Source organism: Drosophila willistoni, assembly GCF_018902025.1.
Source record: "Drosophila willistoni isolate 14030-0811.24 chromosome 2R unlocalized genomic scaffold, UCI_dwil_1.1 Seg167, whole genome shotgun sequence".
Lineage (NCBI taxonomy): Eukaryota > Metazoa > Arthropoda > Insecta > Diptera > Drosophilidae > Drosophila > Drosophila willistoni.
In genome coordinates, this window is record NW_025814050.1 from 18516874 (window position 1) to 18577821 (window position 60948).

The 60948-nt window shown below is 34.5% G+C and overlaps 4 protein-coding genes across 4 annotated transcripts; 1 reads left to right on the plus strand and 3 right to left on the minus strand.

Annotated features, from left to right (window-relative positions):
- Positions 1-20396: 20396 nt before the first annotated feature.
- On the minus strand, positions 20397-26280 carry LOC6642235 (venom dipeptidyl peptidase 4). The gene is made up of 6 exons (XM_002065341.4): positions 25923-26280; positions 23024-23118; positions 22049-22965; positions 21258-21994; positions 20986-21197; positions 20397-20927 (listed from the first exon to the last, which is right to left on the minus strand). Exons 1-6 carry the CDS (start codon positions 26098-26100, stop codon positions 20799-20801), a joined length of 2268 nt encoding a protein of 755 aa, XP_002065377.2. The 5' UTR covers positions 26101-26280; the 3' UTR covers positions 20397-20798.
- A 1918-nt stretch (positions 26281-28198) lies between these two features.
- Positions 28199-30148, minus strand: LOC6642356 (putative uncharacterized protein DDB_G0271606). Its single transcript, XM_002065343.4, has 2 exons — positions 29626-30148; positions 28199-29559 (listed from the first exon to the last, which is right to left on the minus strand). Exons 1-2 carry the CDS (start codon positions 30000-30002, stop codon positions 28500-28502), a joined length of 1437 nt encoding a protein of 478 aa, XP_002065379.1. The 5' UTR covers positions 30003-30148; the 3' UTR covers positions 28199-28499.
- A 663-nt stretch (positions 30149-30811) lies between these two features.
- On the plus strand, positions 30812-32200 carry LOC6642357. The gene is made up of 2 exons (XM_002065344.3): positions 30812-31131; positions 31187-32200. The coding sequence occupies exons 1-2, from the start codon at positions 30920-30922 to the stop codon at positions 31860-31862; spliced, it is 888 nt and encodes a 295-aa protein (XP_002065380.1). The 5' UTR covers positions 30812-30919; the 3' UTR covers positions 31863-32200.
- Positions 32201-35755: 3555 nt separating this feature from the next.
- Positions 35756-36584, minus strand: LOC111518614. Its single transcript, XM_023175952.2, has 2 exons — positions 36502-36584; positions 35756-36436 (listed from the first exon to the last, which is right to left on the minus strand). Exons 1-2 carry the CDS (start codon positions 36506-36508, stop codon positions 35799-35801), a joined length of 645 nt encoding a protein of 214 aa, XP_023031720.1. The 5' UTR covers positions 36509-36584; the 3' UTR covers positions 35756-35798.
- Positions 36585-60948: the final 24364 nt, after the last annotated feature.

Sequence of the window (60948 nt, forward strand, 5' to 3'; positions counted from 1 at the left end):
TAAGAAATATGCAAATTTTACTCGATTAAATACTAATAATAAACCTTTTTCTAAACTCACGCCTCAATATCTTGAATACATTTTCTGTCTAATATGTACAGCTCTTCGAATTATATCCATAAATAGTCTCGCAGTCATTCTCTTACCAACGCTTTTTCCTTGACTTATTCATACATTTAGCAACATTTCAGTTCGCTAACCAGATTCGAGTTCATTAAACTTTTTTTGGGTAACTCGTTCTTGTTGAACCTGATGACAAGGGCTAATTCGGGCGTAAGAATCACCTGTGCGTGTATGAAGCTTATATGTCAGTTATGCTGACGAGTTGCCATCAAAGTCAAAGTCAAATATTATACCGACTGAAGCTCACTCTAATTAAAGGGCACAAGAAAATGGAGGAGCAGACAACGACTGAGGAGAGACAAAGGCCAGACACCAAAGTTCTCAATTCTGTGAGACAATTCGAAAAGAGAGGAGACACCATCATAAACCGAAGCCAAAACTTTTCATGCGCCAAAACTTGGTAATTGATTTTGATTTTTGCCATGGGAAATGGGTGCGATGCATTGATTTCTATTGTTTTTGGTCACAGACAGACAACAATAGAGAGAAACCCCTACAAAATGGCATTTGATTAATATAAATAAAGCCATGAGTAATCCTTTAAAGTGCCCGCTCCATAATTGTTTCTAGTTGAAGATCAAACAAGAATTCGCAACTAATTGCCAAACATTTAAGCTGCAAAATGTGCCACAATCAAGTCTTTGGTGGGGAATGCATTGGGGCGGGGTCATGGCCAGTGCTAATCGGCGATGACATCCAACTGCTCCTCTTAATGTTTTGTTTTGTTTTGGTTGTTGCTCTTACTGTGGCTGTTGTGCCGGATTAAACGCACAACTAATTGCGGATTGTGGCCAACTGCATAATCCGAGGCACACGCACAACTTGTGACCCCGACAGATTGTCACCGAGATATGTATTCAAAACTTTTTGGTTCCACGTTGTCTCCCACCAAATTGACCAAGCGGAAAATTTAATTTTTTCCATCTCTCTGCCATTATTCTTATATAATTTCTTAATTTGCCACTTACATACAAAAAATAAAAAGAAAACAAGAAAAAATATATGAACTGCTGCGCCAAACCAACGAGAAGGAGGTCGGACAGAAATAATTAAAAAGCGGAAATGGAAATAAGCAAGAGGACATGGCGCAGGAGTCGAGTGGAAGTGAGCACGTCGGTGACTAACGCAGAAGCAGCTGAAGGAGCCAACTTGTCTCGTCTTGCAACAAATAATTAACATAAATAATTGGCCATTTCTTTTTTTCTCCCACTTTGCTCTACGGACACATCACGACCAAGGGGAACTGAATTGCTTATTATGCAAATTATTTAAAATTAAAAACTGTGTAATTTAATAATTTGGTAATAAAGTAGAATGAGGATACCCAGCCTACACAGAAGCACAGATTTTGTTCTTATTTTTCATGGTATATCAAAAAAAAACATTTTTTATTGGTGCTCAAAGCAATAGATCATTGAACAATAAATCAATATTTTAGCCCTTAACAACCTAGAGTCCTTTAATTAATGTTCATCAATCGAGAAATTTATTTAATATAAGAAATCACCACGGGAAACTTTCTTTTCTGAAAGCTTACTAACTAAGGCACATGAAGTAGAATCTATTAAAATAATATTTTTTCTTCTTTTTATATATATATATTTTTATAAAATTTAAAATTTATTTATATATATATATATATTATATATAATATTTTAAAGCTGTGCGTAAAATTGATAGAATTGTCTCCAGGCTCATGTGTTAAAGCTGACTCTCTTTGCCTCTGTCTTTTTCATTTTTAGACATGTAATTTTTCTTAATAAAAATTATAAATTAAAAGCAAAATGTCACGACAAATGCCTAAGTGTTACAAATTGTCATACTTGACCGATTAAAAGTCCTGTCGGGCGAGTAGTTACCCATTGAATCGAGTGATGATGATGAAAACAAATTAAATTTCCTAGATGCTCAGAACACTAACTCAAAGTTGGCTAACACAGTGTCATCTATAGGCAACAACGCTGCAAACGATGAAAGTATTTCACAGGAAAGAAGTTACCGAGAAGACGAGAAAAGCCTGCAAGGGTGAATATTGTCAGTTTTTCAAAAATGGGCGAAAATATTATCAAGGTGCGTTTCTTGTGCTACTTTACCTCAATTTCTTATTTATGTAAACACAGCCAGCTCAAAAAGGGTCATATATAGACGCATCTCATTTCAATTTGTCATTCGGCTTTAGTTTTAAAACCAAAATAAGCTTTAACCTTTAAAGCCTTGAATTTTTTACCTGAACTGAACTGAATCTGCGAACTTTTACCGAGTCTCGTTTGCAGTTTGTTAAAGTCGACAATAGTATTGCAACATGGCATAGTTCTTAGAATTATTGATTTCAGAATTCTGTGTAGAAGGATTCCCTTCAATTAAAATTATAGCGTAAATCTTTTGTACATCGTACAAAAACATTTCTGGGAATTCGTCAATGTGAATTTATTTAGTTGACTGCTATTATCCCATTAAAAACCCTTTAAAGGATAGAATTATAGTTTTACACTTGCTCAATTTTTTCAATTGATTGTGAAAAGTAGTTAGAGTAATTTTTGTAATGCACTCCAATTAAAATAATTATTTTTCAGTTTTATTTTAGACCTCTTTGCTTAGACTTAAACAATAACAAGTGAGAGAAATGGATGTGAAAATTGCGTAACCACAGAGTGACACTTTTTTGGCTTAAAAAACAAGAGTACAAAAGGTCAACAAGTTTTGTTTTTATTTTCTGTAATTTTTCTCCTTTAGTTTTCAACATGAATTGCGGTGACATGGAAGAATATTTTCCACACAATAAAATTACAGCATAGTTTTTCACCCCAACATGAGGCCAGGCTAGGCCAGGCAGGGTAGGCTAGAGCCTGGTGGTTTCCGCCTTGACGCAGCCAAACAAAAGAGGAACCCAGGCGACCGACCGGCCTCCAAACTGACGCCGAGAATGCCAAGAGGCGCTGCTAAAATAAACTCACACACACACGTTACATGTGTGTATATGAGTATGTGTAAACCTTGTTTGTGTTGGTATTTGTATTTAGATTTATATGTCGTTAGACGCGTGAAAATTTGCGCCTTCCGGCTTGCCACATTTGCGGGTCGACGAGACGCCGCGATGCAATTTCATTAATTTCATTTGCCAAATGCGACTTGAGTGAAGGCAGCGAAAAGAACACACAACACAAAACTAAACCAGAAAAAAAAAACATTTTACATTCCTTTTGTATAAATCTAGCTAGAGATGGACAGAAATTATTGTTAGAGCAAAGTGAATTCTTGCGAAATTTGAAGATATCTACAATGAGCTTTTTGAACTCTTTTAGTTCTGTTAAACATTTATCTAAATAGTTGACATTGAGCACAGTAAATTTAATAATAAAAATGCGGTAAATAATATAGCATGTAAAGAACATCGATAAATTAAACAGAAGGTTAAGAAATTGGTCTAAGATCCTAGTTCCTCAAAAAACCAATATATGAGGCTTTGAGAGTAAGCATATAACTCATACGCCATGTTGGTCAAGGAAACTGAAATATTTATATGTTCTTTAAATAGAATGGTGGTTTTAATGCTTAAATCACTAACCGTAGAATACATACATATTCTATGGTTGCTGCTTAAATCCTTTGTCCCTTGTCTAAGTTTAAAAAAGCACAAATATTTCCAATGTACAATACTTTTCTTGACCAACATGTCGTATGAGTTATGTGTTTAGCTAGCCTTAAAGCATTCCACTACAATCTCAGATTGTGTTGTTAGTTAGATTTTATTATAAAAGTAGATACCTTAAAGATGTAAAGCCAACTGTCATTAATTTTAATTTAAAGTCACTGTTAAGCTAGTTAGAAAACTAAATCGATTATGTCATCTCTGCGGCCATATGATTCTGAGTTGCAAATCAACTGCCAAGCTCAAGGGGCCAATTTTGTCAAAATGAGCGTCAAAAAAGGGAAAAGCGGCATAAACCTTTGACATTTATTTGAAAATGACTTTATGCTGGCAACATTGTAACCATGCCACGCCTTCACGGTTTCGCCTTTTGTTTAATTTGGCTTAATTATGCCATAATTATGGCATACTTAGACTTGGAGCAAGAGAGACAGAGTGAGAGAGAGAGAGAGAGAAAGTGTTGAGCCAAGTCAGGCTAATTGTTTGTCAGATTTCCCATTCATTCCCACCCAATTCTCTTCCCCTTGGACCCATCTAGCATTCAATGTGGGTTGCTCCACGTGAAGAGTTCAAAACCAAAGTCATAAATTTTCATTTGCCAAGTCGAAAACAATTTCAACCTTCCCACTTCATACTGGCACTTCTTGCACTTTGTGGGTAGAAAGCAATTAAACTTTAGACAAAATGTTTAATTGATTTTCTAGATCTCTAGAATGGTTTGTTAATTGAGATTTCTATAGATAGAGAATTTGTGGTTTCTGCCAAAATTGAGGAAGTTTATGTTATTGGTAAAAAGCATTAAACTTGTTTTGTCAGTCAGTCTGATTGATATAAAGTTTATAAAAACATTCGCTTGCTTCAAAGTTTGAGTAGTTGGCTAATTTAAAAGCATTAAACCATTAGGTACTCTAAAGTCTGTAAACTATTTTTTAAAAATTTTATGTAGTTTGAGGATTCATTTCTTTAAGACTTTTATTCACAAAATGTTTTTGATTGGCTTGTTTGAGTTAGTTGAGTTGAGTTTGAGTTGTTTGAGTGACATGTCGATTAGTTGCAATGACTTTAGTAATTAAAATTTAAAAAGTAATTGAAAGTACATATGCGTAACTTAAGTGCTTATGTTAAAATAGAAAAAAGCTTTTGATGCTAATACTTTTGAATGAAATAAACTTTTAAACAAAATTAGTGGCTTGTATTAGAAAATCAGCTTAATTTTTTTTAAAGAAATGTTAACTGCATTAAGTGATCTGTTTTTTATTTATTCATCTATCTAAACTTTCATATTTCCCAACTCACAGAAAATAAAGATATGACAGATTTAGGGATGAAAAACTAGTGATTTTAACCTTAAAGTATGCAATAAGCTGCAAAATCATTCAATATTTTCAACATTTCTCGACTGCCTATTGCATATTTTTGTGAGTAGCCGAATATCCGCCACTGGTGTTAAACTTGCTAAGTTCTCACATGACTATTACCTTATTTTACCCCCTCTGATGGGGTATAATTATAAGCAAATTTCGACAAATTAAACCAACATACCACAGCAAGGGGGTTAGGTTAGAGCAAAACGGCATAATTTACAGTCTACTTCTTCTTTGCGTTATTTTCGTTGGTCTATGCTCCCGGAGTTGGTTTTTCAGGGGTTTTTGGGTTTCGGTTTTCGGATGTGTCGTGGAGGGGGATGGGCTTGGGGTTTTCCGTTTGGTCAAATATACCGCAGAGTTGACGCAGCGTGACGTCCACAATTTGTACGCAACACCCGCGCCGACGTTTGGTAATTTGCATGAAATGCGATTTTTCGTAACGAGAAACGCAGGCGTTGCATAAATTCTTCATTTTCATTCTGTTTTTGGATGTGTATTCCTTTTTTTTTCCATTTTTGCGGTTAGCGTCTGCCGCCTCATCGCCAGTATGACTACGAAAAGTATGGAATGGAATGCATTAAACGTTCGCATTATGCGCACATTTTCCTTCACGGCCTTATGCCAACAACTCCAACTACTTTAGGCGCATCAGCGTTTGCCATTAAAAGTTGTGAGGCGTAAAATCAGTTTGCCAGTTTTCGGCTTTCCGCAAACAAAACTTTAAGCTTTAATCAATGTGCAGTGCGACTGACATGGTGGGCGCCTTAAAGTAGGCAACGAAAGAAATGAGATAAAGTATATTTAAAGCTGATGGAAATAAGCCAAAGTGAAGGGAAATAATTTATGTGTGATAGCAAAGAGGAAATCTTTTTAAAGAAAGGTAAAGTATTAAATGAAAAGATCTTAAGACAATTGAAACTGTTTACGTCAAAATTTTAAACTTTTACTCTTGATGATGAAATGAAATTTCATACAGTTTGAAAATCCAATTCATTAGCCGTTAATTTTGTAATTATATTAGATTCAATTATAAACATGAAATTTCATTTGAAATTCCTGCATTTTGAGTACCTAGCTTTTTAATTAGTGTTCAGTTTCAGCTAAACTTTAATGCTAATGCACTTCTTGCTCTCCACTTAATCTAAGCTTGCCTATTACGGTTGCGTAGCTATATAATGCATTTACGCTGAAAGCTTTACACATGTAACATATACATACATATATACTCACACTTGGGTTTTCCAACCATGCACAAAATTTGCTCATTTTCCCTCCAATACAGGCTCATCTCAGGCTGGCTGACATTCCCCCATGAGTAAGCCATAGAAATCATCCTTTGATATGATTTCCCCATATACACTTCTCGAGTACCAAGATCGAGTGACTGACACTACACTGACTGTGGGGACGCATGTTGGTGTAAATGAATGAGTGAATGAATGAACGAATGAACGAATGAATAGGGCAAAATGAGATGAATGGTTTAGATGACTATGGCTGGTGCCTAGTCGCTTAGTTGCCAGTGAAGTTCATTGTTCAGTAACCGCAGAATTCCCAAAAGATTCCATCAACAGCAAAATGTGCATCCGGATATACGTGTATAAGATTTTGTCTTGTTTGGTTTGAAGTGCGTGGCACAATGCTATTAAGATTCCATACGGTGAGGCATGAATAAATTATAAGCTCCAAGCAATCATTTTAGTTTACACTTTTCATATGCATAAATCGCGATAGAGTGAGTAAAATTAAATGGGGATTAGAGGAGAAAGAGTAAATTATAAATATTAAACAAACTTCTTAAATGCATTGAGATTAATTTGAAAAAAAAACACATGTGTAGTGAATGGCATTAAAAATTCAGGACTTAATTTCGATGTACCCAGCATTAGTCCCACTTATTTAGTTGACTTGAATCAAAGGTCAAATATCTCTTATGAAAGAAGGAATTTGTAGATTTATTAGAAAATTAAAGAATTCTTCAATTACTTTTGTAGATATTGTAAGAACATCAAACATTAACTCTGAAAATTTGCCATCAGTTTAGTGTTTAACTTTTCTGAGAATTTTCATTTCATAGTCAATCGAAAAGTTTATAAAAGCCTTGTGTGACTTCCGTTTCCTGTGCCAGCCGCCATTGCCAACCAAGTGTGAGTGTGTGTGGGTGTGTGTGTGTGTGTGAGTGTGGTCAGTGGGAGTCTTTTGAAGAGTATGAGAAGTTTTGTGATTTGAATTTATAAATATCTTGTTTCGTTAAGGCTTCAAATCCAAGGGCAAAGCCGTTAAAACCAATGTTAGGCAATGAAAATGATTTCGATTCCGTTACCAATTTCAATTCCCTCTGAGTAAGCGTAAAAAGTAAGAAAATCTGCCGAGCCGTTAAACTTTACGGGCAATGCTTTAAACCGTATGATGAGAAGTAATAAAAGTTAAAGCCAAACGGAGTTGCAGACGAACACAAAGACAGAGATAAAGACGGAGTTGAAGTCAGACCAACGAAGACGTCCTTGACGCAACAAATTTAGCGTAAAGCCATCGCAGCTGTTTAGCCTTCTGTACTGATGTCCTTACATTTAACTGTCTGTCTGTCTGTCTGCCTGACTGTATCTTGTGCCAAAAACTTTATCCCAACCATTTAAGTGGCATCAAAAACTTAACCACAGCAACACGGAAAAACAATAAAAACACTTCACGAATTTTCTCACAATATTTGGTAAACAATCTTTTGTTCCTTTAATATTGAGATTAAAGTTGTTGCCTTGTGGCAAAATTTCTGTCAGTTAAAGGTTAATGAAAATCTTAAAAATCCAACAGAATTGTTCAATGATTTGGAAACATTCTTTAGGCACTTATTTTTATGTTTTTAACATATTATACAATGTTAAGACAAGGAAAAAAGTGCCCTCTATACATAAATGAATAAATAATTAAACCTTTTAGTGACTAAATTCTTGTATTTAATATATTATTAAAAAGGAGTTAGACATATGATTTTGATCTCTTTTTGTTTAAATAATAAAATTAAGGAATGTTCTTGCAATTTATTTATGTTAACGTATGAATCTTAATTAACTCGACATTTGGTCGGCTGACTTAGTAATTTGAATGGTTATTTCAACAATTTATTATAACTTTGTTCAATTTAGAATTTATTATGCTGCAATTTTTCCGTGGTTCGAATCTCTCTCACTCTCCCTCTCTCTTTCCATTTCTACTCCCCTGCCTTTTTATGTCTATACAATATTCATATGCTGCAGCATAATTTCACCAAATGTCGGACTCATAAATAAATAACAACATAATACCATAAATACAAACCAAAAACAAATAAAAATTGAGAGCAAATTTAACATTAGTAGGTCGCACTCTAAATGCCCTTACTTTTAATTAGGATGTTAGTTTAAGTATTCATGTTTGAGCGACAAAAAGCTATAAATGATATGAATAAACCAGATCAAATAAAGGATGAGGATCAGGACCCTCTAATATTTTATCTAACTACTTAAGCACTTAATTGCCATCATTAAAACTATGATGATATAAAATGTAATATACCCTAAATTAGAGTAAATTTACCCTACTGGAATGCAACATTCTTTAGATTGCGGTTGGTCAGTACCAACTGAATTTATTCAGTGCCAACCTAAGGGTAATTATTTTTAGATTTATTTGTGAAATGCATAATTAAAATGAATACAAATTCCTTTTAGTTTAATTCAATATCTTAAATTCCTTATGGAAATGAAAAAAAAATGATTGGTATTGTTATTGATTTCAATGTGAATTTCAGCCGAACCTTAATAAATATATGTCTAACAAAATATTGAAAATAGAGAAAAGCAACAAATTTATATAAGAACCCGGTCTTTGCCACTCAATGCTCTGTGGATTTGAACAACTGACAGTGTTGGCCAAAAGTTTGACACGCTTTAGAATGGATGAGCCAGAGAATCACATTTGTTGGCCAGTCGTGTGTGTTGTTGTTGTTGTTTTTGGTTTCTTCTTCAACGACTGGCCGCCCTTTGGGATTTATGGATGTGTGAAGTGGACCAAAAAAATAAAAAAGAAAGAAAACATCAAAAGGCACAAACAAAAAATGTGCAAACTTTTACAAGACAAATTTGTTGAGGCAAAATACATTTTTTTCTTATGCTTTAAATAACTTTAGGAGGACTTTTTTATTGAAAATATAAACCGCACTTTGAATTTTGTACCTACTAAGGCGAAAAAGTTTATATTTTCCGGCATAATGGACATTTGTTTTTGGACATCGGCTGAAGTAAATTTAACCTTTGAAAATTTAAATATTTGGGATCAAAAACTTAACAAACACAAATATTATTTTAGTTAATTTTTAGGTTTACCATTTAAATTTTTTGCCTTGTCAAAATCTTCGAACTGTCGCTGACTTCCTGCATGTTTGGTGACTTATTTAGTTAATAAACAGTTCAAGGAAAATATGAAAAAGAAAGAGAACAACCAGAAAGTAGGAACGAGGCAGAAACGAAAAGGAAATGTTGCAGGTGAATAAGAGTTTTCCCATTCACTGATAGTTCACTGAGTTTGAAGAAACAATTGAAAAATTATCCCATCATGAAATTACTTTTCACAAATTTAATTTAATTTAATTTAATTTTAGTAGGAAATTAAAAATTAGGCTGACAAATTGTACAAAAATCATGAACTATGTTAGTGCTAACTTAAAAAATAACCATGAAAGTCGACAAAAATTTAGAAACAAATCAATTTTACAGGTCATTTTTAATCCTCTATCTATCAGACCGTTTTTCGTTGGAATTTTTAATTTGTTGATATAGAAATAATCATTTAACAATTAAAGTTTGAGTCGAAAAATTCCCAAATTCTTGAGCCGTAATTAGTGTAATGTGATAAACAAAAAATAACTTTCTTAATTCTTAAATCACCCATGTAAGACAAACCAAAAAATAAATTGAGAATTAAATTTCTTCATCTCGCGAAACTCATACCAAAAATTTCAACACAACCTTTACAAAACTTCCAGCTGTTACTTGAAGTTAACTTTTTTATACTTTTATTATTTCTCCCAATTGCAGATTTATTTTTAACTTTAGTCCCTTCAGTTCTTTTTTTGGTGTATGTGGCACCAACTGTTGCCATAACACAAGTACAAAAGTTTTAAGAATAAATAAAATTCTGACAAACAAAAAACTGTTGTTCCTTTCCGGGTAAAAGTAACTTTCATAAAGGAAAAGTTGACGTTTTTTCTTAAACCAATAAAACATCATTTGAAGGTTTTTTATGTACAGAATTAAATTATATTAAACTATATTTAATCAGCGTTTGTTTTGTCTTTATCTCTATTGGTCAATGTAATTTAGAATTCTAATATAAACTATTATTTGTAAACAATTTTAATGCACTATTGCATTTGCATATATCAGTTAATACTCATCTATTCAAATCTTGCATTAGGTATAATCTAATGTACTAAATTGGAATTTTATACTTATACAAAAAACATAAGTCTACAGCGGAATTTAAAGTTGGAACTAGAATTTCGCGTATTGAAAATTGGAGGAATAATTTTTTTAGAGCTTTAAATTGATAAAAAAAAAGTCCGTTTTTCTTAGTTAGCACATAAACTCAAAATATTAAAACAATAATGGAATTCTTAGACTAGTTTTGTATTTAAGTTGAAAGTAGGTATGCCCAACTTAAACATTTTATTTATATCCTACATTTCTTAGAATTAAAATATGGTCTTACAACTCCTTAAACCGCTTGCATATATTCAGAATCTGCGCTTTATTCATTACACATTTAAAATTCAGGAAATGTCTCTGGAGAATGTTACATTATAATGATTTGACAAGTTTGACATTTGACACTGAACGTGACACTGAAGGAAAAGTTTACTATCCCCCAAGAGTTCACCTCCCACTAATTGTTTAGTGACTAGTGACTTGACTGCTATTAACTTAAATATCTGCAAATGACATGAATGAAATCCAAGTTGGGTCTGAGTATAAAATGAAAATGAAATTATTTCATGTTAAAAACCTGTGAGTGAAATTTATTTTAAATAATTTGCACTTTTAATGTAAAAGAACAAATTTTTACTCAAGCAAATGCATACGCAAAAAGCAAACTCTTCGACTTATTACACCTTACACATTTAATTTAATACATACTCTGATTTTCTATCTTTGAACATCGAAATTCACGAGAAGCAAGTAAGTGATGTTGATTGCTTTCCAGAAATTAAATTCCATTCAGTCAATATAGTCGGAATAGCTTCTTGAGAATAACTCGACAAACACCTTGAGCAATATTGGCTTCAGAATGGCTCAAATTTGTTGTGTTTATCACCCGAAATGTAAGTCAGAGGGCTTTGGTCAAGTGCTTCAAGAGTGCAGCCCTTGGCCTCCACTTTGCACCACAAAACTCTGATGCTGATGTTGCTCCGACTGTGACCTGGCACGTGCTCTCCTGGGTTGCGCTCCTTGGTCAACTTGGTTGTGGCTTGGCTTGCTTGTGTGTCTCGACTGTGTTGTTGTTTTTTTGTTGCAATTGTGGCAGCTGCAGCAGTAACCAAGAGTTCCTGCCGTCAGTCCATTCCCTTTAGCCGCTCTGCATTCATTCACATCAGGTTTTTATGAGAGTCACATGGCCTGTGGCTTATTTTTGGTCGCCTCATTTCTACAAATTTTTTGCCATTTTCCGCACGAAATTCAATAAAAGAACTTGAAATTCTTTGAGCCAAAAATACATAGCCTCTTTCCCCTATGTTCCTGGTCCTTCGTCTGTGGCTAGGAATTATGAGCATGGCAGACAAGTTTATTTAGTTTTTTTTTGTTTTAGTTTTCTTGGTTTTTGCTTATGATGTTTTAATTAAACACTTTGATGTTTGAGTTCCAGTCTCTCTGGTCAAGGACAAAGTTTTCTTGTGCAAAATGTAAGTTTGGTTGTGTTTTTTTTTTAGTTATATGTATGTAAATATTTGCAATTAAAATAATTGACTCTTGTCGAGAATATAAAGAAAGTTTTATTAAATTCACTACAAAGAATAAAAAGAAGTATACATGTTTCATTTTTGTATAAAGTGGCTTAGAACTTGGTTGTGACCCCCTTGAGTGATCAGTAGCGGGTACTTGATAATTTTTTAGGGGAGTTATCAGTATTATAAGAACATTTGATATTAATTTAATATCAAGTATCTACTACTTATTATTTTTTGATGTAGATCTTTATACTTTTTTAATTCTTGATCTTATCTTTCTATAATAACCTCATATAGTAATCAAACAAGACTTGAGAACAATATATCGCTAATAATATAATAGAAACAGGTTATAACCCATCACATAATAATATTGGCAATACATCTCTTAACTATCCTTTTAGAAGGAAAAAAATATCTTTTCATATTTTACTTTCTTTTGAGTAATACTTGATACTATCAAAAATGACAAGAGAGAAGCACGAGAAAGCGATTTACATCGGAACTGTTAGTAAATCTTTTGTTAAAATTTTATATTCAATACCACTAAACCTAGAATTGACATTTAAAAGCTTAAATTTCGATTTCTTCTTCAATGAAAAAGAAGTCTTTTCAGTAAATTGTAATTATGCATATCTTGTGAATGAACTACTCCCTTTAGTGAGTGAGTTAACAACTGACTGGCTGATTAAATGAACTTATTCACTCATTAAAAAGTAAGTCAGTCAACTTTTTTGATTGCTTGCAATGCAGATTGTTTAGTACATATCAGATCATTTTTAGAGAACTTCCTTTTTTTGATTCTTCTTTGTCAAAAAAAAAATATTTTTTGAGGACTTTTTTTATTTGTCGAGGAAATCAATCAACTTTATTTTTTTTGTATAAGCTTTATAAGCCATATATTTAATGTTATAGAAAAACATCAGCATAAAGAGCACTGAAAAACGATCTGTAGAGAAGCAGGTTCACTTTGCTTCTATCACTTGAAAAAACTACGTACTTTAATGAAAATAGTTTTCTGTGCAGTTCTTTTTCTGTTAGTTGAAAAATTTAAGAAAATGGAATGAATTTTCTTTGAAATAACTTCAACTAAAACGCTTCAGGCATTTTAAAAACAAAATTTTTTGTTTTGCAAAAACGGCCAGGAACGAAACATCACGCATACGCAGTGTAAGCCGAGTGTAAAACTGTTCATCCTCTAAAAGCAAAGCATCACGTGGCAATTGCTAAAATGCCTTATATATATATATAGTGTGAGAGTGAAAGAGAGTGAGTGAAAACTGGTGGCATGCAACGTGTTGCAATCGTTGCAAAACTATTATTTTTGTGACTTTTCAAAGTTTAACGAGAGACCCGCGGCGATTTCCGGCAACCCCTGCCCCCAAAAAACCCAACTCAGGCAGCATAAAGCGATCACATGGCTGCGTTTCTATAGAAAGAAACGACAGTTACAAAAGGGAAGACTTTTTTTTGGGTTGTTTTGGTTGACACATGCCATGGATATGCCAGCCAAAAGCGGTTTAGTTTTCCCCCTCTCGTTTTTGTAGCTTGATTTTTGAATGGAGGTGAACTAATCTCTCGATTGTATAACCCATGACTGCTGGCAAAGGATTAGCTTGAATGCCCAAATATATTGTACAGTTTTTTTTTCAACTCTTTGCAACGTAAATTTCCATATTATTTGTGCAAATTCAAGCTTCCATTTATTTTCTGGTGTATTAGCGACCATTGAAAGGCCATTAACAAGCTTTAAGATGCCAACAAAGTGGAAAAATAGAATAAACCACGAATCTGTGTGGTACAAAAAATAAATGGAGCACACAAAGAATTTTATTTTGTGGCCTTGGTGGCACCACGCCACAGAGTCGACCTGGGGGAGTCGTAGCCGAAGTGTGACCAACCACCGCCACAGCGATGTCAAAATGAAATTAAAAAACTATAAACAATTTAATAACAATAAATTTTACAAGAGACGCAAGTCACGGCTGACAACAACGACAACAATAACAACAACAGCAGCCAGCCAACAAAAAGCCAAAAAGTATGCAATGAAAAGTAAAAACACGTGAATTGCATACAAATTCCGTGAAAATTGTTTGCAGAACTCGACACATGCATCCACGTGGACCAGCGATGCGCTGCAGCGTGTGTACTTTTTCGAAGGACCAAAATAACCGCTAGAATAATACAATTCTCACAGGATGACCATGATTTAGCGTTTGTCACCTGAACATTGTGACTTGAAGTTAATTTGCAGGCACTTTTCCTTAATCTTTGTGCAGCAAATTAAAGCATTCGAGCAACGGGATATCAGAGCTCGAAGGCAGCCTTTGACATAACTTGAGTGACTACTAACAGCGGGATTCCAGTTGTCAATGGACTATTTCACATGTGTATTGTGTCCTTGCAGGTGGCATATTGTTCGATTACTTTGTGTTGCCCGAAAGGACATATTACTCTTGCTGTGTAAATGCTATTTGAATCCATTAATTAAATATTTACAAAGGACAACATCGACTAGTCATAATTTACAATTTAAAATAATGGGAAATGACAATAAGTAATTTAATTTCTGCTTGGGATACTCATAATTATTAATAAATAATTTTTTACAAATCTTGTTATGCGTTAGAAGTATAAATTAAATTTCAACCTACAAGTTAAAACTCATTAAATCTTTTTTCTAAATTTTAAAGAAATATTTGCAAGTTAAGAAAATTTGATAGAAATTCTTAATGAATTTGGCCCTGCCAACATGATCCTAGGAGAATCCTGCGCTATCAACTAATAGGCAGTATGTAGATCTATGATCTATTGGGAGACCTCGCCGCTTTAAGCATTATTTGCATCAAATTTATAAATCTTGGAAGTCTTGTAACCTAAAAATTGTATATAAGCAATGTTTGCCTTTTTCTATCCAAAATGTTTGAAAACTTTTTTATATGTTCAAAAAAATCTAGTTCTTGGTCTGCTCAATTTATGCTTTTGAGAAACCTTCGCTCATTTTATTTCATTGTCTCTCATTCTCGAAAGGTTTTTAGGATGAGTGGTACACGAAATCCGTGTCGAGTGTTATGAAGTGAAATTTAGGAAAGTGTCCTTATTGTACTTTGCGATAACATTCGTATACGAGTGTATCATATTTATAATTATAATGTTTTTGAAAAATAAAATACTTCGCCAAGATAGATTTTTAAAATGATAAATTAACTATTTAGATTTGTTTTCTGCAGTTTTAAATATAGTTATATAAAAATTTAATTTAATTGGAATAATAATTTGAATAAAAAAGTACCCCACATTGATTTTATAATTTTGGAGTTATGTAATTTTCGTAAACCTCTTTAAACATTTATTGTGAAAAGTGTTTCTTAGTTCAAAAATATCTTCAAAACGTGTAGGCTTTAGAAAAATGTCTTACAATTTTAGAAATTATGTTACACAGTTTAATCTAACGTTTTTGTTAAGTGTCTAAGTGATAAACTCTCTGATTTACAGGTTATAAATTTATTGAAATTACATTATTCAACTCGTTTCTTATTATATGTGTACATGTATTTTGGCATCCCTTTACAGAAAGTGTTCACTGCAACGCACACTCACACGAACACACACACTCTCACAGAATGCAAACAAAGAGCCAGCACGCATTGCAATGCATTGCATACTTTCAAGCAGTTTTCTTCTTCCCTTTTTTTAATTATGGTTTCGTTGACAGAACAACAGCAACAAGAAAAGCGTCAGATAATGTCATTGTGTTGTTGTTGTTGTTGTTGTTGTTGTTGTTGCTGCTGCCGAGTTACCTCTGCCCGCCCATTTGGCTGTGATTACCGGCCGTGACAACTTAATTTAAAAAAATAAAAAGGCGAAACACGCAGAGAGAGACAGAGAGGTACAGAGGGGGTCAGAGAGAGAGCGAGCAACTGTGACAGCTTTAATTTGGTTAACCCGAACCCGTCGGCCATATAAATGTTGCCACTATATAGGTGTATAATATAGTTTATGCTGCTGCTGCAGCTGTTTTTTGTTATTGTGGCTTTTGTTTGGTGAGGCGAACATCAGATGGGGTGGTTAGGTGCACGGCAGGCGTTAATAATGCCACATATTGTTGCATGGTGCAAAAGTGCATCGATGCATATCTGACGAGACGAGAAAGCTGAATCAAGTACAAAATAAAAAATTGCCAAAGGCCAAATTCACCATGCTCTTGTTTTTCCATACCCTTGCTATTTTTTGTTTGTCTTTTTCAAATCTACACAACTTTTCAGAATTTTTTCCATTCATATATATACTGGATTGGCAGCCAATCAAAATAGTTTACTCTCTATGTACTTAGAGTTTTAATTCCTACCTACATCTGATTTAAATGCTTTTATAAAAAACTACAAAGCAGATTTTAATCCAACACTTAAAACGTTTAATTCCAATCTAATATGCCCTCTTAAAGGGTATTGATAACGCAAACAAAAAAATTGTACATCCTTTACGTTACTTTGCCCCGCCCAAAGGGGCGTTACGTTGGCCGTGTTTATGCGATTTAACAGATTGAAAAACAAGTCGATAAACCAAATAAAAAAAAGGGAAAATGTAAAATCAACATACATAGAATGTTAAAATAAAGCGCATAAAAAACAAAGTAGAAAAGATTTACGAGTTTTTCCCCTAGAAAGCCGAGCTGCAGATGCTCAGCCGTCTGCCCCACCCCAAAGGCGTTTTAGAATGCAGAAAAAGATGTTAACCTTTCAAAGGAAGTCAAAGTATGTAATATCTTTTGCTTTGCATAAGATTCTATATATTAATTTAAAAAAATCATAAACCAAACCAATCGACTACAATAATCGTAATTGTAAATACTTGTGACGTTTGTGAAGAAAAAAAAAACAAATTCCGATTCTTTATCTTACATTAAAACAATCAGCAAATACAGCAAACCACTTGATAAACATTACCACAAAAATGCATAATTGATAGAAATTAAAACAACAAAATATTTCTCACATTTTTCGCAAACGTCTGAAGGCGCATAAAAATATACATAAAATTCTATTGCAAAGTCATCTTCTTGAAAAGGGTCAGGATACCCACATATTTGCCACAAATTTCCTGGAAATTTGCAAAAAGCGAACAAGAAGCTCATAGAAAATTAATAATAAATTATGTTATTGATGTGTTTTATGGCCATACACGAGTTCATTCATATGTAAATATCTTGCAAATAAAATGAAAATGATTGTTAAGGCATTTTTCACATGGATTTATTTTGCTTTTCTAGATTAGATTTAGTCGACTGGCTAATGCGGTATGATTAAGTTAATATTGAGGAAATTAAGTTATATGAAGCGATACATATTAGAAAACTCAATTAAAGTTAAGTTTAGATAATTGAAAAAATTCAAGGATCTAAACCAAAATGTGAGCTAAGTGAGTTAACATTTAGTTCAATAAACTTTAAACACAATGGAAAATTAAGTCCTATTTTTTTGGAATATCATATTTATTTAAAATGTTTCTCCTCGATTTCAGTTTAAATTTTAACGATTTCCTTTTCCATTGCCCATTAATAAAATGTTAAATTTACTTCATGCTTTTGCATATTTTATTTAGTTCTCCCTTCTTTTCTTCTTCCGTTTCAGAGGAAGTTGTGAAAATGTAACCTTTTCTTTTTTTGTAAGCGTTGCCACAACATTTATCTTATATTATAATACTGCACTAGAAAAAGAATTTTCCAGTTAACAGAAAAAGAGTGAAAGAACGAAAGAACAGAAAAAATATTTTACATACACGAGAAACCCGCAGGGCGAGTAGAAAAAAGCTTTTGATGTTTTAATGCCCTCTATACGAGACAGATTGTAGGGCATATTAGCTACTATATAAATTTAGTTAAAAGGGCTTCATCCTTTTAGAACTTATACCAAGCTTAAATGGAAATTTCCTTTAGCTAACTTATATAAAATCTGAGTCTGGTCTTCATAATAAGTTAGAAAATCTGAAGGATAAGTGAAGTAAGGTCAAATATTAATACAGAGCATCTCTTAGTCGATTATGTATAAGAAACCTCACATTTTTATTTCCATATTCCTACTACCCTTCTTTTTGCAAACCGGAAGAAAAAAGTTCTACCGTTTGGTGTTTGTTTTTCGGTTCGATTCAAATCAATTGATTACATTTTAATCCCATTTTCATACGGAATTTCATGTTTGATGTATTTTATTGCCTAGAAAACTTGAAGTTTCTATATGCTCACAAACAAACACTCACACACACACACGTAACAGCATTCAAGTTGTCTTTAAAGTAACGAGTGGGTAAAAGTTTAGTGTGTGAGTGTGTGTGTGTGTGTGCGTGTATGATGTGGGTGCTTGGCTTGTGGATGAACTGGCCCACTTTGTAGCAATATGTCTGACAACATGGCGTATGCGTAACGTGCTGAACATAACTCAAATCGCACTGCATATTCATCTTCATATGCAAAGTAGATTTATGTCGCATCTCTTGCCTCTGTTACTTTTCTTTTTTGCTCTTTGCCTTTGCCTTTGCTCTTTTAGCTTTTTGCCTATTCCCCCAACGCGTCGACGTGCTTTGCTTGTTTGTTGATTACTTGCTTCCTGCTCCCCGACAATCCAATACACCCACCCCACCCGTTTCTTTCACTGTGTCTCGCACTTTCAAGGCACATTTTATGCCTCGTCTACAGCACAAACAAGTCAAAACAGCAAAAATCTTACAGCAAAATTCAGGACTCCAAACTAATGCATACCCTACACCAAGACAAAAGGGTTTAAATTAGTGACAAGAGCCCGCATTATGTTGTCCTTTATATACTCCTTGATTGAGGGGTATCAAGTGTACAAAAAAAAGTCCTAACTTTAAGTCAACGCTTTGTTTGCACATAAATTATGTTCAAAATGCCCACACTTTTTGGTCGCGTGACATTTTTACTTAATATTCTTGTTTTTTGTGTTTTAATATTCCATTTTTCTTCTGCTTTGCTTTAGTATTTAATTACTTAACTTTGCTTGTTGTTCTTTAAAGAAAGCCACGTGTCAAATGTTGCGGTTAGAAAACACGTCAAGTACAACCAAAAATTTGTGGAGCTCTCTGGACCAATCAATCGAACTTAAAGTGCTAAATTTACGGAAGCTGTCATTATTATACGGAGAGATATAAGTTGCATTTAAAATGTTTATAAAAAAAAACAAAACAAACAGACATAAATCACATTTGATAATAAAGACTTTGTTATAATACACTCAAAAAAAATCAGAAAAACAGGAGCTTCACAATATGTGTTTAGATGTATAAGTTAATTTTTGAATATAAATTAATTGAAGTGCCAAAGTTCAAGTATTTACGTTAGTCATAAATTACTGTAATTACTTCAAAAAATCTTCTATACCTAAGTATAATTCAAAAAAAATTAATGAAAAACAAACGTGACATGACATAAATACATACTTAAACTTAGTATTTACATATCAAATTTAGTTTGTTTTGATTAAGTTTATTTGGATTATTGAAGTAATTGGATTAATTTAGAGACGTTTTATTCGAAAAAGTCCAACTTTTGGAATTATCAAAAATTGAACTCAAATTTCAAATTCGAATTCCCCTATAATCGAAACATTGACTTGTTTCATCCGTAGTTATACTACCAGTGAGATACCATGAAAATTTTGTAATTTATTTTGCAGTTTTAGCTCTAAAATTTATCTAAAATTTCATACTGATAGCTTTCTGGAAAGCAACCAATTTTTATGTATAAGCTGTATTTATATATTATATAGAAAGTCCATTTAGTTAGCTTATTACTCATTTTTAAGAACCACAATTTTTTTTGAATTTCTGTAAAACGCGAATGTCAAGGATATAGCCCCATTAAAAATACATTGTATATCTCATTTTGATTGCACATATTCAGCTTTTAGCAGTCCTCGGTAAAAGAGTTGTCTATGTAAGTTGCCCAGTCATTTAGGCAACTGAACAACGTGGATCCAGGTTGGAATCCCAGGCTAGTGTATAAATGTAGTTTTTCGTCTAAGCCGAAGACCTTAGTTACCAGTGCTTGTAAAACATAGTTAGGTTGTTAGTTTGCAACTATATCCTATACTTATAACAAATAAATAAATTAAGCTTTTAAAAAAAGTAAAGAAATTAAATTTAATTTTCTTAGGATATGCAGAATATTGCAGTTTATGATATTATATGGCCATAACGATTTCAAGTCGTTGCCAACCTGTAAAGTTTTCCTACAAAAGCCATTTCATAAGTATTTGACAAATTTTAAATGAACATTTTACATTTATTTGGTATTCTCGTTCTTTTAAATTAAATACATGTTTTAAGTTTAGTTAATTAAAAGAAACCTTAGGAAACTCGGGTTTGCCGGTATCTTAAAATACAAATGTAATACAAAACTCACTCGTTCTCACAATCATCGTTAAGGCATTAAATATTTTGGCAGAATACAAAAGAAATTACTAGAGTTTAAAAGGTTATAAAAATCTGCTTAAGTGGGGGGTTAGTATATAATTTAAAACACAGTTAATTTGCCTAAAGAATAGACAAGTTTATGTAGTAAATTTAATGCCCACAGTTATTTAAGGTTGGCAGATTATTTGCGACTCTTTTACTGTACATAGCAATTGTTATCCTATTGGCATGTCCTTACACATGACTAGGATTAAAATGCCTTTGCTAATTCAGCATCTTCTTTAACCTCCAATCCAAGGCAATTGATCCAAAATTGATCAATGGTATTATACAAATGTATTAGATGATTGCCAATACCATGATTTTCATCGGTGTATGTCTGTTGAAGGAAAATACATCAAGTCAATGAAATCATTTTGATGTTCTCAACTACTCACCTGTTCTTCGAATTGTATATCCGCTTTCTGTAGCAATTTTGAGAAAACTAATGAATTTTGATAGTGAACATTATCATCGCCAGAGCCGTGGATGAGCAGATAATCATGGGTGCGGAAATTCTCCAGATTATTGAAGACACTACTCTCATTGTACTTTTTCCAATTGTCACTCTCAGTGGGCAAACCCATATACCGTTCCGTATAAATGGTATCTAAAAGGCAAATATATTTGTAATTAATTTCCATGATTGTTGCATTAAACTATAACTTACCATAGTACAGCCAAGATGTGACTGGTGCCACTGATACACCACATTGGAATATCTTGTCATTATCCTTTTGTATGGTTCTGGCTGTCATGTAACCACCATAGCTCCAGCCCCAGATGGCACAGCGATTAGGATCCACATAGGGTAAGTTATCTTGGAACCATTTTGTGACCAATAGTTGATCTTCTACTTCGTGATCACCCAAATCATTGTTTACAGAGAAAAGTATATCCTTACCCTTATTACCAGTACCTCGACCATCTATATACGCGTATATAGTATCTCTTGAAGTGGTCAAGAATGCCTCATAACCCAAAGTGAAGGCATTTGTTATCCTAACTGAATCTGGTCCCTGATATACTACCACAATGAGGGGATATTTCTTGGTCTTATTGAAGTTGGGTGGAAAAGCCAATTTGGCATAACCAATGCTGCCATCACCAAGAGTAACATTCATAAATTCATATGAAGCAAGTTGTTTATTTGCGATTCTCTGGCGATACTCTGTGTTCGGTTCCCAATCAGAGACTAGAGTGTGTGAAGAGGCTTCAAATATGCGAGTATAAGACGGAGTTGGACCCGAGCAGGTCAATGTGTAGTAGGAGAAAGATTTACTAAATCTGGCACTTGCATAAAGACAGGGTACACCGTCCACATCCAATTGCTTGCAACTGAGGCAGTCATCATTACTGTAGACATGATAAACGGAAGGATCTCCCACTTGAGTGGCCTGATAGTAACTAAAATTTTAAAAAATCAATTTAGTCATATTACATTTTAGTTCACTTACTTACAGTTTATCATTGGTCTCATCGTATCCATAAACCGTAAGTACTGTAAAGTTACCCCTCGATTGCCAGCTATTAACTCCGGTATTCAAATTCAAATTCCACACTTGATACCAATTGCCAATGTAATTGGCAAAGATACAATTGGTGCCAGTGCTCAGGCAAGTCGGTGTACTCAGAGATATCCAACCGTTGGGTTCACTCAATCTAGTGACTTCTGTACACTCACCCGTGTGCCAACAACTTTGGATTGAAGACAAATTCTGGCGACGATTTAGCCAAGTGACAAGCAAATGTGTGTTATTCGACCAAACTACATTCTGTAGAATATGATCTTCGCCGACTATTTCAGAGGGAGCATCGATCTTTTGCATTGCAGGATCATCATTCGTCAAGTCATAGACTCGTAAATATACAGAGGGATTCTTGGTGCCTGCTTTTGGATACTTCAGATCCTCTTCGTGGGGGTATTGATAGAAAGTTTCATCACCGTCGCCGTAAAGGAAATATCGGAAAGTTTCAACTTCTGTATCATTGAAAAATCCTACAGCCAATTTGCTACCATCTCCTGACCACCAAATGGCACTGCCGCTGCTTAGCACTTCCTCCTCATAGACCCAATCGGGGACACCATTATAAACTATGCCATCGACGCCATCGACTGTTATCTTAATCTCGTTATTTTCACTAAAATGTATATACACATTGTTCAGGTAGACATAGGCCAGACGATTTCTCGATGGTGACCAGTCGCAATATTGTAACTTTTCACCTCCATGAATTTGAATGGAAGTATCAGTTGCGATATCATAAACATCATATTGAGCAATATACGAATGACGGAATTTCTCCGTCAAATTGTGACGTACTAAGATTTTCGTATTATCCGGTGAAAGTGTAAAAGTTGCACCCGAATAATTATTCTGAAAGTTAATATACAATAATTAACAAAGTGAAATAAAAAGTTTGAGTAAAATTTACCAAAAATGCTGAGCTAAAGTATAGCGCATTCGTCTTGGTGGCTGCATTATATTTGTATATAGATCTATCACTGGCAATATAATAAAACTCTTCATCTGTGGAGAAATAAAAAACAAATATTAATAAGTGAACATTTTGAATACTTTTTTATAAAATGCATATTAGAAGAGTTTCTTAAAAATCTAATTTCAACCGAGTTTACTTATGTTACTATGAAAGGTCATAATTCCGCGTGATGATATGATGGCGGAGATATGTCGTTATCCAAAGATCATATCGACTAAGTCTGTATAATTTTCCACCTGGCACGTAGACTTACGTTTTAACCTTTTACTGCCCTAAATAGAAAGGCTTAAGAAAAAACGTGCCCTTGCCACTTGATGGTTTTTAAACGAAGTGTTACCAAAGCTTGTAGTTATCTTCCATTTTTAATCTTATTGAAAAACCCCTATGATAACTTTAACTGCAAGCTCTTTAAATCACATGCTTTAAGTCTTTCTATAACCTTAGATCTTACAATTAGATTGCTCAGTAACCCTTTCAAAAAGTTAGATTAGCTTGCAAAAAGATCAAAAATATGTGACTTAATATATATGTTTGTTTTTATTAATAAATTATTAAATATAAGGCCAAAATTTGTATTATAAATTGGAAAATAAAAAAATAAACAATGACAAATATATTTTTTGCCGACCAGTGTGTCATTGAGTGAAATGTTAAAAAAAAACATTAATAACAACAGGTTTTGTTTCTATACTGAGAAACAAGATAATTATGAGTTTAATAACTTAATTTCTCTTTTTAATATTATCATTAAAATGCAATTTTAATATTTGTTTAATATTTGTTTTTCGAAATAATATTATATAAGCGGTTATGTTGATAAGAAAATCATACCGTTTCTTTATAGAATAGATGTTCTTCTTTATAGATGTTTTATTCGAAGTTTTGATTATGTCATTAGTTAATGACTGTATATCTTCTAAGTGGCAAAAGAAATTGATCAACTATGAATACAATATGAAAAAGGGCTTAAAAAAACTTTAAATTCTTATTTTTTTAACTCAAGAATTCGAAACCACTTGAGATATTAAAGCAGGTGTATGCATTTAGCTTGTTCAATTTTCTCCCTTTATCTTCTAAATCTTTATGTAAACATTTCAACTTCGATAACAATCTTGCCACTACAAATATAAATTATAAAGAACTACTTAAAAATTAACTACATATTTCCAACACATTGTTTACGACTGAGGTAATTCTTGACCAAAGGTAATGCCTTAAGCCGATGTACAAATTCCTATATAAATAGTGATTTATGACGGAGTTATTAATATACCCTGATTGGGTGTCTTTATATATCCCAGTCTTTGTATTCTTTGTATTCCTTTGCATATATTATAATGCTTAACTTTACGCTTGTGAGCATAAACTCTTTATGCTTAAAATTTGATAATTACTTTTAGATTCTATTCTATATGAATTTAATACTTCGGTCATTCCACGAATTCGAATCTTAGAATTCAATTTACGAGACGAATCGGCTTAAGTAGCGCAACGTAAAAAAATAAAATCTATAACATCAGCCATGCCAGATTTCAATTAGAGCCAAATAATTGGCATTTGGTCAAGTGCCAAAGTGGAACAAAACACACAAACACAGTAAGTGAAATTGAAAAGTTACAACAACAAAAACAGCCCACAAAAAAAAACAAAGCGTTTTTACCTGATTTCACTAAAAAGTTTGAAATATATAGACAGAACTACCACCAATGACATTATCTAAGCCATGTTCGTCTAATAAACCACAAAATGTGATGATAAGCAGCGACAATCAAATTGCTTGGGTACTAATGTTTATAATTTATGAATGATAAGATTAAACCCAAGATATAGTTCGTAACTTTAGTGATTAAAACCCAAAAGAAGAAAATAAAACACACATTCTTTTCGATTAGTTAACTATAATATGCAATTTTCAGATTGTCACTTGCAAGAGCAAATTCGAATTGTTCAATGTTTAAAAAGTCGAAGATTTTACATTTAAATATACAACTTTGTTTATTTTTTTTTGGCAGTAACTTGTAAATTTTAAATTTAATTCTGTAACAAAATGATGTATTAGACAACAATTTGTATAAAACTATACGAACCTCTGGAATATGTAGTTGTAAAATAAACTTAATAAACTTACTATTAAGGTTTCTTAAGTTTTATATGAATTGTTGTCTAATACATCATCTTGTTAATTAAATTACATTAAGCTAACACGATGTATGACCAGCTAAGCAAAATATGTTTCTTGTAATTCATTGATGTCAAAGCCAATGACTTATAAAATGTAGCATTAAGCAATTAATTGATCATTCAGTTAAAGACATTTGTAACTACTTCAAGCCATAGTCAAGGGCAAATGACCTGTAATCCACTTTTACTATCTATGCTAAATAGTTGCCTGTATGTATGTAGATTTTTTTAATTGAATGACCTATTAGTTGAAGCATTGTCAAGTTATTGATAAGAAAATAAATACACTGGGGGCTTCCCATGCTGCATGGCCTTTTATGACAGTGTGAAAAACCACACACTAGGCATTGAAATTCTCCCAGGATGATAACAAATAAAAAAGAAAAAGCTACTACCTAGAAATGAGTTCATCGAACGGGCTTCAAGTTCAAAACCATAATATACACATTAGCATTGTGTTTGCCAAGTCACGGATTGAAGCATTAAAGACCAGAAATAGCCAGCTTTTTTTTGTTTAAGCAAATAAACTTGGATATTGAATATGTAAAAAAAGTGTGTAAATATTTATACAAGTTTAATATTTTGTCAACTTGATTGGCCACAAATATTAAAGGAGAATCATTAGAAACCTTCTCTTTGGATAAAAACTTACCTGTTATCCAAGTGCCATTGAAGGTACGTAGCCCTGAGGTACCCGACAAGGCTGAGCTCAAATCCCATGGTGTCTTCTCCTCTGCCACCCGCTGAATGACCGCCGACTCATTATAACTGAGACCAAGAACAATAACCGCAACGACAAGCCACGAATTCAAATGCAATTTTTCAAGCATAATTTGACGTCATTTACAAGCCAGAAAACAAATTAAAAAGTTATATATATTTTTGTTTTATTACTTCACACGCAGATCACAAAAAACGACGGACAAATCAACAAGTCGACGCAGTGCAGCGACAAAACGACAACTGGCAGGGCCCACGGGCTAACGGCAACTGAATCAGAAATCAATTTATAATCAACAATTAACGTGGCGACAGCAAAACAAGATAGAGAAAGAGGAGAGCAAAAAAACAAGGCAAATAGGTAGAGAGAGAGAGAGATTGAGAATGGTGGAGAATGATATGTGATAAGCATCAAAGCCGCTCTCTGAAATTGTTCATTGTTCTCCCACTAGTTCCGAGAAGATGGTATTAAAATCCAGATTTAGTAATATTCAAGTGAATGCTGTAGTAAACTATATTTTTTTCACAGACAGACCAAAGCCTACCCTAACAATTGTTGGTAATCACAAGGTGTCATTTACTTCGACTACCTGTCAATAAGCTAAACAGTAAAAGGGCTCTATGCCAAAATCTTGAGCCAATTCGTTGCCAAATTGCAGAAACGAAGACAGCCCCATTTGGCCAAATCGATCGAATTACATTAAAAACTCTCCTGAATTCTTATGACTTTACCCCTTGCCACTTTTTTGCATTTCCAAACCTGAAACTAGCCAGAACATATGTTTGAATTGAATAAACCTGATTGTAAGATGGGTTAAAGTAGTTGAAACATTGACGGCTTAAATGCATCGTCCTAAAAAATTAGAAATGAATCGCGAAATTACTAAAAAGTTTTGTTTTCTTCCAGGACCAAGTAGTTAGAAAGTCTTCTTTGAATAGAGTGATGAAAAATAGTGGAATATCAGATATTTAAGGCTTAAAAATAAGCGACAAGAATATGTATGTTATGGTATTATGTATGCAATAAGAAAAAGTATTCATTGTTTTGAAATAAACATAAAATTAATATAAATTTTCAAATGTTTTGTAATTTAAAAACGGTCTATGAACAATGATTGCGAGTATTTAAATTCCAATCTAACTTATATTTAAGCCTTTGTCCATTAAAATACTAAATAGATTTAAATATCTATTACGTATGAACTTATTAAACTTCATTTAAATCGTAAAGAAACCCTTAGTAATCTTTTGTTGTTTGCAATTCTTTCTTTATAGAATAATAAAATGTATAGATATTTAGGAAATGAAGTGTTCAATTTGCAACAAAAAAAGATAATAAACAAATAAGCAACTTGCCAAACATTTTTTAAGTTATGAATGAATAGAATTCTTAGTGCCAAAATAGACAACTAATTTCTTTAAATACTGTCCCACATTTTTTGCTACATTAATTAATTTGATTTTATACAACAATTAAAATCCTATTAGGCATGTTTTTGCATGAATAAAAGGTGCTAATTATAGGTATGTATATTCATTCATATATACAGTCAAACATCCATTTTAAAGACACAGTTTCCTCGAATTAAAAAAGAACTGCTTCTAAAATAATTAAAATGAATTTTTATATGGTTTATTATGTTCCTACACATATAAAATAAATGAGGACTCAAACTAGACTTAACTGAAACTGGTCTTGCATAATTACGATTTAAATTTTCACGCGCCTAATAATTAATTTTAGTGTTGCCATGGCGTCTGTTTTATTAAAAACTTCTGGCAACTCTGCGCATAACGTTCCTTTTTTCAAATATGTTAATTTTCTAAAGACATTATTTTAAGTTAAAATAAAATAAAATAAAATAAAAGTTAATTATCAATGAAAAATAAATGTTATTATAACTTTGCTGTATTTGCAAAAGATTCCATAGAATCTTCAAAAATATAGCTAAAATGTAGAAGATGGAACTATATATTTTACAATCAGAGCAGAAGTAAAGACATTTGTTCATTTTTGATTTTGAAATGTTATAAACAAATAAAATAATTTTGGTCAGTTTAATTTTTAAGAAGTATTCAAACCAAATTCTCATTATAATGCATTAAATATATAAATTTCAGTCAATAAGGAGTGAATTAGTCATTTTATATTTTTAGTTCAAGTTCAAGTTCAATTTAAAATCTAAATTAAGAAATTGATTAAACAAATAAGCGATGGCAAAAATGTATGAACCATTCTTTACATTTATTTTTATTTAAGTTATTATCTTGCGGACTTAAGTGTACAAACAGGATCGTATTTATGTATGTATGTAAAATATAATAGTGATATATTTTGCAATAATTTAAACAAAATACACATACCTACATATAAGACTACATAGTGAATTGTCTGTATGTTTCGGTTTTTCGGCTCTTAAACTTATCAAAAAAACTATAAAGTAAACACATTGTTTTTTGTTTTAGTTAAAACTTAAAATATAAACTGAAATTATTTAATTGTATGTGCCTACTCGGGCGGCGACGATTGTTGTTGTATTCCTGGCAACTGTTGCTGCTTCTCGAGCTGCGATAGCCTTAATAGTATTTGAGTTTGCTGTTCCACACATTTGGGGAAAAATGTTTGCATCAAGTTGAATTTACGCTCTTCGATTTCCAAGCGTTGACGTGAAATTTTCGTTTGCTCTTGCAATATGTTGTTCTTTCGACGCACTTCCTCCATGTAGAGGGCTTCGAGAGAATCAGTTGAGGGAGGATTAACCGAGCCAAAGGGCCGACCTCGTTTCCGGGGTGTTGGTATGGGCATACAGCCGCCGGATGGTGAGGGATTTGGAGTTGCAACCGCAACGGACGGTAATTGACCACCGCCGCCGCCATTGGTGGCAACTGAAATGGTATTATTCGTACTATTTATATAGGCGACAGCTGTGATGGGCTGCTGACCCAAGGGAGGAGTGGAGCTCGATACTATCACATTGTTTGAATTGTGATTATTATAGGGGAAGGACGACTCATATGAAGTTTGGGATTGAAATTGTTGTTGTTGTTGTTGTTGCTGCTGCTGCTGTTGTTGTTGTTGCTGTTGCTGTGGCGTCTGCAACTCAAGCAATTGACTGGGCTCGGCTGGTGAATACTGCTGTAGTTGATCTTGAAATGGCATGGAACGTTCATAATCATCATCATATTCCTGTTTCACCTCATCATATTGATCTGTAAATAATTCGGTGCTAAAACCTAAACTATTGTTATTATTGTTGTTATTGTTAAGATGATTAAAATTATTTGTAGTTTCCGCTGTCGATGCTGTAGCTGGTGTTCCCTCAGCTGTTGCCAGATTCAACAGCTGCTGTCCCTGTGTCTGAGACTGTGGCTGCACCGTCGGCTCAGGTGTTTGTCGCTCATCCTCTCGTGGCGGTGTCACATCCCGATTGTTGAGCAATGCCGATGCCGGCAATGGTTCTGCATTCTTCGGTCTATGCAAATTTTTCAATATCTTGTTGATTATATCATATTTCTTCCAACGTGTGGCATAGCTTGAGGGATCTGCTTGTATTTGTTTCTTAACCGATCTAAATTCGAGGTGATAATTATCAGTAATTTGTGATCGTTTCCCGTAGACTTTGTTGACTTCTTACCTGAACTTGGCCCTCGTCTGATTCACCTTCATTTGTATTTCTTCGGGCTTTACATCCACTGCATATCTTTCTTTCAGTTCCTCGGCCCATTGTCCAAAGAATATTGTATTTTTGCCAGTTCTGGTCAATCGCCAATTGTCACGTCCCCAGATCTCATAGAGACGCTCCTCCTCGCTGGGCATCCAATAGCGACGAGACTTCTCCTTGGCCTTGCCATCCATCATCGAGGTGGGCTCTATTGCTGCCCCAGTAGTAGCTACTCCGCCGCCGCACATCCCAGCTTCGGGCTCATAGGAAACGCCGCTGTTTATGTTACTCGAGGAGCCGCCAGAGGCAGAACCGCCGCTTCCACTTAAATTTAGTGTTTCGTATTCCATAGGTTTCCCAAAAGAACGTTTCAATTTTGACAATTTACTTCAAGTCACCATTAACAGTTACACAATCAAAAAATTCATTTGACAACAATGTTTTATTTTGCCAAGGAAGCCAAAAATTTTTGCATTTCTTTAGGTTTTTTTTTTATCAACAACAAGAAGTACACAGAATAGTGTGCAAAAATGCTCGAGGAAATATACCGAATCAGGGTAAAAATACTAAATACATGGATGATCAGGGTTGCCATCAGGCAAAAGTTGTGTATTTAAAAAGAGATTAAAACCGATTGAATAAATTTGTAAATCAAATCAGTATTAATATAATAAAAAATCCAATAAACATTTATACTCTTTTCAAATGTTATTTTTAAGAACACCAAAATAAATAATTTTGTACTTGTACAGCTAAGATTTCTTTAATAAACATAGAATAGGAATTTGAAACTATAACATAGTGATGTAATATATTATTTCAATAAATTTATATGTTTCTATATAATAATAAAATTACAATATATAATGGGATTATTTCAAGAAAATGGATTTATATTTTTCTATATAATAATAAAATTAATTCAAAACATTTTTAAGATTATCATAAATTTAGAAAAGCAAAATTATTCAAAATTTTAATGTGTTTTTAATATTGTAGTTTTCTTGTTTTTGGGTTATATACATTAAAATAATAAATAATTGAATATTTTCTTATTAACTTTAAATAGTTGGTATTTTTATTCCAGGGCATTTAACGCAGTCAATACCTGGGTTGCGGTATTTTTTTTTTTTTTTTGGCATTTTTCGGCTTAGCCAATACGGTGCGCAGTCACGTAGCTAAAAACAAATTTTTGTTTGGTTAAAAAAAAACTTAGGATTTGTAAACTAATATTTGTGTAAAAATCTACATGATATAATAACACAAAATGTCGGCCAAACATTTGCGATTACGCTACTATACCTCATATGAGGAGGCGATACTGGTGACTTTGTGGCGCGAAAAAGTTACTGAGATAACTTCATATAAGGAGAATTTACCCATCTTTCGGGAGATTTCTTTTGGACTGCAACAATATGGAATTAAATTGAATAAGCAGGAAGTGCGACGACGCCTTAATAGTTATAAAAATAAATACATGTAAGTTGAAATGAATTAAACTAGTAAAAACAAATTTCTAATCGAAAACTCTTAGAATCGAAAGCGGACGCATATTGGCGGATAAGGAGTACATCTCGGATTGGCGTTTATATCCATTGGTGGAATGTGTCCTTAATCCAAGTGAACCTAGGCCCGATGTCCACCATCAGAGAAGAGTTTTGGCACAGGCAGAGACTAAAATAAGACAGGAAATTCCAGATTTTCGTCCATATGTGTTGACTCCCATGAATCATTTACGATTCAATCACGATCCCGATGGTTGTGCCTTTATAGAGAGGGGAGATTACGAAGATCCAAGTGCGAATCCTGAACCCATCTACTCACATGACACACAATTTAAGACTGATGAGCACATGGACGATGAACATGATGAATGGCCATCGAGACGGCCTCCTTTGGCACCGGCCAATCGAAGTTTGGAGACATTTGCCATAGACTCAGAAGCATCGCCATTTACTGTTCCCAATCTTGCATCCACTGCAAGACAAAGACGACGGCGCAGCATTATGCCACGCACAGGACTCATTACCCTTGCTCACATTGAACGTTTGCGCAAGGAAAACGACGTGCTTGAGGAACAAAATGATTGCTTTATAGCCGATCTTGAAATGAGAGAACTTCAGTTAAAGGTTTTAGAGCAGAATTTCAAAATTTGGATACAAGGACAAGAGACTGTTCTAAAGAATCTTCAAAAGACACCCGTTCCTTAGTTTGTTATCCCAAAAAACGCCATTCAATATTCTACTTGTTATACATTTGTACAAATAATACAAATGTTTATATTTTTTTCTAACAAAAAATGATTAATGAATTTAATAGCTTTATTTTCCAAACTGTTGTAGATTTGATTTTGGAATCAATTTTGTTTTTTTTCTAATTATTCGAGTTCCTTTCTTAGCATAAGCCATAGAAACCTAATCTAAGTGACAACAATGTACAAATTGAATTACATTTAAGACGTGTATATTTTTTTTAGTTTCTTTACATCCAAATAAAGCCAACATGAAATTCGGCTAACGGCAAGGATATTGACAATATAAAGTGCAAATTGACTTGCCCCACTTATTTAGTATAAAAACGAAAATTGTTTTTTTACATTTCCTTTTGAAATTCTTATTATAATCTTATAGTAAGACTGATAAGAGATTTAAGTAAATTGCATGTGATTAAGAATAAGCAGTAGATAGATAAGCTTCTTCTCAATTATGAATCTTTCCAATGTTAAATCTTTAATCAGCAAAAGAACAGTAGGTCGTCCGTAAAAAACTGCAAGGGATTCCAAACAGAAAAATGTTTTTAATTGATATTTTCTCGATTATGAAAGATAATGTTGAATTTAATCTAATTTCAAAAGGTTGTACAAAGGAAAAAATCGTTTTTTTTTTCCATGACCTAACTTTATTACTATGAAGTAACTCAAGATGAAAAGATTTGCGTAAAATTTGATATTTTCAGATCCGTTTGTTTAATTTATCACTAAGATTTCTGAGACTAATAGCTAAATTAGATTTTAAACAGCTCACTCTTAAAAAAACTAAATTTTTGCTGCATATATTCGGAACTTTTAGAAGAATCTTTAATTTTTAGCATAATATTAGAGATTTTCATAGCGTTCGGCATCTTAAATAAGGGTTTAATTTTGATATCATACTTTAGTGGACATTATATCGTCTATATTTAAGATAATCAACTTCGAGATGCAAACAGTAACATAATTGATGTCGTAGCTGATAGATTCAATCCTTTTGGAACAGATTTTCTCAACCACAATTCAGCAAATATCATTTAAATAAATAATTAAAAAAGAATCTATAACTCCGAAAGAGCAAATTGTCTAAGAGATGCCCAAATTCACCGATTTATGATAATGCCAATTATAACTAACAAATTTATGAAATAGTGAATAGGCATTTTAGATTTGTTTTTATACCAAAAGAGCATTTGGGAGTTTGTAATCATCTTGAGTTTATTTTGAGCCCTCTTATTGATAAAAAAAAATTTTAATTTCCTACTTGATTATTTGGTTTGATTTGAAACAGAGTTGCACATAAATCAAAATAAGGTTCTAAAAGGAGTCGCGCCTTATTAATCTATAAAAGTAGTTGTTTACGATTAAAAATATAACTCCAAAATGTGTAAAAACTGATAAAAGAAGAGTCGGGGCTAAGGTATCAATAGCATCAAACGAGTTCATTCTAAACTATTTTATCAGAAAAATGAAATGAAAAAGATTACAATGTTTTGTAGTTTTCGTGTTTTGACTAAATATTGTGTTTACAAATAATAATGAAACATAAATTCATTGATTCATCCGTATAGCAATACGGCAATTAGCAATTTACCTACTACTTAAAATGATGGTTAATGACTTCTGTGTTCGGGGAGAAAGACAATGATATATGGATTTAAATCACTCAAATACTGTGGACTTTTTGATAAAGAGTTTCAATATTTCAATAAATGTTCAGACTGAAAAATGCGAACAGTTGAAATAACTAAACTTTTCAAGTCGAAAAGTCTCGATATTTCGATAAATACTTAATTATCTCCATATATAAGTCAGTTGGAGAAGTTCTAAGCTTTATAATCTTTTCATTCAATCTTTAGGAACTCTTTATTTCAATTTTTCCAATAATAAACCAAAAACCAATCTGGTCAACTATGTCTTTTTGTTAAAGGCATGAAAATTAAAATATTTCCCTTAGCTCGAACCTTTTTCATTGCCATCTGGAGGTCCTTTAAGGGACTCGTGGTTCGTGTTTCCATTCATGTTGATGGGCTCCATCGGTTTGTGATGAAAACTCCAGCTGAGACTTGTTTGGAAAATGTAAACCGAAAGTCTCAGTTGGCATTAATTGAAAATTGTTAAATGGGTGATTGCTTGGGTGGGTTACATTTTTTGCATGTAATTGCTTTGGCATTACATTGAATTGCTCCTGGCATAAAAGCCAACAGCACTTGAGGAAATAAAATGGTTTCCTCTTTTGTTTTAAACACTTCACATTTGTGTTAATGACCCTGAGGGGGGTGGTAAGGAAAATGCTGTGTTTTGTTGGTGGGAGTATTAATTGCGAAACAATATGCCAAAATCGATTGATAAGAAATTCAGGACAATGTGAATAAAACTTTCCATTTCTTTTGCAAATGAAAAGTCCAACCATTCAGCCATTCCTCGTCATCGGCCTCATAATTATTCCTTTCTTCCGTTTTTCTTCTCGAGAAATTTGCATGCCGTCAACTGATTGAGATGTTTAGCAACAATGATTGATTGCTTCTTCGATGGCTGGTGGACGGGGGGGTTAAAGGGAAGGAGAAACTAATGATACATTCAACATGAACGTCACCATGGAAATGGCCTTCAGTTGCTGCCGGCATCATCAACCGCATCCACCTGTCCGTATGGGTCGTCGTCAGCAAGAATTATGTCCAATTAGACATTGAGGAATTTGTGGCCATTTTGATTGATGTTGTAATTGTTCTTGCCTCTTGTGATTGCTCTTGGATAGTTGTAGTAAGGTGCAAAAGTCAACAAAAACGTTTTACTAAATTGCTGCAAAAATTATCAAATTCCGGTTTGTAGAAGGGAAACAAAAAATGTTACAGTTTGGAAAAAGAAATAATCTATTAGGATTAATATGTTTTTTTTTATACCCTTGTTTGTAACGCACAAAAGGAGACGTTTTCGACCCCACAAAGAATATATATTCTTGATCAGCATGAGAGGCTGAGTCGATATAGCCATGTCGGTCCGTCCGTCCGTCGATGCGTATGCGGTTTACTCAGCTATCTTAAGAGCTATTGGGATTAAAAAAGAACTGGGATTTAAGCTACTTATAATCCGGTTAAGATAAAGTATGAAAATCATCAGGATCGGACCACCATATCATATTGTTATATAGGAAAAATAGGTGATCAATTTGGAACATACCTATTGTTGGTGTTTAGATTATATAAAATAAGCTAACATTAAGATGGAAATGTCAATTAAGTATGTAACCCGATTATAGATATCGATGGCTCATCAGTCATAAGTAGATCTGATATGGTCAGCAGTAAACAATAAAGACCTAGGTAATTAAGATGCTATGGTTAGCTATTATCAATAAAAACGTACTTTGCTGACCTAACACTATGTCGAACTATGCACTGGTGAGCTCGCTATTTTGTACTATAAAAGAAAGGCATGATTCTTAGTAAGATCAGATACCAATTGTAGCTACATCGGGTGTGCATCGCTGTGTCTTTGGCCCCCATCTCTACCTTTGTAATCTCATTCCGAGGTCCACCCAATTTATGTGTTGGTTGCGACAACCTTTAGTCACTGGTTTATGTGCTAGTGCCTATATATGTATATATATATATATATAAATAAATAAACATTTAATAACTTCAAGAAACACTAACGTCTTTCATTGAACACCTATGAAATTTACTAATGTGATAGTTTTGGAAATAAAACATCGGATCCCAAAATTTTAATCAGATCGGATAAATAGAAAACAAGTTACAGTCTATATAAAACGGCTCTGCTCAGCACTGCCAGCACACGCATACTCACACAGACGCAACCCCACCTAAAGTATATTTAAATACATTTCACACATATGCGATGGAAGATAATAATGTTAATATTGAGACTTGACTAATTAAATCTTGTTCTTTTTAATCATATGTTCAATGCAAGTGCGAATAAGCTGATTTCTTTCTTGTTGAATCTCATTCGATCGCTCGAGAGCCACTCGTATTCCATGCAATTCTTCAATTTTACACTGTGAGGTCCTTTTGTCCTTAAAGTTACTTTTCCTAGGGGATTCTTGGGAACTCGAATATGATTCAATGGCATTAAGTACAGAGCCTGGATTTGAATGATTGGAGTCGTCTTCATTATAGAACATGCCCTCCTCTTTGATGATATCAAAAATACTGCATACTGGAGGATGAGGATTATCTTCATTCTGTAGTATATCTGTATCATTATGGATGAATATCTTTTCCATTTCATCATAATACTGCCATCTGATCGTGGTCATTACTTGATCCAATTTCTTCTTTCGTATGGCAAAGAATGTCTTCTTCAGATTTCGAAATTTCCGATCTATACTGATAACTGTGTGACCCTTAATGCCATTACGTTTCATCTCATCGAGTATGGACAGCCAGGTGACTTTCTTTCGGATGCTTGGATTGCGGAAATTATCCTTGTTCTTCAAATACAAGGACACCAGTAATTTGATAGCCTTTGGAGACCAAACTTTATCATCGCCATTCTGTTCCTCAGGATCAGCTGGAAAGTCATTAACGATAAACTGCTGCAATTGTTTATAAAGTTTTTATACAAATTTCTCTTACAATCCATTAGTTATTTTAAGCCGAAGAATCGCACAAAATTACAAAAGTGTAGATTATAGACATCAAATAAAAAACCAGTATAAGTGTAAGCAATCCCAGTATGACGTAAAGAAAACCAGTATAAGGTTAAATGAACAGCTGTTTGCTAAGAAGCGCGCAGGTTTTAAAATCACCACTAGACACATCATGTTTGTTAAACAGGAAAACTATAACTAACTTCTATAACTTATGTAATTAGTAAACATTTACTCTTTAGCCATATCTTTCACTCATTTAATAAAACTTTTAAAAATTGTTAATTGGTCAAATGTAATCTACTTATTACGGAATAAACCAGTTTAGCTATGTAATATATTAATATTATATTATATTATATTAATATATATATTATATCAAAAAAGTCACCTACAAAAAAAACATGCAAATTATTACTTTTTTGTACTACAATTTCTTCTTTTTCCCTCATTCCCTAAGCAACAACGGCACACATACATATAGAGATTATGTAGCGTTGCGTCTGAGTGTGTGTGTGTGGTCTGCTGCTCTGTTCATTTCGACCAATGGCGTAGTAGGAAGCAGGCAGCGCTTAAGCAGAACCGATTTAAATTAACTGTAACTTGTGTTGTATTTATCCGATCGGATTATAACTTTGGGATGTGATGTGTTTTATCCAATACTATCACTTTAGTAAATTTTATAGCGATAGTCCGACTGCTTCTACTTTTCGTATTTAACTATATGATATAGATATCCGACGGACATAGATAAATCGACTCAGCTTCTCATGCTGATCAGGAATATATATATATATATATATGTATTCTGTGCATTACAAACATCTGACCAATTTTATAATAAGGGTATAGAAAAGAAAGTTATATTTCAGAATTTACCTCACGAATATGTTTTGATTTGTTGCTTTTCTCTTTCTGGAATCTTTTTTGCCATCGCTAAAAACTGGCAAAAAGAACAGTAAAAGTTTTCGGTCGGATAGAGTCCATCTCTTTCAATATCGCTGTACCCGGTGTATGCATCCCCATTGGATGTGTATACGCACACATATACAGTTTATGTAGCGAGCGTCTATATGTGTGTATGTTCTTTTCGTTTCGAGCAATCATATAGTTGGCTCATTATGAAATAACTTGCAATAAGAATAAGTGAGTGCGAGTGAGACGGTGATGTGATTGTTCTTGTCAGCAAGCAAACGTGCATCGATGTACACTTCGGAAAGCTTCGGATTTCGACGAGACCACTTAATGTTATGTTTTACGAGGCAGAGCCGATTTACAATGACAAACATCGTTGGTAAAAATGCAAACCGCACGCGCCCGCAATACGACTTAAAACACTGATCAGGATGGTACGAATTAGAGGAAGGAAAAGTGTCATGAAATTATCTTTAAATTTAAAAAGATCTAGTCGCCAGTTTGCTTTGCACGCGTTTTAGAACTTTGAAAAGAACTTAAAACGATTCCGATCCTTTTCAATGTTATGTTTTTTTTACATGATGAAATTGGATTTTTCGCACATTTTGCACGAGGAAAATCATTGTTGGTCTTTAAAAATTAAATTGGCTTCGCGCAATGGCGCCATGGGAGGATAGCTGTAAAGTCCGGACGGCCCGAAAGTGGCAACATACGTCGCATTGGGCATTGAGTAAGGACCCAAATTTTAAATAATTAGTATTTCTATTATTATTAATTATTATAATCAATATATAATTAAAAATTATTCATATTACTTACAATTTTATTTGGATCCATCTTGATTTTGATTTTATTTATTTTTCAAATTAGTTAAGCACGAAGTAAAGAAGTCGACCGATTCTGTTGCCTGCACAAATAGAAAGAGATTTTCCATTTTTAAAACTTCAGTTTGTTAAGCGTTGCTCTACAGTTTATGAAGCATTGCTTTACAGGAAGAAATTATATAATAGCATTTATAGACTTTGAGAAATTTTACTGATTTTCAAAATAGCAAACACGCCAAAAATTTCACGTCTTGGCCGAAGTGCAATTTTTATTTTGAATTAAAAAAAAAAGTTCATAAAATAATTCAAAATATTTTTTAATTACTAATAATAATTAAATAATTGAACTTACCATATTATTTTGGAAAGAGTGCGTTGAGTTGTACGTTTGGAAGAGCGTGAAAACGAATCAGGATGTTAAAGTGAAAGGATGTATACCGACAATCGGACAAAAAAAAAGGAAAGGGAGTGAAATGGGTTGGCTTTTGACTATTTAAAAACAGGGTGACTTTTAAATATAATAAAAGCCATCTGTTTAAGCCCCTGTCTCCTTTGTTTAATAGTTAGTGCTTTGGGTCTTATTACATTTAAGTATTGTTCGCCCGCGAATCGGACAAACTGACCAATAATTTCTAGCATATTACTATTACAATCTTTTATTGACAAGTCCTGATTGATTCCGTTTTCTTCATAGTATTTACTTAGTCGCCCAAGTAGCTTCTTTATGTTGTCCACTTCCAATTGATACCTCTCTTGACTTTCCGCTGGCAACCTATCCTTCACGAACATCCCATCTACTGCAGCCATGTAGGTGGGAGTTGTGTAGGTTGCGCCATAGATGGCATGCAGCGTTTCGTCGATGTGGTGGTGAGTTTTTATGCACACGTTAGCAAAGTGTGCATAGTCCCAAACAATGGGGACATCGCCGTGGTGGTAATCGCGAAACTTCATATTTACGCTGCATCCATCGCAAACGTAAGCTATCAGATTTCCCAAAATTCTAGCTTCCCTAAGGTAACGCTCCAAATGCCCAGTAATTGTATCGATCGCTGCGCTGTTGTAGGTGTCCTCCCACAACATCTTGACGTATGCGCTTTTCCTCTTCTTCCAATCTATGGATTGGAGCATGACAAAGAGGACAGACGTCCTCAATGCCGCCCCATCCAACTTAGCCCGTTTTGATGACGATGGTTCATTGTCATTACCACCACCAATGCAATCCTATAAAATCGTACGAAATACTAGATAAAATATGCGAACTGTGTAATCCCTCCTGAACTTCACGCTGTTTACGCTGCATCCATCGCAAACGTAAGCAATTAGATTGTCCGAAGTGACATTCTTTCTGAGGAATTCCTCCAACTTCACTGTAATCCCATCGATCGTTGCGCTGTCGTATCTATCATCGTCCCACAACATCTTGACGTAGGCTGTTTGCCTTTTTTTCCCATCAATCGATTGGAGCATGACAAAGAGGACAGACGTCCTCAATGCCGCCCCATCCGATCTAGCCCGCTTCGATGACGATGGTTCATCGTCATTACCACCACCAATGCAATCCTATAAAAACGTACGAAATACTAGATAAAATATGCGAACTGTGTAATCCCGTAAGCAATTAGATTGTGCGAAGTGCCATTCTTTCTGAGGAATTCCTCCAACTTCCCTGTAATGCCATCGATCGTTGCGCTGTCGTATCTATCATCGTCCCACAACATCTTGACGTAGGCCGTTTGCCTTTTCTTCCCATCAATCGATTGGAGCATGACAAAAAAGACACACGTCCTCAATGCCGCCCCATCCGATCTAGCCCGCTTCGATGACGATGGTTCATCGTCATTACCACCACCAATGCAATCCTATAAAATCGTACGGAATACTAGATAAAATATGCGAACTGTGTAATCCCGTAAGCAATTAGATTGTCCGAAGTCACATTCTTTCTGAGGAATTCCTCCAACTTCCCTGTAATCCCATCGATCGTTGCGCTGTCGTATCTATCATCGTCCCACAACATCTTGACGTAGGCTGTTTGCCTTTTTTTCCCATCAATCGATTGGAGCATGACAAAGAGGACAGACGTCCTCAATGCCGCCCCATCCGATCTAGCCCGCTTCGATGGCGATGCTTCATCGTCATTACCACCACCAATGCAATCCTTTTTTATTAACTTTAACAAACTAAAAAAAAAAAATTAATAATAATTTTTTCGATTTCCTCACATATGGGAAGAAAAGTTCATTAATGCACACCAAAAAGAAAACGCTTTTGAAATTTTTCAAATTTCTGAACAAAATCATCGCAATGCCCCCATAGGCCAAAAATAAAAAAAAAAAGGTTAAAATTATTGCTTAAAATGTGGCAACGCTGTTTTATAATAGATAAACTTTTTAAATCAGCTGTTTTTTTTTCTTGTTTTGTTGCTGTCTTCTTCGCTGAGTCGAGAAATAAGGACATTAAGAAATTTCGTCTAAATCATAAGAGAAAAATTTCTCGGGTGAAAATTAAGATCTGTTCAATCGATTACTTCTCTCTTCGGATCCATTCATAACGGGACAACGAAAGTTACCCCCTAAAAATAAGTCTGTTTTTAATAAAAATGTTTTTCATCTTTTAGAATAATATATTAAATAATAGGATCAGACGAAACCTGACCTGAAACTATTGCTGTAACGTACCTTGACTTAATGAAAATTCTGACATATTACAAGAGGCTTGACTTTCGGCGCCGCCACAAAGATTTTAAGGGCCACGGCTATTGCACCATATGTGCAAAAATTTCAAAAAAAAAAAAATTATTTTTTATTTTTAGAGTGTATTACTTTAGTAGGGGGCTGAATATGAATGATTTTTTTTTTTGGGGTTTTTGTTTATTAAATTTTGGAAAAAGTTTCAGATTTTTAACACCACTAGAAGTATTTTTGTGCAATGGCCCGCTTGGTGGTACTACCAATTTCCTTGAACTTCATTTCTGCTAAAAAGTAAAAAAAGGTTTGTTATAAAAATACAGCTTATCGTATGTTTATATGACAGCCGATTAATATAATTAACGCATTTTCACTTAATCCCAGTTATAAATGGGTAATGAAAGTGAGGAATAGCTAACAAAATATATGGTCGAATATTTCTTTTTTCAGGGTATAACTTTTTGAAGTAGCAAAAAAAGCCTCCCAGGAAAAGTAACTTTAACGACAAGAGGTCTTTACAGTGTAAAATTGGAGAAGGCTTCAACTGAATTTGTTCAAAATATATTTGATTGTGGTTTTTTGTGCAAAACAGATTTTGGAAGCTCCCTTAAATTGTTTTAACCTATTCAACAAAATTTAAAACATTACAATAAATATTCCACAATTAATTTTTAACTTATAATACAATTGAAACTAAGCTGTATATATTTGGAATGAAATAAAAATGTGATTTTTTACAATAATATAAAATCCTAGGCACAGAAATTAATACCAATGAAGTAGGTAAGTCGTCTCGCCGACTTGGGTATACCATACACCAGGTGAAACAAATATTTAAAATTTCGAAAACCAAATATATGTCTCTTAAATTGTTTTCAAAATGCCTCATACCATATGCTATCTCTCTCACTCTACAAACACACGAGCAATCTAGCGCGGCCACTAGCCAACGTTCTGCCCTTATGGATCGCGTAGCAAAATACGTTCATACGTATATTTTGTATGTTTCTAGTCCGATTTCAATCAAATTTGGTAGTTTAATAGAAATAGATAAGATTTATTAGTCTGCCAAATTTGATCGCGATGGTCAAAAAATTGCAAGAGCCAATCGGTTTTTTCTAAATTATGGAGGCGGAAGTGGGCGTGGCAACAAATTAAAATATATATATTCTTCGCGCATACTAAGCCAGTATACATACTAAATTTGGTGACTTTAGCTTTGTTAGTTTTCGAGAAAATCAGTTTTGTTTAATTTTCGGGGCCCGAAATGGGCGTGGCAAAATTTTTAAATAGTCAATATCTGCGCGTCTATTAAGCTAGCTTACATACCAAATTTAATGTCGGTAGCTTACATAGTTTTTAAGAAAATCAGTTTTTTGTAAATTCCGGGGGCGAAAGGGGGCGTGGCAAAAATTTGAAACAAACCCGATAACTGTACATACTACACGAGACTGCATACCAAATTTAGTGGCTCTAGCTCTTATAGTCTCCAAGATCTAGGTGTTCATACGGACGGACGGACAGACGGACATGGCTTGATCGACTCGGTTGTTGATCCTGATCAAGAATATATATACTTTGTACTTAGGGTCGGAGAAGCTTCCTTCTGCCTGTTACATACATTTTGGCGACTTTAATATACCATTTCACCCTATGGGTGTATGGTATAAAAAGAAAAATATTTTTGACAAGTAGTAGCAGTAGTATATAGCTTCTTTGATATTCGTATATAACTATATGATATAGTGGTCCGATGTTAAAGATTTTCATACCTGATGTGCCCCAGGCAATAACATGCACAGTCCGATAGCTATTAAAATGGCTGAGTAAAATGCATTCGCACCGACGCACATGGATAAATCGACTCAGCTTCTCATGCTGATCAGGAATATATATATATGTATTCTGTGCATTACAAACATCTGACCAATTTTATAATAAGGGGTATAGAAAAGAAAGTTATAAAAGAATTTACCTCACGAATATGTTTTGATTTCTTGCTTTTCTCTTTCTGGAATCTTTTTTGCCATCGCTAAAAACTGGCTAAAAGAACAGTAAAAGTTTTCGGTCGGATAGAGTCCATCTCTTTCAATATCGCTGTACCCGGCGTATGCATCCCCATTGGATGTGTATACGCACACATATACAGTTTATGTAGCGAGCGTCTATATGTGTGTGTATGTTCTTTTCGTTTCGAGCAATCATATAGTTGGCTCATTATGAAATAACTTGCAATAAGAATAAGTGAGTGCGAGTGAGACGGTGATGTGATTGTTCTTGTCAGCAAGCAAACGTGCATCGATGTACACTTCGGAAAGCTTCGGATTTCGACGAGACCACTTAATGTTATGTTTTACGAGGCAGAGCCGATTTACAATGACAAACATCGTTGGTAAAAATGCAAACCGCACGCGCCCGCAATACGACTTAAAACACTGATCAGGATGGTACACATTGGGGAGAAAAATTCTCTTTAAATTTAAAAACATCTAGTCGGCCGTTTGCTTTGCGCGCGTTTTAGAACTTAAAGCGATTCCGATCCTTTTCAATGTTATGTTTTTTTTACATGATGAAATCGGATTTTTCGCACGTTTTGCACGAGGAAAATCATTGTTGGTCTATAAAAATTAAATTGGCTTCTCGCAATGGCGCCATGGGAGGATAGCTGTAAAGTCCGGACGGCCCGAAAGTGGCAACATACGTCGTATTGGGCATTGAGTAAGGACCCAAATTTTAAATAATTAGTATTTCTATTATTATTAATTATTATAATCAATATATAATTAATAATTATTCATATTACTTACAATTTTATTTGGATCCATTTTGATTTTGATTTTATTTATTTTTCAAATTAGTTAACCACGAAGTAAAGAAGTCGACCGATTCTGTTGCCCGCACAAATAGAAAGAGATTTTCCATTTTTAAAACTTCAGTTTGTTAAGCGTTGCTCTACAGTTTATGAAGCATTGCTTTACAGTAAGAAATTATATAATAGCATTTATAGACTTTGAGAAATTTTACTGATTTTCAAAATAGCAAACATGCCAAAAATGTCACGTCTTGGCCGAAGTGCAATTTTTATTTTGAATTAAAAAAAAAAGTTCATAAAATAATTCAAAATATTTTTTAATTACTAATAATAATTAAATAATTGAACTTACCATATTATTTTGGAGAGAGTGCGTTGAGTTGTACGTTTGGAAGAGCGTGAAAACGAAGAAAGGGAGAGAAATGATAATTCTGACATATTACAAGAGGATTTACTTTCGGCGCCGCCACAAAGATTTTCGGGGCCACGGCCATTGCACCATATGTGCAAAAATTTAAAAAAAAAATTATTTTTTATTTTTAAAGTGTATAACTTTGTGTAAGTTAAGCACTTCTATCACAACTCATACCATAACATAGAAGCCATAAACCCAAGTCCGTCAACACATGCCCATTAACCGCATGCCCATTGGCCAACCCTATTTCATCATCACATGCAATACCCATTGGTCAACCCCACTCAATCGTCACATGCCCATTTGTCGCATGATCGCCAATCTCAAGTAACAGTCCGATCGCTAGGATAAACAATAAGCCTGCACCCCATTTTCCCAGGCCTTAGAAGAATGGTGTCGGGTTCGGTGCATACGCAGAATCACGCCACAAATTTCGGCAATAAACAAAGAATGGGCCTGAACACTTGTGTAAACAAAGAATGGTCCCACGCACTTAAAGTGGACTATTGGACTCAGCCAACGCCGCCGCCTGCGACGACGTCGATTACCCAAGCCTTCATCCAACATAATCGAACCATAGCAAATCAGTCTTGAGCCTAAGTACAAACCAACCGGTAACTTCGCTTAAACTCCGCCGAATTCGCTCACCAAAGTCAGCATCTTTCAGTTATAATATTAACATACTGTATTGTAATAAAAGTGACTTTATAAATAAAAATTCATTTTTTTAACCCGTGAGTGAAGGAAGTGTTTAATTGGCGCCCGAGCAGGGACCCTGCTAAATACAACGTGATCGTGAGTTAGTGAAAGATACCAGTGATTCGTGACCAAAAAACGCGTTAAAGGCCTTTAGAGTCAGTGAAACAAAAACACTATATTGAACTATACCACGAATCAGACAGGGTCATTTTAATCGCTGCGAATTCCTCTAAGACTAGTTCGGAGGAAAACTGAAAACCCAAAAGTGTTTGCCCAGGAGCGTTAGTACCTTCGACGTTGGAAAAGCGAGACCTCCTACAAACCGATCAGTAAAAGCACCGAGGATGATAGCATTAACGTAAGTTAAGTAAAATAAACTTAAGCAGAAGAAAACCGAAATAAAATTTTTATTGTGAAAACACAGTGGGTGAAAAAATTTTGTGAATCAATATCAAGAAGCTAAAAAAATTTTTTTTTTTATATAAAATCCTTAATTAAATTTTTTTTCCCACTCGAAAAAGAAAAAGAAAATAATGAAAAATTAAGAAAGAAAATAATAATAAGTATTATTCAAAAAAGAAAAAGAAAATAATGAAAAGTTAAGAAAAAATTAATAAGTAATATAAAAAAAAGTAGAGAAAATAATTTTGAAATTTTGGAAAAAATATTTTTATAAAAGATAACCACATAATATTGAAAATTTTGTATAATACCACAAGCCATTTCCATCCACGATTAGCGGACATACCGCTATATTTCTATCAATCCAAGATTAGCGGACATACCGCTATATTTTTATCAATATAAGCAAAAAATTTAATTTTCGCGGATTATATTTTTCGTATTCGCGATACCGTAACACCTTGAATTAATTTTTATCAATATAAACAAAAAATTTAATTTTCGCGGATTATATTTTTCGTATTCGCGATACCGTAACACCTTGAATTAACCCTAATTAAAAAAACAATCCATTTCCAAAATGACTAAAGACAACTGGGTTAAAGCCGCAGTCCTTCAGCAGGGTGGTATTCATGCAGCAGGCTCTGATGCTCCGACAGCATCCACCTCAAGTGCATCAACCGCAAATAGAATCGAGGCACTGTCAATTCAGGGACTAGATGTAGCTATCCAGACAATTTTGTCGTCTCAGTTACAGGAAATAGTGAAACAATTAAATCATTCTCAGTCAGGACATATACCCTTTAGGGACCAGGCAGCTGGCGTTCAGGATGATTGGCATGAACTAGATAAAGTGCCAGACATCGTAAAGAATCTTGACAAATTCTCAGGTAGCCGTGAGGATTTCTCAACATGGTTTACTACCGCCACAAAATTGATGGAATTGTATGCCCCCATTCAGGGAACACCCAAATACTATGCAATTCTTATGACCATTCGAGGAAAAATTACAGGCCATGCCAATACGTTGTTGAAAGTCTATCGCACCGCATTACATTGGGGCGCAATCTCGCAGTGTTTGTTAACTGAGTACACGGACAGACGAGATTTAAGCACTTTAGAATATCAGCTGTTTACCATGACCCAGAAGGGCACCTCCATTCATGACTTCTACTTCGCAGTTCACACACAGATGTCGCTAATACTAGACCAAATCGAAACGATGGGTTATTCTCCCGAGACTATGGAAGCCATGGCTAAACAGGTCAGAGATAGGGCTCTAGATACCTTCATCAGAGGTCTGAACGGAGATCTCTCAGACAGAATGAGCTTAGCTGAACCCAAAGATCTGAGGCATGCATTGCAATTGTGCAATATGTTGGATAATAAGAGGGCTAGAAACATTATCGGCCATCGTGACATTCGTCCACCTGTAGGACCAAAACCCCAACAGTACGCTAAAATTAACGTGCAACCTCAACGACCGTTCATACCAGCAATTCCACCCAAACCTTACAACAACAACAACTTTTATAATCAGAAACCCATGCAAAACGTGTTCATTCCACAAAATAGATACCCTCAACCTAATAACCCCGTATTTTTCAACGCACCACCGAGGCCATTTGCCCCGAAACCTCAGCCGGCACCAACTCCAATGGATGTCGACGGCTCTATTTTAACCAAAAAAGTTAACTACATGAATAAACCGAATGTTATTTTACCACAACAATTTGCTCCCAAGAGAGTCAACCAGTCCACCGTAAATTTTCCCAATAAAGTGCAGAGGCAATTCCATATCGAAACCGGTCCGTCAGGTGAACAATATATCACCATACCGCCTCAAGAAGAGCATTACTCCGATATGTCCGATTATCAGGCTGCTTATCAGGGCCAAGAAGACCCTTTTGAATCAGTCCCATATTCTGAGGTTCAACAATATCAACAGCAGCAGCAATATTTTACCTCACAAGGAGACAACTCAGAGTTAGTCCCACAGAACAAAGAGGAAACCAGACCACAATCGCAGGAGCCTCAACAACCACAAATCGAGGACACCGTTAATTTTTTAGGTTAAAGTGTTCCTCTTTGCCGTACTTTGTTGTCCGGGACAAAGACGGAACCTCATACAACTTCTTGATAGATACCGGCTCGAACAAGAACTATGTCCAACCAGAAATAGCAAAAAATATAAAAACGAATGAACACAAGTTTTACGCGAACACCGTAAGCGGTCGCATTTTAATAACCAGCCATATCCATTTGGGTTTATTTAACGAACCCAATAAACCAATAACATTCTTCCTATTACCTAATCTGAATCCGTTCCATGGAATTCTAGGTAATGACTCACTAAGAGAGTTAAACGCTATCATTGATGTAGGGAAAGATCTACTATACGTCAACAACTCTCATGTTGTTAAAGTAAAGCAGATGCGAGCCCATCAGGTCCATACCCTCAAATCAGATGAGCTCACTAATCAGCAGAAATTAGGATTAAAGGCGCTCCAAGAGGAGTACAAATCGCTATTCGCGGACCCAAATAAAAATTGACTTATGCTACTAATGTCCAAGGAGAAATCCGAACGACAACAGACACTCCAGTCTACACCAAGCATTACCCATATCCAGCCTCTCTAAGAGAAGTAGTAGAAGACCAGCTACAAGAATTATTACGAGATGGTATAATACGACCCTCACGGTCGCCCTATAATTCCCCTGTGTGGATAGTCCCTAAAAAGAGTGACAGCCTTGGGAATAAGCAATATAGGATGGTCATAGATTATAGAAAGCTCAATGCAGTTACAGTTTCGGGTAGGTATCCTATCCCCGAAATCGGAGAAATGGTTGCGCAGTTGGGCAACAATAAGTATTTCTCTGTTCTTGATCTAAAGAGCGGATTTCATCAGATTTCCCTTAAGGAATCTGATATTGAAAAAACGGCATTCGCCGTGAATGGAGGGAAATACGAGTTCACGAGACTCCCCTTCGGCCTAAAGAATTCCCCATCAATATTCCAAAGAGCTCTCGATGATATTTTGAGAGATCTCATTGGAAAGATCTGTTACGTCTACATCGACGACATAATAATATTCAGTAAATCAGAGGAAGAGCATTTCCGACATCTAGCTTTGGTATTTTCTACCTTGTCCAAGGCAAATATGAAGGTCCAAGTAGATAAATGCAAATTCCTAAGACATAGCGTTGACTTCCTAGGCGTAGTGATTTCAAGGGAAGGAGTTAAAACCAATCCAGAGAAAATCCAAGCCATTAAAAAGTTCCCTATACCAAAGAACCTAAAACAACTAAGGTCCTTCCTGGGATTAGCTAGTTATTACAGAAGATTTATCAAAGATTTTGCTAAATTAGCTAGACCCTTGACTGCGTTATTGAGAGGAGAACATGGCAGAGCCAAGAAAAATGTCTCAAGTAAGATCGAAATCCGATTCGGTGAAGCCGAAACCGATGCCTTTGAGAAAGTGAAAAATGCATTAGTGTCACAAGACGTTATGCTAGCATACCCTGACTTTAAACAAGAGTTCCATCTAACCACCGATGCCTCAAACATCGCACTAGGAGCTTCTCTAGAACAGAATGGGAGACCCATTACATTTCTTTCCCGTGCGTTATCCAAAGCTGAAGAAAACTATGCCACAAATGAAAGAGAAATGCTAGCAATAGTATGGGCATTGGATAAGCTAAGAATGTATGTATACGGCAAGTCCAAGGTGATCATTTACACCGACCACCAGACTCTCACTTATGCTCTCAGCCCAAAAAATAACAACATAAAGCTGAAGAAATGGAAAAGTTACCTGGAGGAATACAACTACGAGTTGAAATATAAACCGGGTAGCTCAAATGTCGTAGCAGACGCACTCTCTAGGAACCCTACTAACATAAATGCTAGTAGTACGTCAGCTACAGTCCACAGTGATGAAAGCTCGGGGCATGAACTCATTCCAGCAATGGAAGTACCCATCAATGTCTTTAAAAACCAATTGTTTATCCTCACTGGTGATAACGAATCCACCACTTTCGAAATACCATTCCCCACATACCACAGACATACAATAGTGAGAAGTAATTATTCTGAAAACGATCTTGTAACTATTCTAAAAGAAAAGATGGATCCGAGAATAGTAAATGGTATTTTCACTTCTGAAAGTATCATGGGTAAAATTCAACAAATTTTTCCGGAGCATTTTAGGAATTACAAGGCAAGATTCACCCAAATTCAAACTGTAGATGTCCATGATCAGACCCAAGAACAAGAAATCATAATTAAAGAACACCTTAGAGCACATAGAAATTCCATCGAAAATAAAAAGCAAATTTTATCTGAGTATTTTTTCCCAGGTATGAAGAAAAAAGTAGAAGCAATAGTAAACTCTTGCCAAACATGTAAACTCTCAAAATATCAACGACACCCTCCGAATCAAGAAATACAACCAACCCCTATTCCGACATATCCAGGCGAAATAATTCATATAGATTTATATTCCACCCAAAATAAGATCATTCTAACAGCCATAGACAAATTTTCTGAGTATGCGCAAGTTAAACTCGTAAACTCAAAAGCAGGAGAACATCTTAAAGTGCCCTTACGTGAGTTATTGATAGCCTTCGGTATGACGAAAACCGTGGTAATGGATAACGAAAAAGCTTTAAATTCTGCATCAATAAAATTTCTTTTAAATAATCAGTTAGGGATACAAGTCCACACTACCCCACCTTATACTTCATCCAGCAACGGCCAAATAGAAAGATTTCATTCCACATATACGGAAATAATGAGATGCTTGAAGTTAGAGCACCCCGAAATGGAATTTGAGGATTTAATATTCAAGGCTGTAGACGAATACAATAAAACAATCCACAGTACAACCAATAAAAAGCCAATAGAAGCATTTTTCGCAACAAATTTAATCCATACACCAGAAAAATTAGCACTCGAAAGGGAAAAGATTTCGGAAAACATCTTAAAGAAACAAAACAAAGACCTAGGGTATCATAACAAAACAAAAAAACCCATAAAAATTTACGATCCAGGTGAAACCATCTACGTTAGGATTAATAAACGATTAGGTTCGAAACTAACGTCTAGATACAAAAAAGAAATAGTAGCCGAAGATCTTAATACCAAAATTAAAACCAGGTCAGGCAGGATAGTTTATAAAAACCACTTGAAATATTGATAAAAACATCCTCTTCCGACAGATTGCTTATGTTACCACTTTGCTGGGGTCACACAACCATATTAGACTACACTAAGTCAAGAGTGGTCATGTTGGAAACCGGGTTAGCCGCGCGCCAGAATGGAACCTTTAAAATCGTCCATGTCATCGAACTAGAAAAATATCAAATGTCCATATCCGTTTTAAAAGAAGTCGTCAAAAATTCGACAAACCTAAGTCCGTATCAGCCTTTTTTGGCCTATGAGATAACGCGGATACAGAATGAACTGAGGAGGCTTCAGCCGATGCAGTTTAGAAACAAAAGGTCGCTTGATATACTTGGCACGGCGTGGAAATGGTTAGCGGGCACACCTGATCACGAAGATCATATGATTGTGGTAAATAAGATCAATGAACAATTGGTAAACAATAATCGGCAGGTCGTAATTAATAATCTAATAGAGAATAAGATAAATGATTTAATTAAAATAACTAATACCATATTAATTAGAGGTAAACCCGAATCTAACAATAAGTCAAAAGAAATTGAAATAACCAAATTTAAATTGAGTCTTCTAAGAGAAGAAATAACAAATATTATCTATGCAATCGATTGGGCCAAGGCCAATACAGTAAATTCACTAATATTATCCTCTACCGAAATAGATTTCATCGAAACAATTAAAGAAGAAAGTTTAACATTTATAAACATTGAAGAATTAATAGAGTTTGCTGAGGTCAGTGTAGCCTCAGATGGTAAATCACTCCTTTATATTGTTAGCCTTCCCAGAGTAATTAATGAAATTTGTAAACAAATCCTAGCAATACCAATTAAATATCAAAAATTTATAGAAGAAATAGACTATGAAAACATCATGAAATGTAACAAGAAATATTTCGGGTTAACCAATAAGAGTAATTGTAAAATTCATAATGGTAAGACAATTTGTAAACTGGAAGATCTGACTAATTTAGAAAACAGTAAATGTATAGGAGCCTACTTGCAAAGAAGGAATCCCCAATGTAAGGTCATCAACAATCAGCACGTAAAATCTCATTCGGAAATAATGCCCGGTACCTTGCTGCTGAACCAATTCCAAGGAGACATCAGCATCAATGGAGAAAACATCACCCTAGAAGGCACCTTCATAATCCAAGCGGAAAACGCGACAGTCATTATAGAAGACTCCTGGTATATTGTGAAGACACGCTTTGAAGCCGAGGTTCAACCACCGCTGTTACAGTTACTATCAAATAAGCAGCAGAGAGGTGAAAAGCTATCGCTGGAAATGAAAAATACTGCAGCCACGGAACAGGCAACCATGGTCCACCAATGGAAGTCTCAATCGGGCCTGTCCAATATGTTGTTGCGACCGAGGACGTCCGCACTTAAAGGGGGAGGAGTTAAGCACTTCTATCACAACTCATACCATAACATAGAAGCCATAAACCCAAGTCCGTCAACACATGCCCATTAACCGCATGCCCATTGGCCAACCCTATTTCATCATCACATGCAATACCCATTGGTCAACCCCACTCAATCGTCACATGCCCATTTGTCGCATGATCGCCAATCTCAAGTAACAGTCCGATCGCTAGGATAAACAATAAGCCTGCACCCCATTTTCCCAGGCCTTAGAAGAATGGTGTCGGGTTCGGTGCATACGCAGAATCACGCCACAAATTTCGGCAATAAACAAAGAATGGGCCTGAACACTTGTGTAAACAAAGAATGGTCCCACGCACTTAAAGTGGACTATTGGACTCAGCCAACGCCGCCGCCTGCGACGACGTCGATTACCCAAGCCTTCATCCAACATAATCGAACCATAGCAAATCAGTCTTGAGCCTAAGTACAAACCAACCGGTAACTTCGCTTAAACTCCGCCGAATTCGCTCACCAAAGTCAGCATCTTTCAGTTATAATATTAACATACTGTATTGTAATAAAAGTGACTTTATAAATAAAAATTCATTTTTTTAACCCGTGAGTGAAGGAAGTGTTTAATTTGTATAACTGAATATGAATGATTTTTTTTTTTTTTTGGGTTTTTGTTTATTAAATTTTGGAAAAAGTTTCAGATTTTTAACACCACTAGAAGTATTTTTGTGCAATTTAGCAGAATTTCATTTCTGCTAAAAAGTGAAAAAGGTTTGTTTTAAAAATACAGCTTATCGTATGTTTATATGACAGCCGATTAATATAATTAACGCATTTTCACTTAATCCCAGTTATAAATGGGTAATGAAAGTGAGGAATAGCTAACAAAACGCTGTCGGTGTTGATGATGCCGTTTCTGCATCATGAGCAAGCGGCATTGCTGCTGATGTTGCTGCTGCTGCTGATGTTGATGGTAATTCTGGTGGTGGCAGTGCTGCTGCTGCTGATGTTGCTGCTACTGCTGCTGGTGCTGCTGCTGCTACTGGCAGTGCTGCTGCTGCTGCTGCTGGTGCTGGCAGTGCTGATGTTGCTGCTGGCAGTGCTGATGTTGCTGCTGATGTTGCTGCTGCTGCTGCTGGCAGTGCTGATGTTGCTGCTACTGCTGCTGATGTTGCTCCTACTGCTGCTGGTGCTGCTGCTGCTACTGCTGCTGGTGCTGCTGCTGCTACTGGCAGTGCTGATGTTGCTGCTACTGCTGCTGGTGCTGCTGATGTTGATGGTAGTGCTGCTGCTGCTGCTGGTGGCAGGGCTCTTGCCGCCAATGCCCACTGACCCTCATACATCTTCTGCTGGGCCTCCAGTTGCGAGTTAATGATGTCAGCCTAATGTTTTTGGGTAAATGAAAACAAAAGTAAAAAATTAGTAACATTTTTTAAATTGAACTAAAAACAAAAAAAAATCCAAAAATATATCAAATATTTATCTACTTTAATCTAGCTTAATTTTATTTAAACGTTTAATATTTTAAATTTTTAAATCATAAAACAAAAAAAATCCCAAAAATGTAATCCGAGAAAATTATTGAAGAAGAAAGTACTCAAATATTGTGTAAAGAATGAATAGAAATATATCAAAGAAGCTAATTTCCGAAGTTTATATACCCTTGCTGTCCTTTTTAATAATAATTTTACATGTTAAAAATTTGTTTTCTGCAACTCAATTCATCAATATACAAACAATTCCCTAAGCAAAGCACGGCACGCATACACATACAGTTGTATGTATGTAGTAGTAAGCAGAATGCAGCGCTGCCGGCAGCGCTCCAAACACGCACAAAAATGGGTTGGCAACAACGGCCAACACGCACATATACACGCACATAAATGGGTTGGCAACAACGGCCAACACGCACACACACGCACAAAAATGGCACGTGTTCGCCGTACCATCTTTTTTATTTGCAAATATTAATAATAATAGAAATAATTAGTATTTCTATTATTATTAATTATTATAATCAATATATAATTAATAATTATTCATATTAATTACAATTTTATTTGGATCCATTTTGATTTTGATTTTATTTATTTTTCAAATTAGTAAAGCACGAAGGGTCGACCGATTCTGTTGCCTGCACAAATAGAAAGAGATTTTCCATTTTTAAAACTTCAGTTTGTTAAGCGTTGCTCTACAGTTTATGAAGCATTGCTTTACAGGAAGAAATTATATAATAGCATTTATAGACTTTGAGAAATTTTACTGATTTTCAAAATAGCAAACACGCCAAAAATTTCACGTCTTGGCCGAAGTGCAATTTTTATTTTGAATTAAAAAAAAAAGTTCATAAAATAATTCAAAATATTTTTAATTACTAATAATAATTAAATAATTGAACTTACCATATTATTTTGGAGAGAGTACGTTGAGTTGTACGTTTGGAAGAGCGTGAAAACGAATCAGGATGTTAAAGTGAAAGGATGTATACGGACAATCGGACAAAAAAAAAGGAAAGGGAGTGAAATGGGTTGGCTTTTGACTATTTAAAAACAGGGTGACTTTTAAATATAATAAAAGCCATCTGTTTAAGCCCCTGTCTCCTTTGTTTAATAGTTAGTGCTTTGGGTCTTATTACATTTAAGTATTGTTCGCCCGCGAATCGGACAAACTGACCAATAATTTCTAACATATTACTATTACAATCTTTTATTGACAAGTCCTGATTGATTCCGTTTTCTTCATACAATTTTCAAGTAGCTTCTTTATGTTGTCCACTCTCAATTGATACCTTTTTTGACTTTCCACTGGCAACCTATCCTTCACGAACATCCCATCTACTGCAGCCATGTAGTAGGATTGCATGCAGAGTGTCGTCGATGTGATGGTGAGTTCTTATGCACACGTTTGCAAAGTGTGCATAGTCCCAAACAATGGGGACATCGCCCTTGTAGTCATCGCGAAACTTCATATTTACGCTGCATCCATCGCAAACGTAAGCTATCAAATTTCCAAACATTTTCGCGTCCCTGAGGTAACGCTCCAAATGCCCAGTAATTGTGTCGATCGCTGCGCTGTTGTAGGTGTCGTCCTCCCACAGCATCTTGACGTATGCGGTTTTCCTCTTCCTCCCATCTATGGATTGGAGCATCACAGAGAGGACAGACGTCCTCAATGCCGCCCCATCCGACTTAGCCCGTTTTGATGACGAGGGTTTGTCGTCATTGCCACCATCATTGCAATCCTATAGAATTGTAATAAATAATACATAAAATATGGGAACTTCTTTTACGTCAGGTCAAAATTGTAAGGCTAATGACAAAATTCATTTAACAAAAATAAGCAATCAGAGATACTCCCACAAAATTTATTCTCAAAGGATAACATCTCAAGAATAGTGTATTAAAATGTTACGAAGTTGTGGGCAATAAGTAAGTGTGACAAAGATTTATCTCAGTTATTTGTTTCGTTTGAAAATATTTAGTTGGATTTTTTTCTAATTTTGCATTAAGCCTTTTTCCATTTTAATGGGTTGAAATATATTTATAGATTTGAAAAGTTTAATAATAAATATATTTCATTTCAATATTTTTATCGGTTTATTTGATATTGAGATGTAGTGTCCCAATTACTTAATTCGCGCACCTTTTTAGATTGTGGGTTGCAATCACACGATCATTCAAAATATGCAGGACGAATCCGAAAATCACAGTACCTACTTTTTCACTAAATTCCCCAAGTAACACTGTCTTTTTATTTAAATTATTACTTTTACAAAAACAAATAACTCGGTTTTTTGGGAGAAAATCGGGTTTTCGACTTTCAACAACCACATATTTTTCGATATTGCCTATATCTCACTAAATTTTCAATATTTTTGAATGAATTTCACACATATTGTTTTAATGTTGTTTATCACACGCGCAAACAAAAACTGAACTGAGATTAGTTGCATCGACAATAGAAATTTTTAAAATAAAACCCTCACCCCCACCAACCTTAACACATTACATTTCACAAACATTATATAATGTCTACAATTTTTTTATAATAATAAATTTTGTTCATTTACTTACATATGGGAAGAACAGTTCATCGATGCATACCACAAAAGGAATGTCTTTGAAATGCTTCAAATTTTTGAAAAGCACCATCGCATTGGCCTGCCTGGTGGTACCCGTAATTTCGTCAATGTACTTGACAGCCTCCTTAAGATCGGCGATGGGGACCCTCCGCAAGTTGGCGATCTCGTTACAATCCACGTTGTACATTAATTTAACCGACATGTTCACCGAAATAAAGTTTAAATTAATTTTCTCCAAAAATTTGTTTGACAAACTCTGTGTTAATTCGCAAACGCACTTTGAGTAAGCGAACGAAAGTAAAAGTTGAAAGGAAGCAACAAGTGTTTGCCGAAAAGAGAAACCAACAAATAAGTAGATTTCGATCGTCGAAGCTTGCATACCCTTAAATTGTCTTTTTGATCGAAATTAAAAAATGGTTTGGTATAAAAATATAGACATCATCGTATGTTTATATAGCAGCTGATGAATTCTTCTTTAATCGTTAGTTACAAATGGATACAGAGTGAAAACATGAATTATTAAAATGATGAATAACTTACAAAAGACATGGGTCGAATATTCCTTCTCATTTGTACAGGGTATAAGAATAAGAAAGGCTAAAGCAAAGTGAACGAATTGTAAGAAACAGAAAGTATCATAGTCCCAAATAATGGGGACTTTGCACTTGTATTCCCTCCTGAATTTCATGTTTACGCTGCATCCATCGCAAACGTAAGCAATTAGATTGTCCGAAGTGCCATTCTTTCTGAGGAATTCCTCCAACTTCCCTGTAATCCCATCGATCGTTGCGCTGTCGTATCTATCATCGTCCCACAACATCTTGACGTAGGCTGTTTGCCTTTTTTTCCCATCAATCGATTGGAGCATGACAAAGAGGACAGACGTCCTCAATGCCGCCCCATCCGATCTAGCCCGCTTCGATGGCGATGCTTCATCGTCATTACCACCACCAATGCAATCCTTTTTTATTAACTTTAACAAACTAAAAAAAAAAAATTAATAATAATTTTTTCGATTTCCTCACATATGGGAAGAAAAGTTCATTAATGCACACCAAAAAGAAAACGCTTTTGAAATTTTTCAAATTTCTGAACAAAATCATCCAATGCCCCCATAGGCCAAAAATAAAAAAAAAAAAGGTTAAAATTATTGCTTAAAATGTGGCAACGCTGTTTTATAATAGATAAACTTTTTAAATCAGCTGTTTTTTTTTCTTGTTTTGTTGCTGTCTTCTTCGCTGAGTCGAGAAATAAGGACATTAAGAAATTTCGTCTAAATCATAAGAGAAAAATTTCTCGGGTGAAAATTAAGATCTGTTCAATCGATTACTTCTCTCTTCGGATCCATTCATAACGGGACAACGAAAGTTACCCCCTAAAAATAAGTCTGTTTTTAATAAAAATGTTTTTCATCTTTTAGAATAATATATTAAATAATAGGATCAGACGAAACCTGACCTGAAACTATTGCTGTAACGTACCTTGACTTAATGAAAATTCTGACATATTACAAGAGGCTTGACTTTCGGCGCCGCCACAAAGATTTTAAGGGCCACGGCTATTGCACCATATGTGCAAAAATTTCAAAAAAAAAAAAATTATTTTTTATTTTTAGAGTGTATTACTTTAGTAGGGGGCTGAATATGAATGATTTTTTTTTTTGGGGTTTTTGTTTATTAAATTTTGGAAAAAGTTTCAGATTTTTAACACCACTAGAAGTATTTTTGTGCAATGGCCCGCTTGGTGGTACTACCAATTTCCTTGAACTTCATTTCTGCTAAAAAGTAAAAAAAGGTTTGTTATAAAAATACAGCTTATCGTATGTTTATATGACAGCCGATTAATATAATTAACGCATTTTCACTTAATCCCAGTTATAAATGGGTAATGAAAGTGAGGAATAGCTAACAAAATATATGGTCGAATATTTCTTTTTTCAGGGTATAACTTTTTGAAGTAGCAAAAAAAGCCTCCTAGGAAAAGTAACTTTAACGACAAGAGGTCTTTACAGTGTAAAATTGGAGAAGGCTTCAACTGAATTTGTTCAAAATATATTTGATTGTGGTTTTTTGTGCAAAACAGATTTTGGAAGCTCCCTTAAATTGTTTTAACCTATTCAACAAAATTTAAAACATTACAATAAATATTCCACAATTAATTTTTAACTTATAATACAATTGAAACTAAGCTGTATATATTTGGAATGAAATAAAAATGTGATTTTTTACAATAATATAAAATCCTAGGCACAGAAATTAATACCAATGAAGTAGGTAAGTCGTCTCGCCGACTTGGGTATACCATACACCAGGTGAAACAAATATTTAAAATTTCGAAAACCAAATATATGTCTCTTAAATTGTTTTCAAAATGCCTCATACCATATGCTATCTCTCTCACTCTACAAACACACGAGCAATCTAGCGCGGCCACTAGCCAACGTTCTGCCCTTATGGATCGCGTAGCAAAATACGTTCATACGTATATTTTGTATGTTTCTAGTCCGATTTCAATCAAATTTGGTAGTTTAATAGAAATAGATAAGATTTATTAGTCTGCCAAATTTGATCGCGATGGTCAAAAAATTGCAAGAGCCAATCGGTTTTTTCTAAATTATGGAGGCGGAAGTGGGCGTGGCAACAAATTAAAATATATATATTCTTCGCGCATACTAAGCCAGTATACATACTAAATTTGGTGACTTTAGCTTTGTTAGTTTTCGAGAAAATCAGTTTTGTTTAATTTTCGGGGCCCGAAATGGGCGTGGCAAAATTTTTAAATAGTCAATATCTGCGCGTCTATTAAGCTAGCTTACATACCAAATTTAATGTCGGTAGCTTACATAGTTTTTAAGAAAATCAGTTTTTTGTAAATTCCGGGGGCGAAAGGGGGCGTGGCAAAAATTTGAAACAAACCCGATAACTGTACATACTACACGAGACTGCATACCAAATTTAGTGGCTCTAGCTCTTATAGTCTCCAAGATCTAGGTGTTCATACGGACGGACGGACAGACGGACATGGCTTGATCGACTCGGTTGTTGATCCTGATCAAGAATATATATACTTTGTACTTAGGGTCGGAGAAGCTTCCTTCTGCCTGTTACATACATTTTGGCGACTTTAATATACCATTTCACCCTATGGGTGTATGGTATAAAAAGAAAAATATTTTTGACAAGTAGTAGCAGTAGTATATAGCTTCTTTGATATTCGTATATAACTATATGATATAGTGGTCCGATGTTAAAGATTTTCATACCTGATGTGCCCCAGGCAATAACATGCACAGTCCGATAGCTATTAAAATGGCTGAGTAAAATGCATTCGCACCGACGCACATGGATAAATCGACTCAGCTTCTCATGCTGATCAGGAATATATATATATGTATTCTGTGCATTACAAACATCTGACCAATTTTATAATAAGGGGTATAGAAAAGAAAGTTATAAAAGAATTTACCTCACGAATATGTTTTGATTTCTTGCTTTTCTCTTTCTGGAATCTTTTTTGCCATCGCTAAAAACTGGCTAAAAGAACAGTAAAAGTTTTCGGTCGGATAGAGTCCATCTCTTTCAATATCGCTGTACCCGGCGTATGCATCCCCATTGGATGTGTATACGCACACATATACAGTTTATGTAGCGAGCGTCTATATGTGTGTATGTTCTTTTCGTTTCGAGCAATCATATAGTTGGCTCATTATGAAATAACTTGCAATAAGAATAAGTGAGTGCGAGTGAGACGGTGATGTGATTGTTCTTGTCAGCAAGCAAACGTGCATCGATGTACACTTCGGAAAGCTTCGGATTTCGACGAGACCACTTAATGTTATGTTATGTTATGAGGCAGAGCCGATTTACAATGACAAACATCGTTGGTAAAAATGCAAACCGCACGCGCCCGCAATACGACTTAAAACACTGATCAGGATGGTACACATTGGGGAGAAAAATTCTCTTTAAATTTAAAAACATCTAGTCGGCCGTTTGCTTTGCGCGCGTTTTAGAACTTAAAGCGATTCCGATCCTTTTCAATGTTATGTTTTTTTTACATGATGAAATCGGATTTTTCGCACGTTTTGCACGAGGAAAATCATTGTTGGTCTATAAAAATTAAATTGGCTTCTCGCAATGGCGCCATGGGAGGATAGCTGTAAAGTCCGGACGGCCCGAAAGTGGCAACATACGTCGTATTGGGCATTGAGTAAGGACCCAAATTTTAAATAATTAGTATTTCTATTATTATTAATTATTATAATCAATATATAATTAATAATTATTCATATTACTTACAATTTTATTTGGATCCATTTTGATTTTGATTTTATTTATTTTTCAAATTAGTTAACCACGAAGTAAAGAAGTCGACCGATTCTGTTGCCCGCACAAATAGAAAGAGATTTTCCATTTTTAAAACTTCAGTTTGTTAAGCGTTGCTCTACAGTTTATGAAGCATTGCTTTACAGTAAGAAATTATATAATAGCATTTATAGACTTTGAGAAATTTTACTGATTTTCAAAATAGCAAACATGCCAAAAATGTCACGTCTTGGCCGAAGTGCAATTTTTATTTTGAATTAAAAAAAAAAGTTCATAAAATAATTCAAAATATTTTTTAATTACTAATAATAATTAAATAATTGAACTTACCATATTATTTTGGAGAGAGTGCGTTGAGTTGTACGTTTGGAAGAGCGTGAAAACGAAGAAAGGGAGAGAAATGATAATTCTGACATATTACAAGAGGATTTACTTTCGGCGCCGCCACAAAGATTTTCGGGGCCACGGCCATTGCACCATATGTGCAAAAATTTAAAAAAAAATTATTTTTTATTTTTAAAGTGTATAACTTTGTGTATAACTGAATATGAATGATTTTTTTTTTTTTTTGGGTTTTTGTTTATTAAATTTTGGAAAAAGTTTCAGATTTTTAACACCACTAGAAGTATTTTTGTGCAATTTAGCAGAATTTCATTTCTGCTAAAAAGTGAAAAAGGTTTGTTTTAAAAATACAGCTTATCGTATGTTTATA

Bases quoted from the DNA above. Each gene is read 5' to 3' on its own strand.
- LOC6642357 (XM_002065344.3), top strand. From the start codon at position 30,920: ATGTCGGCCAAACATTTGCGATTACGCTACTATACCTCATATGAGGAG. The intron at 31,132-31,186 runs GTAAGTTGAAAT...GAAAACTCTTAG, and splicing joins AGTTATAAAAATAAATACAT to AATCGAAAGCGGACGCATAT.
- LOC6642356 (XM_002065343.4), bottom strand. From the start codon at position 30,002: ATGGAATACGAAACACTAAATTTAAGTGGAAGCGGCGGTTCTGCCTCT. The intron at 29,560-29,625 runs GTAAGAAGTCAA...CCTCGAATTTAG, and splicing joins CAGACGAGGGCCAAGTTCAG to ATCGGTTAAGAAACAAATAC.
- LOC6642235 (XM_002065341.4), bottom strand. From the start codon at position 26,100: ATGCTTGAAAAATTGCATTTGAATTCGTGGCTTGTCGTTGCGGTTATT. The intron at 21,995-22,048 runs GTAAGTAAGTGA...TTAAAATTTTAG, and splicing joins GATGAGACCAATGATAAACT to TTACTATCAGGCCACTCAAG. The intron at 20,928-20,985 runs GTGAGTAGTTGA...TTCCTTCAACAG, and splicing joins ATATACAATTCGAAGAACAG to ACATACACCGATGAAAATCA.